This window comes from Salvelinus namaycush, chromosome 39 (genome assembly GCF_016432855.1).
Source record: "Salvelinus namaycush isolate Seneca chromosome 39, SaNama_1.0, whole genome shotgun sequence".
In the NCBI taxonomy this organism is placed as follows: Eukaryota; Metazoa; Chordata; class Actinopteri; order Salmoniformes; family Salmonidae; genus Salvelinus; species Salvelinus namaycush.
Genome location: NC_052345.1, coordinates 23,095,082 through 23,167,170, shown reverse-complemented (window position 1 = coordinate 23,167,170; position 72,089 = coordinate 23,095,082). Strand labels below are relative to the sequence as shown.

Below are 72,089 nucleotides of genomic sequence, written 5' to 3'. Positions count from 1 at the left end.
TGGCCAAAAGTGACAGGAATTCTCTCTTTCAATACGTTTTGACGGTGTGTGTCGCCTTCCATTGGCGTTGCAGCAATGCCAACGCTAACTTTTTATGTTCAGTACTGATGTAAAAAAAAAACACAGAAGTCCAATTGATGACTTAACCATTCGAAGTCTATTGTTTTAAAGGGAAAACCTGCAAGTCTGGTGGTAGTGACCCTAATTTACAGATTACAGTGGGGAATTTTTTGCAAAACAGTTGTTAACCCTTGGTGAAGCATCTTAATCAGACTAACTGGATGATGAGCCTCGGGGAGAGACTAGAGAAACAGAGGGTTAGTCCCAAATTGCACTCTATACGCTGGCCCTGGTGAAAAGTAGTACACTATTTAGGGAATAGGATTTCATTTAGGTCATAGTCAGAGAAGAAGAAGCGTGCTACATGTGCCGCCTAATCTGGCCCGGACAAAGTAATTTCACTAATTACCAAAAGCGCACTAAGCAAACACAAGGAAATAAGAACGAATTGGCTGTGTCCCGCAGATCACCCCGCGGGGGGTCCTGTCTAATTTTTAGGAGACGAGGGTATTGCCGCTGGCCCGGGCTAACACGTACAGGGCAGAGCGACCCCAATAAACACACACACACGCAACCCAGCCTTCCACACCACAATCCCCAACCAGCTTGGCGGCAGATGGTGGAGTCTAACGCAGCATGTAAACCCCCCTCCTCCTCCCCTCCCTCCCCCCTTGTCTTTTGTGCTCCTCACCGTGGCGCGCTCAGGGGTCCACCAACAACAGCCAACACCCCCTTCCCTACCCTGCCTCTATCTCTGTAGCCATTGTTGCGTGGGCTACTAAGAAGGGGTGCAGTCAGGTGTCCTAATGCGCCTGTCAAGGGGGGAATCGAGAAAGCCGTTTATATGTTCTGGGCGGTGGTGTTGTGTCACGTCCACCAGCAGCCCCCTGTTCTGTTCTTCAACCTCTCTGTCCCTGTTTCACTTTAAAGCGATAGTTCACAGAATTTACAAAATGACTTATTTGTTTCCTCACCCTGAAAGCAGTCTATAGACATGGACACAGCGCAATCACGTTGAGTTTGTTTACCTAGCGACTGTCACCAACTGCTAACTTTAGCAATTTTTTAACCAAAAAACGAATGGAAGTCAATGTACCCGATATTGGCATGTTTTACATTTCATGCCATGATCATCCCAAAATCTCTGAAAGGGATTGTGCAGCTGGAACTTTTCAGCTGCTCTGTGGTGCGCCAGAAGTAGTTGTTGTTGAGGGGCTGTGGGTTTGGGGCTGGAAAGACCTATTTAGCTGAGGTGTGTGTCCCAAAATATTGAGCCAGTTCACCTGAACATCCCCAACATAGCCTAAGTAATGATATATAGCTTGCTTTCCTAAAAGCTGCAAATCAAATGTTGGTGATTGTGCAAGAAAAACACTAGGCTTTACCAACTGAGCACAGACACTTAAAATGCCAATCCAAAATATAAGACAAGAGATACTTTTCAAATGATTTATTTTTACATTTAACCTTTATTTAAGTAGGCGAGTCAGTTAAGAACTGACTTATTTACAATGACGGCCTGCCCCAGACAACGCTGGGCCAATTGTGCACCACCCTATGGGACTCCCAATCACGGCCGGATGTGATGCAGCCTGGATTTGAACCAGCTACTGTAGTGACGACTCTATGCACTGAGATGCAGTGTCTTAGACCACTGCGCCCCTCACCTTATAGGATGAGCCGGACAATTGCAGTCATATACCACCATGTCACATCTACAATATAGACTATGGACCTTTTAAAAGGGGAACCATTATCATTGTGTTCTCACACTATAACTTTTCCTTCATCCAAAATGGCAATAATGTTTGCAGTAACTCCAAATATTGTTAGCATCATGTCCTGAAATGGCAACATGTCATCTATACTTCAGAGGCCCTATTTATAGATTCCTCCATACATCAAAATACGACACAGAGCAAACATGGTGATCAAAATAAAATGGCGGAATGCAGCATTGTTTTTTGCACTGTCACAACTGTTATGTAACAGCCAGGGGACTTGAAGGTTCCTGCGGTGATTTCCATATGACCCAGGGTGGGGTCCCTGGGGACCCCGGCACACGTGTCCTCTCAGTGGACGACCCCTGGGTCCTGGGGGCAGGGCCAAGAGCGCTGGGGGTCACCGGACAACTGGGACCCTCAGCTGGGGGAGAGGGAGTTAGGACAGGTTGAAGGGCCAAATTGTGAAGGGGTCAGTTCTCAAAGTGGATTACATTTACATCCTATTACCATGCAAGGGGACTGGTTACTTGATGCTATTGCCAGATTCGCCGGAACACACAGTGCTGTGGTCAGTGATGTACTGGTAAAAAAATAGGTGGTGCATAAACAGAGTTTGTGTGTTTACCCTCCACTACACCACTGGTGATGGTGCCAGATTTGACGAAATGGGCGCTGGAACACATTTGATAAATCACTGGGCACACCATGTAATTTCAACGTGGATAATTGTGTAATATTTGGTTGAGATATTGATCAATGAGATTACAACCTATATTCACCCACTCAAAAAGAGAGTTGCATTTACAATGTGCTATCATAATGCTTTCAACCGTTTTAAAGCATAACCAAATTCCAATGGAAAAACAATGTCTGATTTTTGGTTTTAGTTGTCCCCCAAATGTACATCACCGCACTTCCAACCATTTAAAAGCACAGCGAAGTTCAAATGGGAATGCAATGTCAGATATTTTAATAATTTATACAACAGATTAGTGTGTTATCACTGTGCTTCATCTAATAGTAGAACCAACCCACTGGACACAGATGTCAGTTCAACGTCTAGCTTTCATTAACAATTATTTGAATTTTCAACTAACGTGAATTCAACGTGAAATCAACAAAACCTGAATTTAGGTTCAAAGTTAGGTGAAAAAAAATACTAAATCCCCTTATGTTGATGATTTTTAGCAAATCTAATCAGTTTTCCACGTTGATTCAACGTCATCCCATTGATTTTTTGGGTTGAAATGCTCAGTGGGAAATTACCTCGATTGCAGTTGAGATTACCTTAAAAGTACATGGTGCAAGTGATTAATGCCGTTCGAGATTCTGTGCAGATTATTACAGCAATTGTGACGATCATCACAGACCTGCGATGACCTATGCATGCTATATTGAACATGCACACGTTATATGATTACTTAAGACATTTATAGTTAGAGTAATCTCAATGTGACCATGGATGTGTCACTCATTTTAAGGTTGAACGTTACATTAAGATAGCCTTAACTTTAGGCTATTTTGCTTTATTACAAAAGTAATATTGAATTGGGTTTGGTTGACAATTGGGTTTGGGTGACAACATTTTAAGGATATGTATCTACTGCTTGGATAGTTCCATCTGGGCCACTGGTGTCACGCCCTGACCTTAGTTATATATGTATATATGTATTTCTGTATTATTTTGGTCAGGTCAGGGTGTGACGTGGGTGGGTATGCGTGTTTTGTGTTGTCTAGGGTTTTTTGTAGATCTATGGGGGTTTTGTAAGTCTAGGTTATTGTAGGTCTATGGTGGCCTGAATTGGTTCCCAATCAGAGGCAGCTGTTTATCGTTGTCTCTGATTGAGGATCCTATTTAGGTTGCCAATTTCCATTTAGGTTTTGTGGGTTATTGTCTATGTGTAGTTGCATGTCAGCACTAGTTTTTTATAGCGGTTTGTTAGTTTGTTTAAGTGTTCTTCATTTGAATAAAAGAAGAATGTATTCCAATCCCGCTGCGCCTTGGTCTCCTCGTTACAACGAACGTGGCAACTGGCTTAATCCCATTCTTTAACTTTTTATTTTTGTTTAAATTGGAGACATGAATCCAACATATCATTTGTTAACAAGTTAATAGGCTGTTTATTGTATTGTGTTTGGTTGTCAACGTGACCAAATATCAACATTTGAAGGATGTTTTTCTTCTGCTTGGATAGTTCCATCTGTGCCACTGACTTAGTCTGACTTTAATTCCAGTTTGTTTACAAATTAATAATTGTTATGTTGGATTCACGTCTCCATCTCAACCAAAAGTCAAAGTTGAAGTTTCGATCTCAATACCAAATCATTTCTGGGTAAAAATTAGTACCTTACTGTGATGGTCAAAAATAAACAAAAATTGCTTTTAAGCAAAGAGCAATTTCTCAAACAAGAATTTAGCTATGACAGTCTGGGAGTTGTCTGATTGGGGAGGAGAAAACGGAAAACTAGCTAATATTGGCAAAGAGGTTTGGAACTCTCTTTCTTATTGGTCTATTAACTAATTTACCGCCTGGTGACATCACCAGGCAGTCCAACACTCCATCTCACCAAAACAGGCTGAAGTTTCAGACAGTCTTTCAAACAGCTCTTACACTAAAAGGGCATTATCATCATTTTCACAATTTCACAGTATTATTCCAATCTCATAGTGTGGAAATATATACAAAACACAGAACAAAATCACGGTTTTGACAGCACAGGGCCTTAAAATAAAGTTTGATGATTGATAAAGTATGGTCAAATGTCATTTGCTCTGTTAAACCTACCCTTTAGAATGACTTCAATAGCAACAGTGAATATATACAGTGGGGAGAACAAGTATTTGATACACTGCCGATTTTGCAGGTTTCCCTACTTACAAAGCATGTAGAGGTCTGTAATTTTTTATCATAGGTACACTTCAACTGTGAGAGACGGAATCTAAACCAGAAATCCAGAAAATCACATTGTATGATTTTTAAGTAATTAATTTGCCTTTTATTGCATGACATAAGTTTTTGATACATCAGAAAAGCAGAACTTAATATTTGGTACAGACACCTTTGTTTGCAATTACAGAGATCATACGTTTCCTGTAGTTCTTGACCAGGTTTGCACACACTGCAGAAGGGATTTTAGCCCACTCCTCCATACAGACCTTCTCCAGATCCTTCAGGTTTCGGGGCTGTCGCTGGGCAATACGAACTTTCAGCTCCCTCCAAAGATTTTCTATTGAGTTCAGGTCTGGAGACTGGCTAGGCCACTCCAGGACCTTGAGATGCTTCTTACGGAGCCACTCCTTAGTTGCCCTGGCTGTGTGTTTCAGGTCGTTGTCATGCTGGAAGACCCAGCCACGACCCATCTTCAATGCTCTTACTGAGGGAAGGAGGTTGTTGGCCAAGATCTCGCGATACATGGCCCCATCCATCCTCCCCTCAATACGGTGCAGTCGTCCTGTCCCCTTTTCAGAAAAGCATCCCCAAAGAATGATTTTTCCACCTCCATGCTTCACGGTTGGGATGGTGTTCTTGGGGTTGTACTCATCCTTCTTCTTCCTCCAAACACGGCGAGTGGAGTTTAGACCAAAAAGCTCTATTTTTGTCTCATCAGACCACATGACCTTCTCCCATTCCTCCTCTGGATCATCCAGATGGTTATTGGCAAACTTCAGACGGGCCTGGACATGCGCTGGCTTGAGCAGGGGGACCTTGCGTGCGCTGCAGGATTTTAATCCATGACGGCGTAGTGTGTTACTAATGGTTTTCTTTGAGACTGTGGTCCCAGCTCTCTTCAGGTCATTGACCAGGTCCTGCCGTGTAGTTCCGGGCTGATCCCTCACCTTCCTCATGATCATTGATGCCCCACGAGGTGAGATCTTGCATGGAGCCCCAGACCGAGGGTGATTGACCGTCATCTTCAACTTCTTCCATATTCTAATAATTGCGCCAACAGTTGATGCCTTCTCACCAAGCTGCTTGCCTATTGTCCTGTAGCCCGTCCCAGCCTTGTGCAGGTCTACAATTATATCCCTGATGTCCTTACACAGCTCTCTGGTCTTGGCCATTGTGGAGAGGTTGGAGTCTGTTTGATTGAGTGTGTGGACAGGTGTCTTTTATACAGGTAATGAGTTCAAACAGGTGCAGTTAATACAGGTCATGAGTGGAGAACAGGAGGGCTTCTTAAAGAAAAACTAGCAGGTCTGTGAGAGCCGGAATTCTTACTGGTTGGTAGGTGATCAAATACTTATGTCATGCAATAAAATGCAAAATAATTACTTAAAAATCATACAATGTGATTTTCTGGATTTTTGTTTTAGATTCCGTCTCTCATTTACATTTTACATTTACATTTAAGTCATTTAGCAGACGCTCTTATCCAGAGCGACTTACAAATTGGAAAGTTCATACATATTCATCCTGGTCCCCCCGTGGGGAATGAACCCACAACCCTGGCGTTGCAAGCACCATGCTCTACCAACTGGGCCACACGGGACCATCTCACAGTTGAAGTGTCCCTATGATAAAAATTACAGACCTCTACATGCTTTGTAAGTAGGTGTCACGTTCTGACCTTAGTTCTTTTGTTATTTCTTTGTTTTAGTATGGTCAGGGCGTGAGTTGGATGGGTTATCTATGTTCGTTGTTCTATGTTGGTTTTTGCGTTTGGCCTGGTATGATTCTCAATCAGAGGCAGGTGTTGTTAGTTGTCTCTGATTGAGAATCATACTTAGGTAGCCTTTTTACACCTGTGTTTCGTGGGTGTTTATTTTCTGTCTTTGTGTATTTCACCAGACAGGACTGTTTCGTTTCGTGTCATTCTCGTTTATCGTTAGTTCTGTTGTTTTGTTCGAGTATTAGTTTTCATTAAAAGGCATAATGAATACTTACCACGCTGCACCTTGGTCCTCCTCTCTTTCTCCTAACGATGATCGTTACAGTAGGAAAACCTGCAAAATCGGCAGTGTATCAAATACTTGTTCTCCCCACTGTATTTATTTTTAAGTGGAGCTCTCTCAACGAGCATATTCACAATAGCACATTGACAATAGTCAGTGACAAATATCTTCCCAGCCTCTAGTTTTGTTTTCTGCTAGTGGATATAAAGTTGAAAATCTGATATTTTAAAGGTACAAATTCTACATAGGTTTGTATATGTTGACATTTGGTTACCATGATGACATAATCCTGTGGTTGAAAATGTAACTCTCAAAACAACAGTTTACGATAATTACTTTTTCCAATCAAATGTATTTTCTACGTAGATTCCATGTCACAATATTTTGACAAATTACGTTGAAACAACGTTGATTCAATCAGTTTGTGCCCTGCGGGTGGGCCCTGTTTGAGTACGTTAAAGGGGGGCTTAACTGACCGATTTTGCCTGGGCTTTTCTGCTACTCATTATGAAAAACAAGATTTGCTTCTTGGGGGTGCGGTTTGATGTGGGTGTGTTATGTCAGTTAGGACTGATTTCTGGGAACACGTCTACAACCATTCCTTGAGGAAATCACTGGTTTTATACAATAATATGAGTGAAATATTTTTGGGGGAGACCATGTTTTTACCTATCGACTCACTTACAAGTCCGTTTCAAATGACTATATTCTGCAACAACTCCTAATATTTTTTGGTCTTCTTTGGTTAAGTTCAATTACAGTATCTCTTAGGTGTGGTGTACTCTGGTAGCTTTTATAATGATGCCAGTGGAGTTCTTAAGGTGCCTCATGGTTACAGTACTCATATACAGTACTTTGCAGAACAATTCATCTTTTCTCTCTTGCGTCCCATCAATTCTGTAATTTTGCAAACATGTTTTTTTTTCTTTTCTAGTGTCCCTCTCACACTATGGACTATTCAGGGAGAAGAGGACAGATGAAAAGAAAGGGGGGGGGGGAAATCAATACTCATCCTGCAGCATGGATCCAATAAAGCAGGAGAAAGATTAATGTAAGGATATATCAGTTCGGCCTGGGTGCAAGAAGGGAGAGAGAATGAGAGGGAGAAAAAAGAGGGAGTGGAGGGGAGACCTTGCACGAAGTGACATTTCAAATGATCAAAATGATCTCTTCCTCTTTTTCACGTACACACGTGCATGCACACACGCACGCACGCACGCACACACACACACACACACACACACACCGAAATTCATCCATACATACATAGTACTGTACTGACTAAATACACTATGTCCATTCAGAGGGTGGCGAAGGAACAGATATTAATGAGAGAGCGGCAATAATATAAAGAGGGATAGGGCAGATATTAGCAGGCTTACTGCCCAGACAGTAGTCACTAGTCACTACCTCCCAGCCCTCCTGCCATTTCACCCTCTCAGGAGTTGGAGGGAGATGGGAGGAGGAGGCTGCTCTCAGTCGCTGCTCCACTATAACACACAGACAGGCAGGGGGCTTCAGCCAATGGAGGAGATAGGTGGAGGAGGGGGGAGCTTACGGTACCGCCCACCACTCCCCAAGCTGCCAGGAGAGAAGAAGCATCAAGGACCGAGGCTGGAAGACTTCTTGTTTTCTCCTTTCTTTTCTCTGTATATCTTGTCCTCTCGCTCCCTGTCCCTATTCCCCCCCCCCTCTCTCTCTCTTTCTCGTTGTCTGAATCAGTGTTGCCATGGAGTACTGGAGCGATACACCTGTCCGGGCTGTTGCCACACCACACCACTGCGATGCATGCAAGAGGTACCCCCTTTCTTTCTCTATTTAATTTTCCCTCCTCCATCTTTCCCTCTCTCCCTCTCTATTCTCCCCACTTTCTGTCATCTATTAAATGTTTGCTAATTTAATGTGAAACTTTTCAATTATATATTGTACGAATGGTTCCAGTCATAACACAGGAGTGTATTGCCTACCCCATGCCGAAAGGTTAACTGAAGTAATTATGATTCTCTTTTTAATTGATATAGAACAATATAGTTGATCAGTGTGTCAATTTGATGTGTGTATTTTTGAGGTTTTCATGTTTTGTTCCCCCCAAATCAATATGATCAATACTAATTGCAGTTAGTTAAAATTGTAAAATGACACATATTTTAATCTTGATAATCTTACGGTCATGCCTTGATATTCATGATATTGACGGTCATGATATCACAATTATTTGATCTGTGAAGATAATTCCAGTTTTCTATGGCTGTAATATATTCTGTAATACTAGGTCAAATGAAAAGGTAGTGAATCTTACTGATGTAATGCTAACAGTAAATCAAAGTAACGAACAACTTACAAGCTTACAAAATATTAACCCGCTGATATAACATAAAGTGGTCAATCTCAAATGTGACACTGTAAAATGCTTAGGATTTTATTTGACAGCAGACTTTGTCATACAATAAATTATTTAATGATAAATGTGGTGTCTACCTCATTCCTGCTAAATTAGCACAAGTATGCCAGATGGTACTGTAGCGACCTTAGCACAACAATTTACAACATAGGCAAGATGTTCAGACTACCCCCTAAATTCGCTACTGTACTTTATTTCACATAAATCAAATGGTTGGTTTAATACGCTTTGAAATGATTGGATGATTATATGCACAATGCGTGAGAGACGTACTATGGATGTAGTCCTTCAAAAAGATGGAACAAGACAAATATTATCTTTTACAACCAGCATAAACATACAATTACCAAATTAGCATTGATGAGAAAAGTATTAATTGTGTCAGTGGGGTAAACATTCTTGGCTAAACTAGAGCTGCCACAAAAGCCTGGAGTCACACCCCATTTTAAAGCTATAGTGTTCCTATTTCGGCAATACAGAGTTTAGCACCACACAAAGGTTCAGATCGAATGGAACACTTGAAATTCTTTTCACAAACCTACCATTCCAGTTTGAATTGAGCTAAGAGAAGCAGATGCTGTTCCAGTGACAGAGTGCTAAAGGATATTGTCTGCCATTCATCAGAGTACTATCACTTATATGCAGATGCTTTTATCCAAAGCGACTTACAGTAGTGCGTGCATACACTTAAGTATGGGACGCCCTGGTGGAAATCAAACCAACAGTCCTGTTTTTGAAAGTGCCGTGCTCTACCAACTGAACCACACAGGACCACATAGTAAATGCAGTGTCTTGGGCACGAGAACCCTTGCCTGCTTGAGCAGAGCAGACAAGTTGACTATTGACTATACAAGCTCATTGAGATTGAGGGGACCAGAGCTAAACTTTCAATTCTGAATGCCAACTGAAAAAAATGTAATTGATAGTTTCAATTGAAAGTGATAGTGAATCTATTATGGTTAATGCCCGATGCCTCAAATAGTGATATAGGCAGGCCTATTTCCTTTCTAATTACCCTGACTGGCACCACAGAAGCCATTTTGAAGGAAATACAGCAACAGAATAGACCAGATTTTCAATATCTGGCCCAGGGTTTGTAGTTCGGCTGTGTTGTTTAAGGGGCCATTTGCTCCACGAGGAGCTTAAAGGAATAAGCCAAATATGGCAGCTACAGGCTGATTTACAGTGAGTTACAGTGCATTGAAGCATGCAGCAGAACAAACAGGATAGGAGGATAGGATTGCAGTCAATCTCTTGGCACACAATGTTTTATTTGAACCTGACAGAAATGCGTTGATCAGTATGACTTGAGCCTTTGATTTGTGGGAAGAGACAGTGCCTGCAATGACCTAGAGTGGACAGGCAAAACCCAGGCCCTACTCAGCGTGCAGAAGGTGATGGTAGAATTCAGTGCTTCAAGTGAAATGAAAAAGGTGCTATTACTCATTTTAGGTTCATGTTTTAGAGCAATATTCTAAAAGAAATCTTGACAGTCTCGATCTCACGTACATAAAAAAAAACACGGCACACTTCTTCGCCAACCAATTAAAGGGAGCGCAAACAGCTCGAACATCCTAATACCTGGGTGTCGTCCCCCTATTTCCAGTTCCTTGTATTGACCAGTTAATAGCATTCTGTGGAGCGTGTGTGTGTGTGTGTGTCTGTGTGTGTGTGTGTGTGTGTGTGTGTGTGTGTGTGCGTGTGGGGGGGGGGGGGGTTGTCAACAGAAGGGCACTGATACCAGGCCTGTGGTCATCTTTCAATTCTACTGCCTTTCATGCCAAAGGTCACCAGGGGTCACGGAGAGGCAGAAGCTAATTAGCAAGGTCACCCAAAATAGGATTGGAGCGGGGGTCCCTCAATCAATCATTCTATCCAGCCCTTCCTTTCTCCGTCAATCCTTATCACACACAACCCCGCGTGTGCTGCTGCCCCCGGTTCCTAATTGGTGATGAGATTGTGTTCCTGTAACGTTATGATAACATTTGTTACTCAATGAAATTGTACCCCCCGTGAAAGTGCGATGCGGTTCTCATTGTGCTTTCTGTCATATGACCACTTTTGCCATAGGATGACCTCAGGTACCTTGCATCCTTAAAAGGGAAATCAGCAGTTGCAACATCCATTTTTTTGACTTAAATTAAAGATTGATTCTTGAGGAATATAACACATAAATGCCTCATGAGCTTAGTTCAACTGTCGTAACCCATCAGGACTCAAAATATAAGCTTGATTTACTCCACTGTTTGTAAACAAAGTCAATGTAAACAAACACTATATAGCCTCAGCACGGTTAAAACTATAATTTTACATCATGGATGGTCAGTCCTTGCATCCATGGCACCGCCTATGAATTTGAGATGTTACATTTCTCCAAACCCACGCCTCAGCTTTTTGCTGGAACAGGGGCGGGAAAACGCCTTGCTATTGTTTCTACTGCTGATTGCCACTTTATTTTAAATGGTCCTGAGACTAAATGGAAGCTTTATGATACAAATATTGAACATCCGCACACTCGTTTACCTCATAACCTCATTGGTTGAAAATGGTTTGTTTCTTTATTCTGAGCATCAATAATTGGCCACGGGGGCGTAGTGTTATTCAACATAATCATGAATGTGGGGGCTTGCATTCCTTCCTGTCACGATCGTCGAAGGGAGAGAGATTGGACCAAGGCGCAGCGTGTGGAAAGTACATCTTCTTTTATTCAGAAGAGGGAAAAAACACGAAACGAACACTATACAACTAAACAAACAAAATAACAAACTGACGACCGTGAAGCTATAATAACAAAATGGTGCTGACACTGACCATTACACACTGACATAGACAATTACCCACAAAAACCTAAAGCCTATGGTTGCCTTAAATATGGCTCCCAATCAGAGACAACAATAACCAGCTGTCTCTAATTGAGACCCAATTCAGGCAACCATAGACTTTGCTAGACACCTACACTGAACACTAAACCATCTCCTCTACTAAACCCCCTAAACCATACAACACCCTAGACAATACAAAAAACACACAAACTTCCCCATGTCACACCCTGACCTAACTAAAATAATAATGAAAACCAAGATAACTAAGGCCAGGGTGTGACACTTCCTTACTGCAGTTTGCTGTAATGTGGCCTGTTTTTTTATACTAGAAAGTAAACAAGATCAGCAATAGTCAGTGGCCTCTCAGATAATACTACACACCTATAATAATGCACCCCTGGTTGTCACGATCGTCGTAAGAAGCAGACCAAAGCGCAGCGTGGTTTGAATACATTCTTCTATTTTTATTGAAGAACACTTAAACAAAAACAACAAAACGAATAAGACGAACGTGACCGCTATATAAACACTGTGCTAACATGCAACATAACATAGACAGTCACCCACAACCCACAATACAAAACAGGCTACCTAAATATGGTTCCCTATCAGAGACAACGCAAAACACCTGTCTCTGATTGAGAACCATATCAGGCCAAACACATAGAAATATACAAACCAGACATACAACATAGAATGCCCACACAGATCACACCCTGACCAACCAAAACATAAAACATACAAAGCAAACTATGGTCAGGGCGTGACACTGGTAGGTAAACTAGGTGACACATCAGATGCTGTAAGTGCAAACTTGCGTGTCCAGCACAGTTCACCAGTACCAATACAGATAGTCTTTTTCAACTTGTATCTCATACCTGGATGTACCGGTTTAGTACATCCATTCACATAAGTACCAAGCCATTGCAGGAGGGCCATGTGATAGCAATTTTCATTGGGAGATGGATATCTAAAGTTGCTCATTTTCAATGGATGATTTCAAGGCAATCACTAATGGCATTATTGCTTGACAATACTGCCCCAAAAATTGCCTCTGTACCATAGGCTTTACACATTTGGTAGATGGCGAATGGAAAGGGTTGGCGTTGTATCTCAGCAGAGTTGCGCAACGTAGGGCCTTGTGAATAATGTCAGGTGTTTGAGGAGGGGACAGAACTCAGTGTCTGATAGAGATGGGACAAACAGTTTGAGTTGAAAGGCAGAGGTATGGGAAGGTCACCGGCTGTGTGGCCACCGCCGATAAGGGTTTGCTGATCTGGGAGTCCTTACATTTGTCCTATTTCACACATGTACAAGTGTGTATTATACGCATGTGAATTAGGAATGTTTTCTTTGCATATCCTACTCCCCCCTGAGAGTGGGGTCACGACCAGGGATAAGCCATTATTGACAGTGACCCTGGAGCAATTAGGATTAAGTGCCTTGCTCAAGGGGACATCGACAGATTTTTCACCTGGTCGGCGATTCAAACCGGAAACCTTTCGGTTATTGGCCCAATGCTCTTTTAGAAAATAACCTCTAGGCTACCTGCCTAACTCAGTTATTTTGCAGGCCTACATCTTTATATGCCTTTATATGCATAACAATTGAGATAGCGGCAGGGCAGCAGGTAGCCTAGTGGTTAGAGCATAGGGGCCAGTAACCGAAATGTTGCTAGATCGAATCATGAGCTGACAAGGTAAAAATCTATCGTTCTGCTCCTGAACAAGGCAGTTAACCCACTGTTCCTAATCTGTCATTGTAAATAAGAATTTGTTCTTAACTGACTTGCCTAGTTAAATAAAGGTTAAATAATAAAAACAAATAGATAGATTTAGATCTATAAATGAGCACTGGTCTACAGGAATGAGGCAATAATGACATCCCAGTCCACCATACATGGTCTATATGAAGCGGATGGCGAAGTATATTGCTACTGCCTTACTGAGACCTTGAGGTACTGTAGACCTGGATCCAGAAATGCCTTTGCTTTCTTTGAATCAGTGGTATTGATGGTGCTTCTTAGGGCTGTGAGTTAACGACCTGGATGGGGTGATATTTCCACTCCGTCACATATACGGAAGAAAATGAGTTATTTTGATTGACAACATATCCTTACAGGGATAATGTGATAGCAACAGTGATAATGCTGTGTGTGGATCAGCCTTTTGATACTATCTTTGAAGGTTACTTTGATTGTAACAATGCAGCGCTGTAGTGCAATTCAGCCAGTTGTATGGGACAAACGATAGAACACATTTTATATATACTCTACATATATTAGTGGAATTAAAATTAGTGGAATTGGCTATTTCGGCCACACCCATTGCTGACAGATGTATAAAATCAAGCACACCGCCATGCAATCTCCATAGACAAACATTGGCAGTAGATTGGCCCGTTCTGAAGAGCTTAGTGACTTTCAACGTGGCACCGTCATAGGATGCCACCTTTCCAACAAGTCAGTTCATCAAATTTCTGCCCTGCTAGAGCTGCCCCGATCAGCTGTAAGTGCAGTTATTGTGAAGTGGAAACATCTAGGAGCAACAACAGCTCAGCCGCGAAGTAGTAGGCCACACAAGCTCACAGAACGGGACCGCCAAGTGCTGAAGCGATTCAAAATCGTCTGTCCTCGGTTGCAACACTCACTACTGAGTTCCAAACTGCCTCTGGAAGCAACATCAGCACAATAACTGTTTGTCAGGAGCTTCCGAGCAGCCAAACACAAGCCTAAGATCACCATGCGCAAATCAAAGCATCGGCTGAAGTGGTGTAAAGCTAGCTGCCATTGGACTCTGGAGCAGTTGAAACGTGTTCTCTGGAGTGATGAATCATGCTTCACCATCTGGCAGTCCGACAGAAGAATCTGGGTTTGGTGGGTGCAAGGAGAAAGCTACCTTCCCAAATGCATAGTGCCAACTGTAAAGTTTGGTGGAGGAGGAATAATGGTCTGGGGCTGTTTTTCATGGTTCGTGCTAGGCCCCTTAGTTCCAGTGAAGGTAAATCTTAACGCTACAGCATACAATGGCATTCTAGACAATTTTGTGCTTCCAACTTTCCTGTTTAAGCATGACAATGCCCCCATGCACAAAGTGAGGTCCATACAGAAATGGTTTGTTGAGATCGATGTGGAAGAACTTGACTGGCCTGCACAGAGCCTTGACCTCAATCCCATCGATCATCTTTGGGATGAATTGGAACGAAGACTGCGAGCCCGGCCTAATCGCCCAACATCAGTGCCCAACCTCACTAATACTCTTGTGGCTGAATGAAAGCAAGTCTCCGCAGCAATGTTCCAACTTCTAGTGGAAAGCCTTCCCAGAAGAGTGGAGGCTGTTATAGCAGCAAAGGGGGGACCAACTCCATATTAATGCCCATGATTTTGGAATTAGATGTTTGACGAGCAGGTATCCACATACTTTTGGTCATGTAGTATATATATTTATCTCAGTGGAGGCTCCTCTGTTTTGCAATAAAGGTCTACAGTAGCCACAACAGCACTCTGTAGGGTAGCACCATGGTGTAGTCGGAGGACAGCTAGCTTCTGTCCTCATCTGGGTATATTAACTTCATGGTTCTCACCCCCTTCCATAGATTAACACAGTAATTATGACAACTTCCGGGGGACATCCTTCAACCTATCAGAGCTCTTGCAGCATGAACTGACATGTTATCCACCCAATAATCAAAGGATCAGAGAATGTAGTACTGAGAATCTAGTACTGAAAGCATAAGCTACAGCTAGCTAGCACTGCAGTGTATCAAATGTGGTGAGTAGTTGACTCAAAGAGAGAGAAAGACAATAGTTGAACAGTTTTGAACAAATGTATTTCTTCAAAAATGGAGGCGCTAGAAATAGAGAGCGCTAATTATAGTTTGTCTATTTTTTGTTATTTTTTTTCACTTTCACTTACTTAGCTAGCAGATGCAGTTAGCTAGTTTGACCTACTCGAACACCCGGCTAAAACATAGGGATGCTATGTTAGCTAGCTGGCTATGACTATCCAACACTGGAGCTCTTCCAAGTCAAGGTAAGCTTTTGGTTTTTACAAATGTATTGCCACTGGGGCCCACCGGTGTAACTGCTAAACTGACTGTACACTGTACTGTATGATTGTAGCAGGTTTACTAACGCGTTAGTTCTATTACCTATGTTGACTATGACGTTACTTTAGCTAATATGGTGACGACGATGTAGGCTGTGTGTAGCGGTTATGATATGAAGGTTCGGCTTGGAAAGGTTTTTTCACCTGGTCACAGACAGCTGATGTGTTGTGCATTGAAGTCCATAAGTGAAGGGAAAATGTGAGAGTAGGAGAATGCGTAGATGCGAGAAGGAATACAATGACTTGTTTGAATGTTGTTGTGAAATTGAATGGTTTGCGTGTGATCAGGGGTGTATTGTTTGTCACTGTCTGTCGCCTCAAATCTTTCTCTCGGCCTGTGTGCACCTACGTTGTCAACTTTCATTCATAGGCTGGGTTGTAGCAAACTCATGATGAGTATAGGGAAAATTTGAATAAAGCTACCGATGCTACATTGAACTGGGTGAATGGAGTATGAATGACAGTCATCCAATATGCTGTAATAGATATAAGGTCATTTTCATAAAAATAAAATAAAAATTGTCCTCCCTCATCTTAATTATAGTATATAGTGCCTTCGGAAAGTTTTCAGACCTGTTGACTTTTTCCACATTTTGTTACGTTACAGCCTTATTGTTAAAGGGATTAAATAAAAATATATCCTCAGCAATCTATACACAGTACCCCATAATGACAAAGTGAAAACAGGTTTTTAGATTTTTTTCCACATTTATTAAGAAATAACAAACAGAAATACCTTATTTACATAGGTATTCAGACCCTTTGCCTATCATTCTGACTCAAAATTGAGCTCAGGTGCATCCTGTTTCCATTGAACATCCTTGAGATGTTTCTACAACTTGATTGGAGTCCACCTGCGGTACGTTCAATTGATTGGACATGATTTGGAAAGGCACACCTGTCTATATAAGGTCCCACAGTTGACAGTGCATGCCAGAGCAAAAACCAAGCCATGAGGTCGAGGGAATTGTCTGTAGAGCTCCGAGACAGGATTGTGTCGAGGCACAGATCTGGGGAAGGGTACCAAAAAAATTCTGCAACATTGAAGATCCCCAAGAACACAGTGGCCTCCATCATTCTTAAATGGAAGAAGTTTGGAACCCCTAAGACTCTTCCTCCACCAATCAGGCCTTTATAGTAGAGTGGCCAGACGGAAGCCACTCCTCAGTAAAAGGCACATGACAGCCCGCTTGGAGTTTGCCAAAAGGCACCTAAAGACTCTCAGACCATGAGAAACAAGATTCTCTGGTCTGATGAAACCAAGATTGAACTCTTTGGCCTGAACGCCAAGCGTCACATCTGGAGGAAACCTGGCACTATCCCTACAGTGAAGCATGGTGATGGCAGCATCATGCTGTGGGGATGTTTTTTTAGCGGCAGGAACTGGGAGACTAGTCAGGATCGAGGGAAATATTAACGGAGCAAAGTACAGAGACATCCTTGATGAAAACCTGCTCCAGAGCACTGAGGACCTCAGACTGGGGGCGAAGGTTCACCTTCCAACAGGACAACGACCTTAAGCACACAGCCAAGACAATGCAGAAGTGGCTTCAGGACAAGTGTCTGAATGTCCTTGAGTGGCCCAGCCAGAACCCAATCGAACATCTCTGGAGATACCTGAAAATAGCTGTGTGGCAACGCTCCCCATCTAACCTGACGGAGCTTGAGAGGATCTGCAGAGAAGAATGGGAGAAACTCCCAAATACAGGTGTGCTAAGCTTTTAGCGTCATGCCCAAGAAGACTAGATGCTGTAATTGCTGCCCAAGGTGCTTCAACAAAGTACTGAGTAAAAGGTCTGAATACCTATGTAAATGTGATATTTCATTGTTTTATTATTTTAAATTAGCACAAATTTCTAGACACAAAGTGCATGTTTTCAGTAGCCAGCATGATCGAAATATCACATCTAGAGTTTTTTCGGGGGGAAGAGTAATATATCGCAATACTGTGGCATAATAAGACTACCCTCGATGGGGGCAATTCTGACTTGAATAGTGTTATGTAGGAGATCACAGGTACCGAAGGTGCACCTATCATTCTGATCAAGCACGAATCACACATGGGCCCTTCCCAAATATGACATAAATGTTTGGTATGAGCTGTTTACACCTGAACTGGCCATAGGCCCGTTAGACTTTCCCCCCTTAGCACAAAGACACTATATTCCTCCAAACCCACTAACAGAGCAAAAAAGAAAACAGATAATTTTATCCATCTTTCTCCTCTGTAGAGCAATGCGCCTATGCCTATCAAAATGTATAAACTACTGTGAATTGCTTTGGACAAAAGAGTCTGCTAAATGGCATATAAAGATGTATCATTACATTGGTACAAGACAACCGGTGAACTTCAGTTTTTGAATAATGGAAAATGGCTTCGGATCAGGCGGTGAGTGTGGGTGTTGGATCAAGAGGAATGCTTGGCTTGACGGGAGGATTCAGCCTTGGAGTGGATGGAACAGGGAGGGAACTCGTGGGCACATGGTCTAGTAAGAGCAACGTGGGGTGAACACACTCCCAGACTGTGCATAGTGTCTGTCAGGGAGAGAGTGCCAGAGCAAGCCCGCTTCTGTGAAGGTATCACAGACCTGTGGTTCGTAGCAAGGGCTAAGGTAAGAAAGTGTATTTTCCAGCACAGATTATATTGTATTCTAATTTGAGGGCTATTGTGTATTATATTGGGTATGAATGAAGACTCGGTTGGATTTCATGATCATAGAAATGACACAAAGATTGTAAGGGGAGCAATGTGAAATTGGGTGCATATCCACAGTGTACTCTATCTACAGTATTAAGCATTATTCATTTATAACTATTTGATGCTCATACACACTCCGTCTCTGTCTTGCTCTATATGGCATTTGGTGTTTGTTCTTGCGATCCAGTATTGAAAGAAATAATGAATTGGGACTTCAAGCTGATTTATCCTTTACCCTTCTATTTTCACTATAGTCTTTCTAATTTGTGTGTATAGTGGAAAAGGCTGAAAGAAATGACATTTCTGTTCACATTCCATTTGGACAAGAGCCAATGAACTCCCCATAAAGGGCTTCACATGAATTGACAACTTCCATTTTAATATAGGGAATTAACATGGAAAACAATTGTGCAATAAGTATTTCAATGTATTTGACACATGTACGTATTTGACCCACGTCCGATGTTAACAGAAATCCAATCAAATATTAGAGTCTGTGCGGACACAAAATGACCATGAATGCAAACCGAAGACACATTTTCCCGTGCATAGTAACCTATTTGTAGCCTTAATAGTAGCCTGCTTTGTTTTAAAGTCAATTGCAGCTTTTACGTATAAGTTCACCAACTCACTGGGAAGACCATGTGTTCCTAAGAAATATGACTGATCTTGAACCGTATGTGTTCCAAATGCTCCATGAGAGGTAGTGCAACGACAGAACAGTGCACACGGTTGAACACAATAGATTAGAGAGCACCGCTTTACTCTTGGGGGACCTCACTGTCACGTCTCAGAGCCTTTAAAGTGCACGGTACCAGAATCAAATCATATTGTCTTTATTTTCAGTTCTTGTGACAAGACAATGCAGAACCATAGGGGGGCCAAGTTCGGTATCCATTGCCAATCCAGCCGGTCCAATTTAGCTTTGTGTTCCCACCGTCTTCCCTTGTTAATGGCAAGAAAGGACTCAGAACCTCAGGCCCGGAACAAATCACAAATGTCATCTCCGCTCATGCAGATTGCAATTGTTTGTGTGCAACCCGCAGCCCTGAGGTCTTGGGATCTGGCCCTGAAGAGCGTAAGGAGGGCAAGGGGTGTGCTCCAGGGGTGTGTATCCGTCCCCCTCCAACACCTCTCTGGTCCAGTTCAGTTCCTTACCCCACTGATGGCCCCAACCGAACAATACAATGGCCTCTCCAGGAGGCAAATCCATCCCAAATCTCCTCATAATTCGCATGGAAGGGGCCATTGTACAGTAGCCCTTTGAGAATGGCCACCAACCGACACAACTGATCTTTTTCTTATGGGAAAAAAAGTGCGGGTGACTGAAAAAATATATGGAAAAATACAGAGGCACTAAACAGTGCATGCGTACAGTTCTTTTTTTCTTGTAACAATTGCACTACCCCGTTCAATTATGGAAAGTGCGTAAGGTTGAGCTTCATAGTATTCATAGTCCACCGAATGCAAAAGTAATGGATAACTTGAGGTGTTTATTAATGATGACGATATTTGTTAAAGAGAAAGGCGGCAATATTCCATATTTGTTATGGAAGTTTAGTTAATTACGACAGGTTTTGGCTTGAATGCGGCTGTATGGTTTAAACACATAAAACATTTCTGACTGTCTATTTGGTGGACCCCTTTTGTTTCAGGAGCATGCGTGAGGCTCTAATTTCTACTGCCGTTATGGCGGCACTAGTGTTAAACGCACGTTAGTTTGCAATTTCGTCATGTAAAAACTGTCGCACTGGCATTTTCCAGCCCTAAAGCCAGGTTCCGCAATGTACCTCTCTTATATCAGTTCCTAGTGCTCAGATAGGCGAGGTCGAAATATTTGAGGTGTGTCCTTAAAAGCACGATCCAAAGTGCTAATTTCAGGCAGAGCTGATAGGAATATTTAACACCAACCAAAAGCTGATTTTTAGCGGTAATGCAGTTGCTTATGGCATGCATTTTGATTGCGGAAGCTCAGCCTATCCAGCCGTCCATATGTGTATGAAACAAGAGTTGCCTACTCTTCTTTTGGTGCCTGTATACGTTGTATTTAGAAACATAAAAAAGTCATGTTTTTTCCGATTTCGTTTTATTTGATTAAAAACCAAGCATAGCCTCCCGTCCTGTCAAGTATGGCTTTCCTGCCCAATGCAGTCGCGAAGTAGTCAAGACTGTCGATAAAGGGTTTGGCTCCTGAGACTGCTTGGAAATAAATCTTACTCACCAAAGCTTTAGGAGCAAAATATTGACAATCCCTTTTTTATCTTTCCATTGTAGGCAGGCCCACCTTATTTTAGGTCTACTACAACGAAGGCTGGTTCAACAGCAATGTATGTCTTTGTTTATCCCGGAGATTTTATGATATCGTTGCATTTTACATGTATTTTGTTTACTTTTATTACAACCAAACGTATTAGACTGATTCACCTTCCTGGTTTTATGGTGACAATACCGTGGCGCGCATGCAATGCGACTCCTGGAGATGTGAGAATATGATCTGATCTGTAAGATGGTTCTGATTATGTTCATGAAACACATTTGGGAGCCGTATAACGGTGAGTAGACATTCTCCCTTTCTCTTTATATCGGATCTATATTGGATCCCGCTACTGTGAAAAGTGTGGATGTGAGTAAAACCTTCATAGTCTGCGTTGTTTTAATATGATATGCACACTGCGAGAAATGATGGTGCCTGTAAGTGTGAAATAGCCTATTTAAAACGAATTGTTGTTTCGTTTTGTTCAGAATTTGATTAGAATTATTCGTTCTCTTTTGAGGCCTTATCAATCATTTATTTAATCTTGCTTATTGACAATGTGTGGCATGCCCATGCTCAGCCACAATGCAATGTACAGTAGGCCCGGCCCCTATATCAGTGTGAATGCTATTGAAGCCATGCAATTACTTAGAACAATGTGGATTGCAATTTCCAGTTAATGTACTTAGCAAAGATAGGTCTACATTTTGTTATTTTATTTCTGTAAGCCGTTTAACAAACTATAACGGACTAACACTGGAATTGGAGTTGATTCCAAGGCAATACATAAACGACAGTAAATACACAACTTGAAGCAACCACATAGTTCGCCATGGAGCGCGTTCTGATTGGCCAGTGAGGGGCCAAGCCTCGACACACCCACAACGTGTTTATTCATCAAAACCCATCCCTTTAGCAACACCAGCAAGTGCGCCGATAATTGTAATCGTGAAAATAGCACGAATATGTCTGACACACCCCTGAACGCTACCGCCTGCGCTTAGATGTACCATTGCATTAGGTTTGCTAAAAATAGTGCCCCTTAGAGTAAAATGTTCGTATATCCTCTTTGTCATAAAGTGTATTGTTATCAGTAAATGCCAACGGTAAAATTAGCCACTCCTGTATACAGTGATAACTACCACTTCTGGATAACTTCACTTTGATAAACAAAATGTTCCTCATAATAGTAACTCAACATTTGCATGTACATCAGCCTCATACCCTGCACACACCCCCCAAAAAACATGTGCCCTTCAAGTAAGGCATCTATCTCGCTTAGAAATGTTATTTTCCCCTTTTTTACAAAATGTAATATGTATGCATATTCATTCAATAAGTTTACATCTGTAGTCTCCAATGACCGAAAAACAGGGATGAACACATTTGCCATCGATTTTGAAGCCTTGTTTTGAAAAGTCAACCCTGCCCAAGCTAGGCCATTAAATAACGCATATGCTTTTTGTTGTAATGTCTACTGTTTGAACTAAAGCGTGTGCGGGGCAGGTACTTTTATGGCAAAACTCCACTGTTTTGACAGATGGTGGCGAGCGTATGAGTCCTGCTGTGCTCTGCGGGGCTTGTAGATTACGAGGCTAGGACTGTCAAAAAGATTGAGTGAATAACAATGCTCTTATTACTTGAGAAGACCCAATTCTTTGTCATCACTCCCAAAATTGCAACGAATAGCCTTGTGTTGTGTGTAAGTTATATTTCATGTTTGATTACACTTTATACAGTGTGCAGATAGCAGGATGGTGTGATTAGACAGTAATTATTCGATACACTTTTTAGACAATTTGGCCTGATTCCAATTTTTTGTCATAAAATCTGCATATACAGCTGGGAAATTGTACTCTGGTCACTTCATGGTATAAGCAAAAATCATTAGAAAGTATTTATGCCTATAGAAAGTTCAACAATGCAGTTCAACAAGTATCCTTCCCCCTTAAAACTTCCTTGAATTATGTCCTTTTACTGTAGCATTTTAGTTGTGTCTGACATCCACAAAGTTAGTGGACAAAGTGTTGAATTAAAAACGAACCAGAAATTAGAAAAGTTTCATGCTTTTGAATTGACTTAAACTGGAATCATTTGAGTTAATTTCAGTGGAGGCACATTTTAGGTTTTGGAAATGAATAAATTCAACAGTTAAAAACCAAACTGAAATATCTTCCAGTATCTCCAAACAAATGTACTGCCCTAGGTTTACATTTTGTTCTAAATTACCAAACATCTGATCCAGGACAAATAGTCAGATCTGGTTTAGGAACACTGCCGTGTGCTACTGGTCACTGTTGAATGTATTCTCTGAAAGTGTCTCTCTCTCTCCCTCTCTCTCTTCCAAACTCCTCTATTCCTCCTCTTTCCTTTGCCCTATCCCTATCAATTTGTTGCAGTGGTCCGGAGGTGTCAAAAGGCCAGGGACCGTGACTTTTAAGGTGACCCGGAGTTCTCTGACAATGAGGGACCCCCATTCGCTATGGTAACGAGTTCTGGTGGATGAACCTTCTGGATGGATTGGGGTGAGGTCTGGGGGTGAGGGCGGCTTTTTTTTTGGGGGGGGGGGGGGGGGTTAGTGGTCTCCTGGAGGGGTCTTTCTAAGGACAGGGGGCACGCGCCAGCTGCCACCGGCGGGGAGACGCCTTTTTGCACACCAGCTGGAAGCAAGATTTAACCCCCCCCAATTGACCCCTCCTTCATGGTTTGAGGGGTGAGTGGATTAGCTTCACTGCTGTTTGTTTACGGCACACTTCTATTGTTATGGCCGTTTACATATGTATATGTTTCAGGCCCGACCGAGGGACAGAGAACTGCCCATAGTAGTCCTCCTCCAACTCAGCTGCCAGCCCGTCATTGGCTTTTAAGTCCTGCTTGGCTTTTAAAGAGAGAGAGTATCACCGCTGCCAATACAATCTCCATGCTCAGTGTTACTGTGGATTGTGGTTTGGGTAACCCTATAATAAGATTCTGGGTTGTGTTCATTGGAAAACACTGTTTTAAAACGTTTCACGACGGAAAATGAAAATTACTGTTTCTTATTGGACATGTACAGATAATACCTTCATGTTTCACTCTGTTTTGGAGTGTGTTCCTACTGAACACGACCCAGGTATGAGTCATTTGACCCAGGTATGAGTCATTTGATCCGATCAGTGGCCACATCTGGGGAGATGAGGTCACAGTGGCCAGGTTTGTGTTCATTAGGCACCAAGTAGAAATAACTAAAACAGAGAGGGACTACCTGGACTAAACACATTTTGTTTCAAAATGTTTAAAACGTTTTATATTGTGTGTTCTAATGAACATGACCCATGTGTGGGCGCTTTTGGGACAGATTGGAATTCATTGGATCGAAGGGAACGATCTCCTGAGAAAGACAAGGGCATTGTAACTGAATGTGTGTGTGTGTGTCCGTGTGTGTGTGTGTGTGTGTGTGTAACATGGGGCTCCATGGATAGACTGGGTAATCTCTGCAGGCAACTGTGATGTTTTATGGTTTCTCACATTGACCTGGAGAGGTTCTGCAGTCTGTCTGCTCATACGCCCTCTCGTTCGGAGTGAAAACACAAAAGAATGCAGATCATTCTATAACATGGATCTCAATGCATCCATCTACAGTTGAAGTCGGAAGTTTACATACACCTTAGCCAAATACATTTAAACTCAGTTTTTCACAATTAATCCTCGTAAAAATTCCCTGTCTTAGGTCAGTTAGGATCACCACTTTATTTTAGGAATGTGAAATGTCAGAATAATAGCAGAGAGAATGATTTATTTCAGCTTTTATTTATTTCATCACATTCCCAGTGGGTCAGAAGTTTACATACACTCAATTTGTATTTGGTAGCTTTGCCTTTAAATTGTTTAACTTGGGTCAAACATTTTGGGTAGCCTTCCACAAGCTTCCCACAATAAGTTGGGTGAATTTTGGCCCATTCCTCCTGACAGAGCTGGTGTAACTGAGTCAGGTTTGTAGGCCTCCTTGCTCGCACACGCTTTTTCAGTTCTGTCCACACATTTTCTATATGATTGTCCGTTTGGAAGACCCATTTGCAACCAAGCTTTAACTTCCTGACTGATGTTGCTTTAATATATCCACATAACTTTCCTGCCTCATGATGCCATCTATTTTGTGAAGTGCACCAGTCTCTCCTGCAGCAAAGTACCCCCACAACATGATGCTTCCACCCCTGTGCTTCACGGTTGGGATGGTGTTCTTCGGCTTGCAAGCTTCCCCCTTTTTCCTCCAAACATGAAGATGGTCATTATGGCCAAACAGTTCTATTTTTGTTTCATCAGACCAGAGGACATTTCTCCAAAAAGTACGATCTTTGTCCCCATTTGCAGTTGCAAACCGTAGTCTGGCTTTTTCATGGCGGGTTTGGAGCAGTGGCTTCTTCCTTGCTGAGCAGCCTTTCAGGTTATGTCGATATAGGTCTCGTTTTACTGTGGATATAGATACTTTTGTACCTGTTTCTTCCAGCATCTTCACAGGGTCCTTTGCTGTTGTTCTGGGATTGATTTGCACATTTCACACCAAAGTACGTTCATCTCTAGGAGACAGAACGCATCTCCTTCCTGAGCGGTATGATGGCTGCGTGGTCCCATGGTGTTCATACTTGCATACTATTGTTTGTACAGATGAACGTGGTACCTTCAGGCATTTGGAAATTGCTCCCAAGGATGAACCAGACTTGTGGAGGTATACAATTTTTGTTCTGAGGTCGTGGCTGATTTCTTTTGATTTTCTCATGATGTCAAGCAAAGAGGCACTGAGTTTGAAGGTAGGCCTTGAAATACATCCACAGGTACACCTCCAATTGACTTAAATTATTTAAATTAGCCTAGCAGAAGCTTCTAAAGCCATGACATCATTTTCTGGAATTTTCCAAGCTGTTTAAAGGCACAGTCAATTTAGTGTATGTAAACTTCTAACCCACTGGAATTGTGATACAGTGAATTATAAGTGAAATAATCTGTCTGTAAACAATTGTTGGAAAAATGACTTGTGTCATGCACAAAGTAGATGTCCTAACCGACTTGCCAAATCTTTAGTTTGTTAACCAGAAATTTGTGGAGTCGCTGAAAAACGAGTCTTAATGACTCCAACCTAAGTGTATGTAAACTTCCGACTTCAACTGTATCTGTCTTATCCTAACTAAGATTTATGTACAGTATACCTCTGCAATAATTTTGGTGAAAAATAGACATGTCAATCATGGGATGGATGAACACCACTTACACATCATGTGTACCTCACACAAATATCATTGTAACTCGAGCCAGGCAGAAATGGCTGGTAAGTGCAACCGCTGTTTCCGTCTCAGGAGCCCATGTTGGAGCCTATGGGAGATTCTTTTTGGTTTTCTCAACTCCTCAGTCCTCTCCTCGCCTCCTTTTGAAAAAAGTTAAAAGTAACCGATGAGAGAAGGGGAGGAGAGGAAATGTGGAAACAAATGCACTTGTATGAAATGAGACCATCCTTCTTTACTTGCACGTCATCATGCAAATTATGTTTACAGGGGTGGAATCCCAAATTAAATGTGTAAAGTAGTAAAAAGACATTTAGCTAGTTGTCCTAGACATTTTATAGATAAAGGGATAAGTTGCATATCGTTTTTAAATATGTGCCTCCTTTTCTCCTCCCAAGTAAACAGCAGATTCAAAGGGGGCGTGGCAGATCCCATAACTCTTCCACGAAGCACTCAGGTAGGATACTCTTGTGGTTCGTCTGAGGGAGGAGGCTATCGAGGAGGCAAGGACACTCCTCCGTTTGCCTACTAACTAACTGATACTCTCCTCGACAACTCAACCACTTATCGGTTTCCGGCTCACGGAGGAGAGAGGACAGTCTTTTGCCCAAATGAGAATCTCCCTGTGAATATAAACAGTCAGACAAGTCTCCTACACCTCCACGGAATAGATCAAAGTCCAACTTGATCAGACGTCCGATGAGTTGCTGTGATTTGGCCTAATCTCAGCTGGCAACTGTGAGCAGTTCAGTGTTTCCTCTCACAGTGGCTACTGGGGTTCTGCTAAACGCAGCTGTTTGCCTCTCCTGCACCACTGTAAAGGTCCAGTACAGTAGGTCCCTGGCTGGAACAAGCTTTTGGAGAGGCGCCCAAGGCGTCAATAGAGATGACCTGCCGCCCCAGGGTCCTGCCTTCAAAATTGTCACTGGTGTTAGCACTTAACGTGGGAAAGTCCACTACCGATGGTTTACAGATGCTGAACAAACTATCAACAAATTGTTTAACTATCCACTAACCACATCCATAACTCAAATTTTTTGTTTATTTTTTTATTTACAGGTTTCAAATTTGCAATTGCAACATTGATACCTATATATATATTTTTACAAAGAACAGCTCAGTCCCTCGCCCCCACCTACCCAGTCCCAACCTCCCTTTCCATCCCAGGTAAATAAATAAATAAATAAATATATATATATATATATATATATATATAAAATACTATTAATATAAGGCCTCATAACTCCAATTCTATACCTAACCGTAACGCTAAATCTAACCCCAAAACTGGCAGGTCGTGGCATATCAACAAAGCTGCAGTTGATAGTTTGAGCCACTATAGAGCAACTATGGGGGCTATCCAATGAAGTGGCGTGTCTCTTTTGCTCCATAACTCGTCCATTTCCTCTCCTAATCTTGTTTTAAAACATGTACTAACTCCCTCATTTGCCCCACTTGCAGTTGGTTCTTTTTGTGCCAGAATGGAACCCCGGTTTCCATGACTGAATGCAGAGCTTCTTGATGTTGATGATACTGCATCAGGAACTGATTGGATGATGTCGATGGGCCACCAGTTCTTGATGCATTGCCTTCAGCATTGAAAGAAACACCACACAGTGTCGCTCTTTTAAACTATGATTTTCTCGTTTTTTCCATGTATGTTGCACAGTAATTATTATTTTTTAATTCAATCATTTAAAATACTGTAAGCATCACGAGCCTTTATTAAGGCTTATTCACATTTATAAATGTTTACAAATAAATGTGTAATTGTTTATAAATAGTTTATTAGTGCTTATTCGTGATAATTATTATAAAGTGTTACCAATGTTTTGTTAAGGCAAAGATTAGGACAGCAGGTACTTTGAGATATTTAAGGGATAGAATAAAGCTGTGTCGTTGTTCCTTTGGTTAGAATTTGTGTGGAAGAGAATGCTTGTTATGAATGGTTTGACATATATAAGTGATTGTATTTTTTTTATAAGTCCATCATTGATTTGGGTTAAATGTGTGGTGTGCAATGCAGAATGATGACGCTATTAAAGGATGTTTTAGAAGTGTAGTATGCTGTACCTCAAGTAAATTTCCTCATGGCTATTCAGACCACAGGAGGCTGCTGAGGGGAGGACGGCTCATAATAATGGCCGGAACAGAGCAAATGGAATGGCATCAAACACATGGAAATCGTGTGTGTGTGTAACCTTTATTTAACTAGGCAAGTCAGTTAGAAACAATTTTTTTATTTGCAAAGGCGGCCTATACCAGCCAAACCCAGACAATGCTTGACCAATTGTGCGCCACCCTATGGGACTCCCAATCACTGCTGGATGTGATACGGCTTGGATTCAAACCAGGGTGTCTGTAGTGACGCCTCTAGCATTGAGGTGCTGTGCCTTAGACCGCTGCGCCACTCAGGAACCCAAGTTGTATTTCATACCATTCCACTAATTCTGCTCCAGGCATTACCACGAGCTGTCCTCCCCAATTAAGGTGCCACCAATCTCCTGTGATTCAGATGTGTTAGTTCAGATGAGAATTGCTGCAAACATGACAATCGACTTCAAGACAGAATTGACAACTGTAATACCATAATCAATGACAAGGGCGCCACCTGCCAGTCACAATATGAAAGTATCTATATTTTCATATTATGAATTTTTTAAACAAAGACAGGAATTGACACACTCAATCAATACCATCTATGGAGTAAGTGTCTGATTTCTGTATATCGAACATTCCATGAGAGCAACTACTTTTTAAAACATTATGTGAAGCTATCCATAAATTCTTTACAATAATAGGTCCTTCATTTTGGATTATGGTGTATGTGTGTGGCATGTGCAAACATGTAGCCTAACTAAGGTAAAACAGTTGATCTCTTATAGCTACAAGGCCTCTAAGTAAAGCTCACAATGCATTGATACTTCTCTACCTCCCAGTAGACGCAGGCACCAGACAGACCCTCTCTACACAGTACCTGAAAGTGTTTGATAAGTCTGACAATGCATTGGTGCTTCTACACCTGCATTGCTTGCTGTTTGGGGTTTTAGGCTGGGTTTCTGTACAGCACTTCGAGATATTAGCTGATGTACGAAGGGCTATATAAAATAAACTTGATTGATTGATTGATTGATACCAGACACTAGCTTTATCACTGAATAGGTATTACTATCCTCACAAACGATGCTGAATCAAACCATAACCCAGGATATAGGGGCTGAGTGAATGTGGTCTGGAATTTGTGGAGGAGGGTCATTGTGTCCGAGATGCTGTAGAAGGACAGAGTTCCTGCACTGTGGCTCAGGTACACTCCTGCTCCAGAGGAGCGAGGAACATTGATATGAGTGCATTCTCTATTATTGTGGAAGAAACAAGTGTAGAGAGGAGGGGAGCCGTATATCATCCAGCACTGATCATTCATCCCAGAACAATGCTGATCACCTCCTTTCCCGATCTCTTCATTTGACACTGCTATATTAGCGGATTGCCCACTCCACTCTACCTCCCAGTAGACGCAGGCACCAGACAGTAACACAGTACCTGAAAGTGTTTGATAAGTCTGACTGGATGGTACGAATAGGAAAATTTGTGGCCACTTTTTTTGTACCCTGCAGACAGACACAAATGAATTTAGTGTATTGGGATACAATGTCAGCTGGCAAGAGTCTAAGAGGAGGAGAAATAAAGAGATTGAAAATGAATGGGGGCCTCAATTTACTCACATTCAAAAAACTCCTCTCAACAGGGGGTTTCCATCTGAACTTCAGTCACTATGGTGACAGACCGACTCATCTTATAATGTACATGGTTAAAGAATTGTCTCAAATTAAATAAACCTGGCCAGAATATGATTGCGTGTATGGTCATTTTTGCACTTTGCACAATTATTTTTGTCCTATGAAAATCCTCATTAATCTACACACAAAACCCCATAAATGACAAAGCGAAAACAGTTTTTTGTTTTTTTTATTTTGCAAAATATTTAAAACAGAAATACATATTCACTTAAGTATTCAGACCCTTTGCTATGAGACTCAAAATTGATCTCAGGTGCATCCTGTTTCCATTGATCATCATTGAGATGTTTCTACAACATGATTGGAGTCCACCTGTTGTAAATTCAGTTGATTGGACATGATTTGGAAAGGCACACCTGTTTATATAAGGTCCCACAGTTGATAGTGCATGTCAGAGCAAAAACCAAGCCATGAGGTCGAAGGAATTTGTCCGTAGAGCTCCGGGACAGGATTGTGTCGAGGCACAGATCTGGGGAAGGGTACCAAAAAATGTCAGCAGCATTGAAGATCCCCAAGAACACAGTGGCCTCCATTAATCTTAAATGGAAGAAGTTTGGAACCACCAAGACTTCCTAGAGCTGGCCGCCCGGCCAAACTGAGCATTCGGGGGAGAAGGGCCTTGGACAAGGAGGAGACCAAGAACCCGATGGTTACTCTGACAGAGTTCCAGAGTTCCTCTGTGGAGATGGGAGAACCTTCCAGAAGGACAACCATCTCTGCCGCACTCCACCAATCAGGCCTTTATGGTAGAGTGGCCAGACAGAAGCCACTCCTCAGTAAAAGGCACATGACAGCCCTCTTGGAGTTTGCCAAAAGGCACCTTAAGGACTCTCAGATTTATGCAAAACAAGATTCTTTGGTCTGATTGTCACACCCTGGCCATAGAGAGGCTTTTATTCTCTATTTTGGTTAGGTCAGGGTGTGACTAGGGTGGGCATTCTAGTTTCTTTATTTCTATGTTTTGTATTTCTATGTTTTGGCCGGGTATGGTTCTCAATCAGGGACAGCTGTCTATCGCTGTCTCTGATTGGGAATCATACTTAGGCAGCCCTTTTTCCCACCTGTGATTGTGGGTAGTTGTCTATGTGTAGTGGCCTGCTAGCACTACATAGCTTTACGTTCATTTGTTATTTCTTGTTTTGTTGGCGACATTATAAATAAACTAAAAGGTACGCTCACCACGCTACGCCTTGGTCCATACCTTTCGACGAGCGTGACACTGATGAAACCAAGATTGAACTCTTTGGCCTGAATGCCAAGCGTCACGTCTGGAGGAAACCTGGCACCATCCCTACGGTGAAGTATGATGGTGGCAGCATCATGCTGTGGGGAAGTTGTTCAGCTGTAGGGACTGGAAGACTAGTCGAGATCGAGGGGAAGATGAACGGAGCAAAGTACAGGGAGACCCTTGATGAAAACCTGCTTCAGAGCGCTCAGGACCTCAGACTGGGGCGAAGATTCACCTTCTAACAGGGCAACGCAGGAGTGTCCCAGCCAGAGCCCGGACTTGAACCAGATCGAACATCTCTGGAGAGACCTGAAAATAGCTGTGCAGTGACGCTCCCCATCCAACCTGACAGAGCTTGAGAGGATCTGCAGAGAAATATGGGAGAAACTCTTCAAATACAGGTGTGCCAAGCTTGCAGTGTCATACCCAAGAAGACTCGAGGCTGTAATCGCTGCAAAAGATGCTTCAACAAAGTACTGAGTAAAAGGTCTGAATAGTTATGTAAATGTGACATTAAATTTTTTAATTTTTAATACATTTACAAAAGATTCTAAAAACCTGTTTTTGCTTTGTCATTATGGGGTATTGTGTGTAGATTGATGAGTGGGAAAAACAATTCAATCAATTTTAGAATAAGGTTGTAAAGTAACAAAATGCGGTCTGAGGTCTTTCCTAAGCCTACTACCGAAGATAGATGAGATACGCCTGTTGGTTTGCAAATCAGAGGTGGGTGTCTTATGTTTTACTGAGACATGGTTGGATTCATCTGTTTGTGACTCAGAAATTGAGATAAGTAATTACTCTGTTGTCAGGAAGGATCGCAATCGGAACGGTGGGGGAATATGTACGTTTGTAAGATCAGACATTGCTTTTAACGTCAGATCAGATTTAAACGCTGATCTGGAGATTGTCTGGCTGGATATCTTCTACACCTGCATTGCTTGCTGTTTGGGGTTTTAGGCTGGGTTTCTGTACAGCACTTTGAGATATCAGCTGATGTACGAAGGGCTATATAAATACATTTGATTTGATTTGATATCTGCCTTGCCAAAACCAAGCCGATTTTGTTGGGGGAGTGTTATAGGCCGCCCAACCAGAATGCATTCTATGAAGGTCTTGAAATTGTGTTGTCAAACTGTAATGATTCGCTGTTGAAGGAAATCATTTTGTTAGGGGATTTCAATACTGATGTCTGCAAAAAGAATAGCCCAACCCACAATGTATTTATGCACTTTTGTAGATCACTTGCTCTGACCCAAATTATAAAAGATCCCACCAGGATATTTGAAACAGTGCAAAGTACAATTGACTTAATATTGGTGTCTGATAAATCTAGAATATCGCAGAGTGGAGTAATAGTCTATGGAATCAGTGATCATTTTATTACATTTTGCACAAGGAGGATTTTTTAAGATATATTTAAGTGTCACAAAACCGTTAGAATCAGAGGACTCAAAAAATACTGTGTAGAAAAGTTTAGGGAGGAAGTGGGTAAAATTGACTGGTCACCTGTGCTAGATAGTGTAAGGGTAGACAGTGCCTGGGAAGCCTTTAAATGTAGATTCCTTGATGTGGTGAATGTGATGGCTCCCATTAGACGGGTCAGGGTAAAGCAGAGATCTAGCCCTTGGTTTAATCATGAGATTCTAGAATCTATCCAAGCAAGGAATAAGGCTTTAACTAAATTTAAGAACTCTCAAGAGCAGCATGATTTTGTCCTATATAAACATCACAGAAATGAAGCACAGATGAAGCTAAGAGGGGTTACTTTGCTAAGAAAATAATTGAAAACAAAAATGACCCTAAAAAGCTTTGGAAATAATTTAAGGAACTAGGCTGTAGTAGTACTACCAAAAACAAACTAAACAGTATTGGACTGAACATCAAAGGGGAGATGGTATATGAAAAGGCAGAGGTTGCCAATGAATTCAAACTATTTTTTTTACTTCTGTTGCCAGCAAGCTGGTTAGCAAGCTGCCCACCAGTTCTGGTTTGTATGGAAACAACCAAGTCAAGAAGTATTATGTATAAGAAGGGAATAAAGTCTGACCCTGGGAATTATAGCCTGTATCTATCCTCTGTGTAACATCAAAGATCCTGTAGAGAATTGTACATGAGCAAATGTATGAATATGTTAACAAACAGGGTCTAATGTATGATTTTCAGTTGGGTTTTAGAAAAACATACTCCACTGATTCATGTCTTCTTTACTTGACTGACTTCATCAGGAAAGAGATTGATGAGGGAAATCTGTGTGGAATGGTACTGCTTGACCTACAAAAGGCCTTTGATACAGTTAACCACTGTCTCCTAATCTCCAAACTGGAGGCACTGGGGTTAAGCAGTATCCCTCTAGGCTGGGTAAAGTCCTATTTATCAGGAAGGGAGCAAGTAGTAGAGGTTAATGGTTCACTGTCTCAGGCAAAACCAATGAGTTGTGGCGTTCCGCAGGGGAGCGTGCTTGGGCCTCTGTTGTTTTTATTGTATATTAATGATATGAAAGATGCTTGTTCTTGCCATCTTTTTCTTTATGCGGACTCTACACTTCTGGTGTCTCACAAAAGTAAAACTATGTTGGAGAGCATACTTAGCACAGAGCTTACTAACATTAGCAAATGGCTTGGAGATAATACGTTATCTCTGCACTTAGGGAAAACTGAAGCAATTATTTTTGGATCCAGATCTAAATTGTGTAGGTTGTCTGAAATCAGAGTGGAATTAGGGGGTGAGGTTCTGACTACTAAAACCTCTGTTAGCTACTTGGGATGTATCCTTGATGGAAGCTTGGGAGGTGTGAGCATGGCCAATAAAGTGCTAGGGAAGGTTAATGCCAGGATTAAGTTTTTGGCTAGAAAGTCCACGCTGCTTGATAAGGACCATGAAAGTGCTAGCTACTGCCCTCATTCAATGCCATTTGGACTGTGTTAGTACTTCCTGGTTTGGGGGCTTATCTAAATTTATGAAGGGGAAGCTCCAGATAGCCCAGAATAAGTTGATCAGGGTAGTTTTGAAGGTGAGTCCACGTACTAACATAGGCAGGAGCTGCTTTCAGGAACTAAACTGGCTGCCTGTTGAGGCTAGGATGTCCCAGATTAGACTAGGTTTGGTTTACAGGAGTATTATGGTCCTGCGCCCAGCTATTTAAGTGATTACTTTCCTCGTGTTAGGGATGCACACAATCACAGCACCAGATCAGGTGTTGCTGATGTGTGCTTATACAGGTTCAGGAGTAATGCTGGGAAAGGTACTTTGTATACTGGAGCCTCAGAATGGAATGAGTTGCCTCTGCCTATAAAAACAATGTCCTCTCTGGACAGCTTAAAAATAAAGTAAAAATATGTTTGATGTCCTCTGTGCCCATATGAATAACCCCTATGATGTAACTGGAATGATGAGATAGATGTTCTTCTTTTATGTTTTTGTTTTATTATTTCACTGCCATACTGTGTTTGATCTTGTCTAGCCATCTTGTCTCAAGAGGACCACAATGGAAATAAGTCCCAGACTTTATTGATGCGCGCGAGCAGTATGGGTGCAATGATTGAATAACATGTATGTGTACATTTATCTTGCAATGCTCGCGCACGCGACGCGAGCAGTGTGGTCAGCATGTAAGTTGTGCAAAGTTGGTAGAATCATATTCGAAATGATTCACAGCTGTAATGGCTGCCAAAGGTGCTTCCGCCAAGTATTAACTCTGGGGTGTGAAGGCTTACAAGACATCTTAATTTATTTATTTTTTAACATTTTTAATTTAGAAATTTTCTTTCACTTTGAAAATGTGGAGTAGGTTTTTTAGATCTGTGGGGCGGAATCCAGTTTAATCCCTTTTTAAATTTTATGTTAAGGCTGCAAAATCAGAAGACTGCAAGGGATGTGTAGACTTTCACTGGGTGTATAGACCTTCACTAGGCACTGTAGGGCGACAGGTAGCCTAGTGGTTAAGAGAGTTGGGCCAGTAATTGGTTCGAATCCCCGAGCCAACTAGGTGAAAAATCTGTTGATATGCACTTGAGCAAGGCACTTAACCATAGTCGTTTTGGAAAAGAGTGTCTGCTAAATGACTAAAATGTAAAAATGTTTGTCCTGTAGCCGATCTTTCCGTTTCTTCCCAAAAAATGTAAGGAGATCTATGGATAGACAGGCCTCAGATCCAGTAGAGACACCAAGAGACTGGAAACTCTACAGAGAGGCAAATGGGTAGAATATATTGTGAAAGACAAACTTTACTTTAGATCAAGCTCATTTCACTGAGAAATAAGTCTAGTCAAAGATAGACATTATTTTTGGGGGGCACCTAATTTATGGATGTCACCTGGAGGAAATGGATTTGATCTTCTGAGTTTGAGAGCTGCTCCATGTCAGCATCTCTCCTCCTCACGTCAGCAAACTCCTGCTCCAGTTGCTCTTTCAACTCAACTCACTTCAGACCTTTCCTGGGCTCTGATCAGCTCCTTCATATCAGAGCGCCTTATCTCAATGGAGTGCATGAGCTCAGTGAAGATCCTCTCACTATCTTCCACTGCTGCAAGTGCAGAGTGCTGTAAGGACACACACACACACACACAGAGGAGGGGGTCCGTTTCAACCAGCCCATTCACTCAGCTCTTACCTGGATCCCAGACAGCTTGGAAATGTGAATATGTAAATAATTTACATAGATGACACCAACACTTAGCTTCAGTGAGTCCACAGCCTGTCTCACATCCTGCATCTCCCTCTCTCTCTCTCTCTCCTGGATTGTCTGTTGGGATTTCGGATGTTTCTCCCCCAACTCTTTGCATATAAATTAATCCTGAATGTGAAATGCCTTATATTCTAGTGTTTGTTAAGTTTGAAATATGTTATGCCCTAGGGGCCTCCCGGGTGGCGCAGTGGTCTAAGGCACTGCATCGCAGTGCTAGCTGTGTCACCAAAGATTCTGGGTTCGAGCCCAGGCTCTGTCACAGACGGCCTCGACCGGGAGGCCCATGGGGCGGTGCACAATTGGCCCAGCGTTATCCGGGTTAGGGAGGGTTTGGCCGGCAGGGATATCCTTGTCTCATCGTGCACTAGCGACTCCTGTGGCGGGCCGGGCGCAGTGCACGCTGACCAGGTCGCCAGGTGTATGGTGTTTCCTCTGACACATTGGTGCAGCTGGCTTCCGGGTTGGATGGGCATTGTGTCAAGAAGCAATGCGGCTTGGTTGGGTTGTGTTTTGGAGGACGCATGGCTCTCGACCTTCGCCTCTCCCGAGTCCGTACGGGAGTTGCAGCGATGAGACAAGACTGTAACTCCTACCAATTGGATACCACGAAATTGGGGAGAAAAAAGGGGTAAAAAAAATATATATATATATGTTATGCTCTATATGAACTCAATGTGAGGATTGGCAACAACAACTCCTCCACGCTAACTCTTAACTCAGGGGCCCCCCAGGGGTGTGTCCTCAGTCCACTGTTGTACTTCCTGTTCACCCACGACTGTGTGGTGGTGTCATGACAACCACCTCTCCTTCACTGTCAGCAAAACAAAGGAGTTGATTGTTGACTTCAGGAAGCAGAAGAGGGAACATGGCCCGGTCCACATCAATGGAACTGCAGTAGAAAGAGTCACAAGTTTCAAGTTCCTCAGCGTCCACATCCCAGAGGACTTGTCATGGACCAACAACCCCACCACTCTTGTCAAGAGGGCGCAACAGTGTATCTACTTCTTAAGGCGTCTGAAGAAATGTGGCATGCTGCCCCGGGTCTTCTCCAAATACTACCGCTGCACCATTGAGAGCATCCTGACAGGTTGCATCACGGCCTGGTATGGGAATTGCTCCTTCCACGACCGCAATGCCCCTCAGCCACGAGCTGTTCTTCCCCTTACCGTCGGGCAGACGTATCAAAGCATGAGGTCTGATACCAACAGGCTCAGAGACAGTTTCTATCTACAAGCCATCAGACTGTATCAGAGCATGAGGTCTGATACCAACAGGCTCAGAGACAGTTTCTATCTACAAGCCATCAGACTGTATCAGAGCATGAGGTCTGATACCAACAGGCTCAGAGACAGTTTCTATCTACAAGCCATCAGACTGTATCAGAGCATGAGGTCTGATACCAACAGGCTCAGAGACAGTTTCTATCTACAAGCCATCAGACTGCTGAACACTTGAACTGGACTGACCACCTGCTTCTGATTCTCCGCACCTTAGCACACATGCACTCACTCATGCACACACCCACACAGACACACACACACACACACATCACAACTGCTTCTACCAGACTCTTATTATACTGCCCCCAATACACATGTAAATATTGGACTATAAATTGTGCCTTCCTGTATTATACTTATAAATGATCAAGGTTTTTTCTATTCTACTTAGCCATTTACTTTATCTTTTATTAATTATTGTTGTGGCATTGTCGAGAAGGAACCTGCAAGTAAGCATTTCATTGGACGATGTATACCATGAGTATCCCGTACATACGGCTAATAATAAAACTTGAAACAATGAGATTAAATGTATTCCTAAAAGACAACTGAAGTTTATCCTGACAACAGTTAATGATTGATACTTTATCTATTGTACCTTGATATTTTCTGGTTGGCTGTTTTTTTTTGTTGCTCGTCCAGTTACAGTATATCACCTCAGCAAAAACACTTCCATTTAATTATGAATATACCCTATATAGTATATATCATTCTATGTTTAAATGCAAATAGGTGATATAAAACAGTGGAGTTTCCATCCTTACCTGTTTCTCAGTCCTTTCTTCTGCCGTTGAGACTGTATAATGGCCTTTATGTTCATCCATCGCACACAGCAGACAGACAGACCTACCTACGCTGCTGATCGGTATTGCAGTAAAGCTCCAGAAGTTGTTCATGATGAGAGCAGATCTTCTCCTGTAGTTGTGGAGGCTTTGACCAGCTTATGTTTCTTTAATGGTGCGACTTCATAGCGAGGCTGGGGGTGAGGTTCACAGTAAGACACCAGACAGACCTTGATTGCTTTGAGTTTTATCCCAGTGCAGAAATCACACTCCACATCTCCAGGTCCAGCCTAATAGGGAGCAGGAGGAGCAGCTTGGAGTCCTGTCTTCTTCAGTTTCTCCACCACTTAAGCAAACATGGTGCTTTTGTTTTATACAAGCGCATTTGTTTCCTCTCCTCGCCTCCGCTCCCTGATTACTTTTGACCTTTTTCAAAAAGAGGCGAGGAGAGGAAGAAGGACAGAGGAGAGGAGGCGAGCGAAACCAATTGAGATTCTCTCAAGGTTAGTTGTCCTTGTGAATGCAGAGGGAGAATGCATTTTTGTTAATGATTCTTTTAAAGGAGACCACACAAACTTTTCATTGTGTAACATGACTGCAGCAGGGCTTGGGATGGGTCATGTTGACCTATGCAAGGTAGGAAATAAAGGTCCAGTAATCTTTATTCCATTATAAAATACTGTTCTGAACCTATTCTCTGCTAATGATGACATGATGACATCAACAGTAATGCAGGTGTATGAGTGTAATGAGGTATGTGGCTGTAATGTTTAGTGTTAGTAATTTATTTATTATTCACTAATAATTTGGTTGCAAATGCAACTGGGTCCATGTAAATAATTGTTAGGCTACTCATTTTGAATACACAGGTGCCACCTTGTGTGACCACAAAAGTGCGTGCAACCGGGCACATAAATAATTTCCTTGCAAAAGTTACTATCCTGCCCTACACAATAGCACGCTACACCATAGAAACATAATTGCGATTGTAATGCATAACTGGCATGGTAATTTGGAATGTTAAGTCAATGAGCATTATGGGTAATGTAGTCATTCTATAGTTTCCATAAATACTGGGAAAATTAACAAAAATACAAAAAACAGTGGTATAAAGCAGACTGTGGAATGGTCCCAGGCAATGCACTTCTTTAGAGCCTAAAATGAAGAGAATCAGTTCAAATGGTAAGGAGCCTATCCTTCCACAAGTCTGTGGCATACAGGCGTGATCCACTATACCGTGATAATTCGTATAGCCACGCTTGCTTCGCCCTCATGTAGGTGCTACCATACTAGCAAGCAGGCTAGTTAGTGCTTGGTATCAACAGCCAATCCAGTAGGGGATGGAAGCTATAGTGAGCTTTGATTGTTGAAAGTATTTGCATAACGTTCAGCTTACCCCACCTTAGGTCCCGCCTTGTTCACGCTCCCTCGCCCATGCTCGCATCGCCCAATGGTCCTACCCTCCAATTTCACTTCCTTCCATTAAAAATGAATGGCTTCCTCACCCCTATCCTGTTCAGCGCGGATCAGTGGATCTCGACCGTCAGTCTTAGGCCTTAAGTCTGTGGTTATAGGCCTAGTGGCTATGTCTATACAGCACATACAGTAGGACAGTCATGCAAGATGTTGTTACAGTGTCTGGTACTGGGGTTGCCATGCATGCCAGTCTCTCTTGGCTAAGAATTGAGGAGAAACTGACCGCATCACTTCTTTTTAATAAGAAACAATGTTTTGAAAATCCCAAATAGTTTGCACAGTCAACTTACACACAGCTTTAACACACACACTTACACCACACGCCACCAGGGTTCTCTTCACAGTCCCCAAATCTAGAACAAATTCAAGAAAGCGTACAGTATTATATAGAGCCATTGTTGCATGGAACTCCGTTCCATTTCATATTGCTCAAATAAAGAGCAAACCTGGTTTCAAAAAACAGATAAAGCAACACCTCACGGCACAACGCCTCTCCCCTATTTGACCTAGATAGTTTGTGTGTATGTATTAATATGTAGGCTACGTGTGCCTTTAAAAATGTTTCATGTAGTTCCGTACTGGAGCTGTTCTTGTTTATTTATGTTCTATACTATGTAATGTTTCATGTTTTGTGTGGACCCCAGGAAGAGAAGCTGCTACTTTTGCAACAACTAATGGTGATCCTAATAAAATACCAAATATACCTCATGTTCTCTAATGTACAGTTGACGTTCTGATTAAAATTGTACAGTTAGCTCTGACATCTGTGGGTGCATCTATCTTTCAAACCAAACAATTGGCGACTATGGCTGTATTGTCCCCTAACACCACCCTCTCTCTTTCTCGCTCTGTCTGGTGAGTCCCCGGTTCCATGGACTCGATGGATTTAGTCTTTTGAAGCTCACACAACCGTGCTGGATGTTCGGGACACTTGGCTATGATGAAAAGTACTCAGATGCTGTAGAGCGAGCACAACTATCATATACTTGTGTAATGTATAAATATTTGTTTTTGACAGTGGTTTGTTACAAGCTTACAGGCTTTGGTTTTATCATTTATATTTCGAGGTTAGACATTAGCATGTTGGGCGCACCGTATGGTGTCACCTCGTTAGTCAGTATGTGTTACACCTTTGCTGGCTTGTCATCTCGTTAGTCAGAAGGTGTTTCACCTATGTTGGCACAGGTGATCTTTAAGAGCGGCTGGCCCAGTGCTCCAGTTAGCTTGAAAGACGTGGAGGGTCAACACCTTTAGTTGGCGCTCCTTATTTTGATTTCTAAAAAACCAATCCTTTATCTGATCTTCCCTGTTTTCATTTTGCTCCGCTTTTTGGTTTGCCTCCTGTCTTTAAGTTTGCCGTGGGTTTTATTTTGTTTGCCTCTTCTTGGGCATATTCAGTGGGCGCTCATGGTGGGTGTCTTTAAGGGCCCAGTTTTGTTGCTAGTCAACTTTCAGTGGACTCCCCTATGAGTGTCTTTCAGAACCCCTCCTAGAACTCCCACCTTTTTCGTTTTGGTCATTGTCAGTGACTGTAAAGATACTGTACCTTCATAGAAAATGACTCAAGTGAAAGTCACCCAGTAAAATACTACTTGAGTAATTTGGTTTTAAATATACTTAAGTATCAAAAGTAAATGTAATTTCTCAAATATACATAAGTATAAAAAGTATAAACCATTTACAATTCCTTATATTAAGCAAACCAGACAGCACCATTTTATTGTTCTTTTTTTGTACATTTACAGATAGCCAGGGCCACACTCCAACACTCGGAGATCATTTACAAATGAAGCACGTGTGTTTAGTGCATCTGCCAGGTCAGAGTCAGCAAGGATGGCCAGGGATGTTGTCTTGATACGTGCGTGATTTGGACCATTTTCCTGTTCTGCTAACCATTCGAAATGTAACCGGTACTTTTGGATGTCAGGGAAAATGTACGCAGTATAAAATAAAAGTTGTCAAATCTAAAAAGTAAAGTACAGATACCACAAAAAACGACTTTAGTACTTTAAAGTATTTTTACTGAAGTACTTTACAATGGTTTTTGAGACGGGGAGTCACCAAAAGCTGCAATCATTAGGTATTTTGTAGCAAATTAAAAATATATATTTTATACATAAGCTCTTTTTTTTAAACCAAAACTAACAACTGTGTTCATTTGCATGACAATTAATTGTGACCCAAAATTCCATAGTTGTCACATCTCTAGTTGGTGTCTCTGACCCTGGGGATACGTTAAGCCCCCCAACGTTCTGTATTGTTCAGTTGAAGTTATAATTAAAAGAATACAGTTTGCTATGACATCTGTGGTCATGTCTCCTTCAAACCTAACACTAGTCTTAGGCCTATAAATCAAGGGTTACTTCATTAATTTAAATCAATGTAAATCTTACAGGCAGAGGCTGTCAGAGGAAGTGTGAAAACGGAAGAATCTCAATTGTCCCCTCTGACCTTCTCCAATGGGGTTTTGAGAAGGAAATGAAGAGAGCGGACATCAGGAGTATCCAACTGAGATTTTCCCTGTGTTGTCAATGTTAGGATGAAAATTGGATGTTCATGATTGATTAGTAATGCCTGACCGGTGACTATAAAATCATGTCTGTCATCTGAACTAATTGAGATGGTAGTTGCCTGTCAAGATTAAAGTTACGATTTATAGAGCTCCTGTATGCTGCCTCTGTCTGGTCTTAGACTTCATATAGTTGACGCTACACTCTCTGAACCCTCCAAACTGGGTTTACATTAACAATTTACATTGGAACAAAAACATTCTGGCACACTGGCAGTGCCAAGTTGTCCTATTACATTTACCTGCCTCAATATTTTCACATCTCCGGTAGAGGGGGCGCAATGCTTTTTATTAGATACAGTAGAAATTACTTTACAATGTTAAAGAGACAAAAACCTTGGACGCGGATGTAACCTGTAAAGATAGCACCACCTCCCGATCCTTTTGTTACCCTGTGATACCCTTGTAATTTGTACATACGTTTACTGATTTCAGGGAGAAGTTGCTTCTTCAGATTCACCATCACTTCTGACGGGACCCTCCGGAGGAAAATAATCAATTGAATATTGATACACACCCAACTAAAAAGTAATTTCACAGGTAAATTGCAACCCTATCGAATGCAAATGAAACCGTACATTGCATAGCCTAACGTTACATTTTGCACTACTCCAAATTAGGTTGCATGCCATTATGATACTAATCTACATTTGATCTGTTGAATTGAATGCGCATTGTTCAAGCGACGTTAAATCATTTATTATAAATCCAATATATGATTTTTGTATATATTGCATCATTGTTATAATCGGAAATTGGTTTTGTTTATAATCGCTGCATCAGACATTCGTACCGTGTCGAAATTGACAGTGCTATTCTAAGCCAATTTATTTATTTGTCAGGGACAATGCACATTAACTAACATTTAATGTGCCAGATTTAGCCAGTATGGAAGTTTGCATCTGTAGTCCCTGGGCAGATAGGCTAGATACTAGATAGCCAACTGTGGTTTATCTTGTAACTCAAACGTTACTACGTGGGGCGATTAGTGTTAACATATGCTATGTTGATAACGCTAAATACGACACCAATAGGATATAATGATTTATTAAACTTTAAAGTACTTACATTATTTACAAGAGCTAAACGCGAAATGGGGATGTACTTTCAGAGAAAACATGAAACTGATAGGGTGATTCAGAAGGTAGCTGGAGGGGGATTTGAACCTTTGCCAATAAAAAAGTGAATGCTGCAACCTAGTCTCAGAGCATTTCGTATAATTCTGTACGTAAATTTGTGATACTCCATTTAGTTATCTTATGGTATGTCTTAATTTGTGGATGTCCAGGGTTAGGGGAAGGATTAGCTAACATGCCAAGTTGTTGCCAATTAGCTAAAAAAGTAGTAAGTAATTAACATAAATGCTAAAGTTGTCTTCGATGAGATTCAAACATGCAACCTTTTTGGTTGCTAGATGTTCACATTGTTATACACCCAACCAACCACCCTCCCTCCTTATGATTTTCCCTTAAGTAACCTTCTGTCTTATGTAACCATACCAAATGGAACATATCATACTAAATTGGGTGTCCAGGATTTACTTTTACTATGTTACATCTAGTCTATGAGACCAGGCTGTGCTCCCAATGGAGATGTTTGTACTTGCCTAACAATTACTCTCCTGATGTAATTATTTTTCTTAACAACATACACCAACTGATGGTGCAATAAAGACGCTTTACAATTGGTTTTCACTCTGCACGCATGCAAGCACACGCACACACACACACACACACTGGTAGCCAATTATTCTGTAGTCAAGTTCACTGTTGTAATTACGGAGGAGAATGGCAGAGTCATAGTTGTATGATTTACTAGTGTCTGCGTCCCAGCTGACCCACTATTTGGGACAACCTTAAAAGATACAGTACCTACTTTTTCAGACACTGGATACGCAATATCGATATGCCAGCATCAGCTCCTTGAGCGTTAGGCATTGTGGTAGTACTGTAAGTTTGCCACAGGTCATGTCCTGGAATTTGAACATGATTTTCCAAGCATTTACTGTTTTCAATGAAGGAACATCGTGCAAAGGGGATGTTGCTCTATCCAGCTTAGGGAAATAGTTAAATAGTAATAGAATGTGCTGAATTCTTCATTAAGGACGTTTTTTGCTATACAGGTCATAATGCCAATTTTCAAATAGTAATGCCAATTATAATGTATGCACTATATAATGTTATAATCAGCATATAATCATATCTTATATAATTTCATGATAATATAACATAAAACGGACAGAGCTATGAATTTGGTTTGTGAGAATCATGTCCATGCTGACACAGATCTCAACTTAGTGCCTTCCTCTGCACGTGTTAGAAAACTGGAGTGAGTGAGTACTGGCCATGGGAATGTCACAGGAAGGTTGTTGACTACCATGTGGGAAACATAAAGAAAACTGGACCAAATTAGATGTATTCTGCAACCATTTTGCCAATGTATACAGAAATTTTTTGGAACATTCTGAGACTCAACCTGTTCACCAGGACACTTACTTGAAAAACACATTTTCTCACTCAATCTTTTTCTCAATGTCGCAGGGACGTCACAATGCTACGGATTTACTTGTGCTTGAGTGTTGTCGTCAACATGGCCGTCTCGCAGGAGGTTGAGGAACCCATCTCATACACGGCAAGTGCCACTCTCGCAACCTCCACATGCATTCACTGCAGTGCATGCTGCAAAAAAAAATGGCACTAAAAGACGCAGCTTCTTACCGAAAAAAAACAGGCTTCTGTTCAACAGTTGTGGCAACTCTTTGGTAAATTTTCCGCAAGTTTGTGCCAAGCTCAAATTTTCAGTTTTGTGGCAAACTGGCATCAAATTTGCAGTGACTTGTGAACTTCTGGAAAACAATTCTAGAAAGCTTGTAGCGAACATCTATTGTTTCCTGCAACATATGACTATACAAATTAGTTCCGATTTTTGGTTACTTTCTGTATTAACAACATTTAATGCAGTGTTAGGGAGTAGTGAACTACATGTACACTGAACAAAAATATAAACGCAACATGTAACAATTTCAACGATTTTACTGAGCTACAGTTCATGTAAGGAAATCAGTCAGTTTAAATAAATTCATTAGGCCCTAATCTATGGATTTCACATGACTGGGACTACAGATATGATTATGTTGGTCACAGACACCTTAAAAAAAGGTAGGGGCATGGATCAGAAAACCAGTCAGTATCTGGTGTGACCACCATTTGCCTCATGCAGTGCGACACATCTCCTTAGCATAGAGTTGATCAGGATGTTGATTGTGGCCTGTTGAATGTTCTCCCAGTCCACTTCAATGGCTGTGCAAAGTTGCTGGATATTGGCGGGAACTGGAACACGCTGTCATACACATTGATCCAGAGCCACTCCGACATTGACCGTCCTAATATTAATGTATTTCTTCATCCCATTCTTTTAGTTTTAGAAGTGTGTATTGTTGTGAATTGTTAGATACTACTGCACTGTTGGAGCTAGGAACAGAAGCACAAACACCCTCAATAACATCTGCTAAATATGTGTATGTGATCAATAGATTTGATTTGATTTGAGAGCCTCCCAAACATGCTCAATGGGTGGGTGACATGTCTGGTGAGTGTGCAGGCCATGGAAGAACTGGGCCATTTTCAACTTTCAAGGATTGTGTACAGATCCTTGCAATATCATTCTGAAACATGAGGTGATGGCAGCGTAGGAATGGCACAACAATGGGCCTCAGGATCTCATCACAGTATCTCTGTGCATTCAAATTGCCATCGATAAAATGCAATTGTGTTTGTTGTCCGTAGCTTATTCCTGCCCATACCATAACCCCACTGCCACCATGGGGCATTCTGTTCACAATGTTGACATCAGCAAACCGCTCGCCCATATGACGCCATCTGCCTGGTACAGTTGATACCGGGATTCAGCCGTGAAGAGCACACTTCTCCAGCATGCCGGTGGCCATCAAAGGTGAGCATTTGCCCACTGAAGTTGGTTATGACACCGAACTGCAGTCAGGTCAAGACCCTGGTGAGGACGAGGAGCACGAAGATGAGCTTCCCTGAGACAGATTCTGACAGTTTGTGCAGAAATTCTTCTGTTGTGCAAACCGACAGTTTCATCAGCTGTCTAGGTGGCTGGTCTCAGACGATCCCGCAGGTTAAGAAGTCGAATGTGGAGGTCTTGGGCTGGTGTGGTTACACGTGGTCTGCGATTGTGATGCCGATTGGATGAACTACCAAATTCTCTAAAACGGCTTATGGTAGAGAAATTAACATAACATTTTCTGGCAATAGCTCTGGTGGACATCCCTGCAGTCAGCATGCCAATTGCATGCTCCCTCAAAACAAAATCTGTGGCATTGTGTTGTGTGGAAAAACTGCACATTTTAGTGGCCTTTTATTCTCCTCAGCACAAGGTGCACCTGTGTAATGATCATGCTTAATCAGCTTCTTGATATGCCACGCCTGTCAGGTGGATTAATTATCTTGCAAAGGAGAAATGCTCACTAACAGGGATGTAAAGAAATTTGTGAACAATTTGAGAGAAATATGTTTTTGTGCACATGGAACATTTCTGGGATCTTTTATTTCAGCTCATGAAACATGGGACCAACACTTTACATGTTACATTTATATTTTTGTTCAGCATAGTTCAACTTGTAATTTAACTACATTTTCCAGTAGCTTGGTGGTAGTTGAGATAAATTCAAATCTAGGTAGTTAATAACTTTTTGCCAGGTAGTGGTGCAGCTAACTACTGGAACTACACAATACTTTGTTTGCAAAAATGTTATAAATTATGGGTGAAGTAGGCAATCATTTATTTTATTTTTCGCCCAATTCTCACTTGAAACATAGTTTTTGTGTTTAATAGACTAAATTAAACATTATGTTAAGATATGACTCCAACGTGATCTGTTCTTGCAATTTGTAGTCTATGACATTTCAGATTTACATTATGATAATTTTTTCACAAGGTAGTATAAATAGATTAGATTAGATTACTTAGATTAGATTACTTGTTGGTTATTACTGCATTGTCGGAACTAGAAGCACAAGCATTTCGCTACACTCGCATTAACATCTGCTAACCATGTGTATGTGACAAATACAATTTGATTTGATTTGATTTGTAATGTAGTGAACTACTTTTTCAAAGTAACTTTAGGTAGCCCTTTACACTCGTACTTGTATACGGGTTGGAAATGGCATATTTGGACACTGACAAGAGTGTAAATTTGAACACAGTGGCTGTACAGTAACTTTTCAACATTACTGTACAGCCACAGATGGCGCCGATAGAGATGGCAGCTTCGCTTCTAGTCCTTAGGAAACTGTGCAGGATTTTTTTTAAATGTATTATTTCTTACATTGTTAGCCCAGAAAACCTTAAGTGTTATTACATACAACCGGGAAGAACTATTGGATATCAGAGAGACGTCAATTTACCAGCACAACCAGCACTACGATCAAGAATACAACTTTCCCAAAGGGGATCCTTTGTCTGCACCTCCCAGGGCATTTGAACTGATTCCAGAGGCCGACCCAAAACATTGCTGCCAGAGGAGAGGGCGCCGGAGCGGTCTTCTAGTGAGGCTTCGGATGCACGCACACCACCCACCGCTTCCGAGTATATTACTCGCTAATGTCCAGTCCCTAGTTAACAAAGTTGACGAAATCAGGGCAAGAGTTGCTTTCCAAAGAAATATCCGGGATTGTAACATACTCTGTTTTACGGAAACATGGCTAGCTGGGAACATGCCGTCGCAGTCCATACAGCCAACGGGATTTTCAGTGCATCACGCTGACAGGAATAAACATCTCTCTGGTAAAAAGAAGGGCGGGGGTGTATGTTTCATGATTAACAACTTATGGTGTAATTGTAACAACATACAGGAACTCAAGTCCTTTTATTCACTTGACCTAGAATTCCTCACAATCAAATGCCGACCGTATTATCTCCCAAGAGAACTCTCCTCGGTTATCCGTCACAGCCGTGTACATCCCCCCGCAAGCGGATACCAAGAAGGCCATCAAGTTCACTGGACTTTATGCAAACTGGAAACCATATATCCTGAGGCTGCATTTATTGTAGCTGTGGATTTTAACAAAGCTAATTTGAGAAAAAGGCTACCTAAATTCTATCAGCATATCGATTGCTGTACACTAGTGAGTAACACGCTCGAATATTGCTATTCTAACTTCTGCGATGCATAGAAGGCCCTCCCCCGCCCTCTTTTTGGCAAATCTGACCATGACTCCATCTTGTTGCTCCCCTCCTATAGGCAGAAACTAAAACAGGACGTGCCCGTGCTTAGGTCTATCCGACCCTGGTCTGCCCAATCGGATTCCAAGCTTCAAGATGCTTTGATCACGTGCTTTGATCACGTGGACTGGGATATGTTCCCGGTAGCCTCAGATAATAACATTGACGTATATGCTGACTCTGTGAGCGAGTTTATAAGGAAGTGTATAGGAGATGTTGTACCCACTGTGTCTATTAAAACCTTCCCTAACCAGAAACTGTGAATTGATGGCAGCATTCGCGCAAAATTGAGAGCACGTACCACCGCATTTAATCATGGCAAGGCGACTGGAAATATGGCCGAATAGTTATTCCCTCCATAAGGCAATCAAACAAGCAAACTGTCAATATAGAGACAAAGTGGAGTCGCAATTCTGGGACAGAGAGATAGAAGCTGTTTTTCAATCTCAAGGCCATTAGATTGTTAAACAGCCACCACTAGCACAGATGCCACTTTAAGAATGTTTACATATCTCGCATTGCTCATCTCATATGTATATAATGTATACTGTATTCTTCACTATCTATTCTTGACTATTTATTGAATCTTCCCGCTCTGTCACTGTTCATCCATATATTTTGTACTTATATATTCTTATCCCATTCCTTTACTAGATTGTGTTATTAGGTTTTGTTGTGGAAGTTGTTAGATATTAGGGTTGTTGTGGAATTGCTAGATATTACCTGTTAGATACTGCTGTACTGTTGGATTTAGAAGCATAAGCATTTCACTTCACTCGCAACAACATCTGCTAACCATGTGTGTAACGTCCTGACCAGAGTTCTTATGTGTTTTGCTTGTTTAGTGTTGGTCAGGACGTGAGCTGGGTGGGAATTATGTTGTGTGTCTAGTTCGTCTGTTTCTATGTTCAGCCTGATATGGTTCTCAATCAGAGACAGCTGTCAATCGTTGTCCCTGATTGAGAATCATATATAGGTGGCTTGTTTTGTGTTGGGGATTGTGGGTGGTTGTTTCCTGTCTCTGTGTTTGTGTTTTGCACCAGCTAGGACTGTGACGGTATGTTCTTTTGTTATTTTGTATAGTGTTTTTGTTTTGTCCATTAAATTCATTATGTCAAATTACCACGCTGCACATTGGTCCTCTGATCCTTCTCGCCTCTCCTCGTCTGAGGAGGAGGACGAAGTAGACTGCCGTTACAATGTGTACGTGAACAATAAAATTTGATTTGAATATGCTATACATGACGTCAGATCTCAGGGTCTCCACTTCACAGCTCTGTATGGGTTTTGACTAACAGCCATTCCGAACTTGAGCACCACGCGACAGTGATGCGTGGGCTGACTCATAACCCGCAGTCAGGTTTAGGGTCATGCAATATTGTCTGGATGAGGGGGCAGGTTGAATAAAGAGAAAACAATAGCCTACTGTAGCCTACTGGATGGAATAAATTAAATCTGACTGTAGGTCTATAACCTTAATATAATTTTTTTCCAGTAAAATGATACACCAACTGTAGGCAAAATTTTGACTCAGGAACCGGAGTGGAGAAATATTCTTTATTTCTTTCAGCATCTTGAGAGAATGTGAATGCGCAGTTAGATTCAGGCTGTATCACAACCAGCCGTGATTGGGAGTTCCATAGGGCAGCTAACAATTGGCCCAGTGTCATCCGGGTTTGGCCGGTGTAGGCCGCCATTGTAAATAAGAATTTGTTCTTAACTGACTTGCCTAGTTAAATTAAGGTAAGGGGCCTCCCGAGTGGCACAGTGGTCTAAGGCTGTGCCACTAGAGATTCTGGGTTCAAGTCCAGCCGGCTGCGACCGGGAGGCCAATGGGGCGGCGCACCATTGGCCCAGTGTCGTCCGAGTTAGGGGAGGGTTTGGCCGGCAGGGATATCCTTGTCTCATCGCGCACTAGCGACTCCTGTGGCGGGCCGGGCGCAGTGCACGCTGACCAGGTCGCCAGGTGTACGGTGTTTCCTCCGACACATTGGTGCGGCTTGATTCCGGGTTGGATGGGCATTGTGTCAAGAAGCAGTGCAGCTTGGTTGGGTTGTGTTTTGGAGGACGCATGGCTCTCGACCTTCGCCTCTCCTGAGTCCGTACGGGTGTTGCAGCGATGAGACAAGACTGTAACTACTACCAATTGGATACCACAAAATTTGGGACAAAAATGCGGTGTTAATACAAAAAATAAAAAATAAATAAAATAGAGGTAAAATTGAAATGTAAAAATAATTGAAAAAAAGATACTGTCTGTAGAGGTGCTATCTTTATCAGCATCATTAAAGCTAGTATTTCAACCACATAAAATATGCATCCAAGCCGAACTGAAGTCTTATCAGAAATATGTTGGGTCGTTTTCACAGCTTTCTATTTCCTTTCCTTGCAACCGGTCAAACTGATGACATTTGGACATTTTACACAGAAAATATTTTACATTTTATTTGGGGGGGTTATTGCATTTTCTCACCGGTCCCTTAACGTGTTTGCTCCATTAAAGAAGCATAGAGGACAGAGAACTTAACCAATGTCAACTAGATTGAAGCATTCATTCTATAGATTTAGGACATTCTTCTGGCGAGCAAGGGTTTATTCAGTCACATAATGACAGAAGAGAAGCTGTATGTATCTATAGATAAGTTGACTAACAAATAGCCTACGAAAATGTTGGAAATTATAAGCAGAAACATATCTTAATCATGCAAAAAAAAGCATGCACCTCCTGTCAAAAAAATCTTTCTACCGTCTCTGGCTGTAGCCTACAGCAAAAACATTTCTATATTACGGGTTAGGGTCGGTTGCGGGATTTTCACTTTATCACTTATAGTCGGGCGGTTGCGGATGGGTTATTGGTAATTGCGAGCGTGTGTGGGTGAACGAACAGCTGACCTGCTCACCCCCACCACGCGCGACAAGATGTTCCCAAACTTGGTCCTCGGGACTCCAAGGGGTGCACGTTTTGTTTTTTGCCCTAGCACTACACAGCCGAGTCAAATAATGATCTAATGAACAAGCTTTGATCATTTAAATCTGCTGTGCAAAAGCCAAAACGTGCACCGGGGACCGAGTTTGGGAAATGCTGTTCAAGGGCATGGGATGGCAGATGTGGGTGTAAGCATCTGCCTCTGATACCCGAAGGTTGCAAGTTCAAATCCAATGATAGAAAGTTGGTTTTGAGATTTTTGTTTTAAGCCTAACCCAAACTTGACTTTTTTCCTTAAACATTCAGAGTTAATGCCTAACCTTAACATCCTAATGTGACGTTTGCAACAACTTCGAAATTTGACATTTGAACAACATGGATTCTCATATATAGTTAAGTAAACTCATTTTGTTAAAGGTAGTTTAACTTCTTCCAGTGTGAAGTAATTGGTAGCTTGGAAAACTATATTTTCAGAGTAGCTTCCTCAACACTGATTAAATGTCTTATCTACATAAACCAAATCACAAGCAAATTCATTTAAACATACTTAATATACTAAACTACATATATTAAATGTCTTAATAACAGATCAAAAATAAATCCAATACAACTTGAAATGATTATCAGCATGCTAATGTAACAGTTTAACTTTACGGCGTCCCCTCGCCCCGACTCGGGCACGAACCAGGGACCCTCTGCACACATCAACAGCGGTCGCCCACGAAGCATCGTTACCCATCGCTCCACAAAGGCCGCAGCCCTTGCAGAGCAAGGGGAACCACTACTTCAATGTCTCAAAGCGAGTGACGTCACCAATTGAAACGCTATTAGCGCGCACCACCGCTAACTAACTAGCCATTTTACATCGGTTACATTCACCCCCCTTTCGACCTCCTCCTTTTCCGCAGCAACCAGTGATCCGGGTCAACAGCATCAATGTAACAGTATAACTTTAGACCGTCCCCTCGACACGGGCGCGAACCAGGAAACCTCTGCACACATCAACAACAGTGACCCACGAAGCGTCGTTACCCATCGCTCCACAAAGGCCGCAGCCCTTGCAGAGCAAGGGGAACCACTACTTCAATGTCTCAAAGTGAGTGACGTCACCGATTGAAACGCTATTAGCGCGCACCACTGCTAACTAACTAGCCATTTTACATCGGTTACACTAAGGAAAAAAAGAGCAAAGACTGAATATTTCCCACATGAGAGAAATGTGAACACTATGGGGATTTTAACCTTAGGATGTTTAACTACCAAATGTTCATGAGCTAAGTGATAACTGATAAGAAATTAGCTTTCAACCACTGGAAGTTAAAAGAAACAAAATGGATTTTTTTAAATATATATTTTTTAATCTAACCTAGTTCAGAACTATTACCTTTGACTGAACTTTGTTCTTCGTACAATGCTTAATGACTGCATGCACTGACACAATCAGAAAACACAAAACATTAAGATACTGAAAACAATTACTGAGTTCAGCTGTTACAAAGTTGCCTTGATGTTGCTATGCTATATATTTTCAACAAGAAAACAATGACCACTACCTTGTGTAAATGCTATACAAACAAACATAAATTTGCTAGCATAAACTGGGACTCAGGACTATTAAATCTAAATCTACCTTGTGTAAATGCTATACAAACAAACAAATTTGCTAGCATAAACTGGGACTCAGGACTATTAAATCTAAATCTACCTTGTGTAAATGCTATACAAACAAACATAAATTTGCTAGCATAAACTGGGACTCAGGACTATTAAATCTAAATCTACCTTGTGTAAATGCTATACAAACAAACATAAATTTGCTAGAATAAACTGGGACTCAGGACTATTAAATCTAAATGTGTGGCCAACTGTTCCTAGAGAGCCACAGTATATGAGATATTTCTCCAGCCAAGCGGCAACACAATTGATTCAAACTAATCAATCTGTGTTTCTCCTTGGCAACTGTTTGCTTCTAGAAAGAGAAGGAATGACACATGATGAAGATGAGCTAGCGGTTTAAAGAGCAAATGTTTGCAAAGATGAAATGTATAGCAGGCTACATTTATGAGAATACTACATGTATGTATTTGCTTACCTTATCAAGCTTGAAGATTACATTACACTCATTTATCACAAAAAAGTGTTATGAGTGAATGCACCACATGTAATTATGTGCGCTGAGAGTCGGGAAGCAAGTTCAGGGACTGAGTAATTTAATCAATAAACAAAACACAAAACAAGAAACATGAACAACGCACAGACATGATAACAGACACAATGACGCCTGGGGAAGGATCCAAAGGGAGTGACATATATAGGCCAGGTAATCAAGGAGGTGATGGAGTCCAGGTGAGTGTCATAATGAGCGTAAAAATGGTGACAGGTGTGCGCCATAATGAGCAGCCTGGTAACCTAGAGGCCGGAGAGGGAGCACATGTGACAGTACTCCCCAACGCACGGCTCAAGCCGCAGGACGCCGAACAAGATGATGATCACGGGGATCAGGAGCAAACCGGTCACCACTGCTAAGGCGCTGGAACCTGTCGATCCAGCTGAGGCGCAGGAGCATGGCAACCTAGAGGCCCGGAGAGAGAGCATACATGACAGTACTCCCTCCCCGGCACGTTCAACTCCAGCCGCAGGACGCCAACTACAGGGATGATCCCGGGGATTAGGAGCGGACCGGTCGCCTCCACTGAGGCGCAGAAACCTGACGAACCGGCGGAGGCGGGAGAGCCTGATGAGCCGGCTGAGACCTCCCCGGTTGCCTCGGTCGAGGCACGGGAGCCCGTCGATCCCGCCGAGGCAGGGGAAGCCGTCGATCCCGCCGAGGCAGGGGAAGCCGTCGATCCCGCCGAGGCAGGGGAAACCGTCGAACCCGCCGAGGCATGGGAATCTGACAAACCGGCTGAGGCCTCCCAGGTAGCTCCGGTTCTGATACCCGGACCCGACATCACCTCCCCAAAAAATTTGCAATCCCTGATGCTTCCCTTTGGTGAGGCGTCATTCTGTACGCTGAGAGTCGGGAAGCAAGTTCAGGGAGTGAGTGATTTAATCAATAAACGAACCATAATACAAAACACGAACAACGCACAGTCATGAAACAGAAACAATGACACCTGGGGAAGGAATCAAAGGGAGTGACATATATAGGGCAGGTAATCAAGGAGGTGATAGAGTCCAGGTGAGTGTCATAATCCACGTAACGATGGGTGACAGGTGTGCGCCATAACGAGCAGCCTGGTGACCTAGAGGCAGGACAGGGAGCACATGTGACACCACAAACATATTTCCAGGGTGTTGATGCATCCTCTTCCCAATGTAGCCTCTTCTGACACGACGGGTAGGGGAAGGGGATCCATCTGCAAAAGTTCAGTTTTGCTCTTATCAAGTCAGCTCATATTGAGCTGGTCATATGAGCTGGTCAAGTCAGCTCATATTGCTTGTTGTTACTTTAACTTAGCTGTTGTGCTAGCTAACATGGTACTGAACAGTGACGCTAGCTGGCTAGCATATTGACAGTTGTTATTACAAGACAGCAAGTCTTTACCTAAAAATGTGTTTAGGCAAATCATTAGTTAGCTAGCTAGCTGCCACATTAATTGTGCAAAAATATGATAGCTATCTAGCTAAGCGCTAGCCACTAGCTGAGGTCTAGCCAGTCAGTGGCACTGACAGTTTGCAACAACATGTGTTTCAGTCTATCCCATAAAACTGCTAAACAGGCATCAATTAGCTAACATGATTTAATTAAGTTTATTAGGATGTTTAATTGATAAGTTAGACACTCACTGTACAACTTCGGTAGGTAGATCACTTGGTTTGCATTTCCAATAGATTTGTCTTCTCCCACTGACTGGTCATCAATGCTTACTGGTCTTGGAACTACTTTTGGTTTGACACTAGTGCCACTAATAAATATTGTTGCCACAAGTTTGCCACAGATTAAAATAGAATCTTGAGAGAATTGTTTGTCAGGAAAACTGGCGAACTGTTTGCCACTAGTGGCAATAAATATTATTGTTGCCTAAGGTTTGCTGCAGATTCACCACTAGTGGCCAACATTTGCAAAATGTTGGCGCACAATATTTAGTTTGCAGCAAATTAGCCACAAACTTATTTTTGTAAGGGGCAGCACAAGCAAGAGCCAATACTGAAGGACGATATACGCTTTTCAAAGTGGGATTTCATTCAAGTCAAGGATGGGGTCAATTATATTTTTTAGTTCAGGAAATGAAAATCGTCATTGTAAACAAATGGACAATTTGCATTTCATGAAGTAAAATGTTAATTCACTTCCTGGATTGAAATGTGAGTTGACCCCAACCCTGACTCATGTACCAAGTGAACGTTAATGAAAATTAACAGAGGGCTTGGAATGGACACTGATGGGGTGGGATAGCATTGGCATGTCTCCAGTGGAGGATGTCTCCTTCTCAACAAATGACTGTAGTTGAAGTTGTTGTTGTTGGAGCTGATGAAATATGGAGGTAATAACATGAGTCTGGACTCATGGAGACTGGAGACGACACATGCCTGTGCACACACAGTGGCAAGTCCCATGACTCAGACGAGAGCCAGCGAGGAGAGCAGACATTCCTCCCTGGATGGCGACAGACTAAACACATTGTTTTTGGGTGAATTAGGGAGACACAGGTGTTCTTCAGGCTGACTCCTTGATTGCTGTCTGTCTGATTTCCTCATATATAGGCTCAAAGTGGCATAACAAAGGAGCATAAGACTACATCTTTAATGAGATGTAGACTGTAAAGCTTCAGAGATATGTGATCCGTATTTTGTAGATCAATTAATCAATCAATCCCTCAATCAATCAACAAACCAATCAATTGAGTACCAGATACTTATCCTCCCTTATTTTCTATTCACAGTGCACAGATGGCTATACATTTGACATGGAACGACAAGAATGCAAAGGTAAGAGGTGCTTATCAACACTTTGTGAAATGTCCTTGTACGTTTCTGACTTAATGAATAGATTGATTAGTAGATTAATTGAATAGTACTATAGAAGAGAAACGATCAGTTCTAGCAGACACCGATACAGTATGTGTATACCAAGCATTTTGATGGTGGAGGTGGTGGTTTTCCTGGTATACTCATGCTGACTTGGTGGTGTTACACTCCGACCAGACCTGTGTTCAAATACTATTTGTTTTTTTCCAACCTGGAGTGACAGGTGGGTGGGATTTGCACTTTTGGGGCTATTCCACTAGTTTCATTGTGCCAGGCAAGCTCAATCAAGCGCAGCTTAAGTAGTTGAAAGAAAACAAACCGTGGCTTACTATATGAACCCAGGTCTGTCTCTGAATGCGGTCCTCCCTTTTTCAGACATCAACGAGTGTACCACGGTGCCCGACGCCTGCAAGGGCGGCATGAGGTGCATCAACCATTTCGGAGGCTACTTCTGCCTGCCCCAGAATGCCCAGATCATCGTCAGTAATGGTGACGACGAGCCCACCGTGGCCCCTCTGGTGGAGGAACAGCGTCCTCTGGCACCCGCCCCTGCTCTACCTGTCCGACGGGTCATCCAGAGCTCCTTCCAAAGCCAGGGCACCATGCAGTGTGCCGCGGGGTTCGTGTTGGACGAGCTCAACTACTGCCGTGGTAAGAGTAAGCCCACGCAACTTAACTGGGGCGTGTTTATTAGGATTAGGGCACGCTATAGTAAAACACAAATACCCTGATTCGTTATGGAAGTGTCCAGCATCATTTTAATCCTACATAGAAAGATTCCATCACTCCCTGACTAATGTAAGTTGAAGTATATAGAAATGGATCTGCCAAACAGTTTTTGACCAGAGGTTGATTCTTATAAGCGGACTGTAGTGCAGTGCAGTTATACAAACTCAGTACTCAGGCTACAGTACTCAGCATTGCAGGGGCCCCAGTTTGAATGAGCAATCCCAGCAGGCAGATTTCCCTCTGGAGTACTACCGATGCTAGTTTATGAACAGATATTGATGTAAAAGACAGCCATCACAGATTGTCATTCAGTCAATTCAGGATTCATTCCAATTGGAATTCATTCAAATTGATTGCAGTCCCTTTTCAAGTTCAGAGCAATTTGTATGAAAACAGTTCTAGTGAAATTCCTTACTGGCACCGAAGATCGTACACTACATGTAGTCCTATTTTGTTACGCCAATAACACAGTATATGAACAGTTTATGTGCCATCTGCAGGTTATGAAGATGCATTGTATTTGATCTGTAAAGTGGGGAACCACTTAACTTCCATTTACCCCTTTGCTCTCTTTGTTTGGATGATGGATTTGCAGCCGTCATTAAAGAATGTCCTCATTTGTCTCTGTGTGTGTGTGCATGCGTGTGTATGTGTGTGTGTGTGTACATGCGTGTGGGTGCGTCCTCCAATCTCCTGTTGGCAAACGGTGCAAGATTTTAGTCAAGTTGCAACATGCCAAATCCTGGCAGTAGAGGGAAACAATTGCTGTTACATAAACCATTGAATCAACATGGGGCGACAGCCAAGCCGAGCTCAGGGAAGGAAGGAGATGGTCCGCCAACAACACATTCCTGAAACATATTTTTTTCTCATTTAATCATATTGTTTCTTTCATCAGAGGGACTGTCCTTAAGTTGAAGTGATTCACAAACTAAAGGCAGACAGATTAGTGGTATTATGATATGTACTGTACAGTATTACACAGTGTCAGATACAAAATCGAAATGATGCACCATCTCCCCAAGAAAATGGCTTTAGTAATTTGCATTGATACTTTTCCAGTTTGTCATCGCAGTCGAAACATACACTGTTACCATGGAAGGTTATTGCAGTGTCTTGTTCTTAAAGCTGGTAAACATTTGCCACATGCTGCCTGCGAGTCTGGTAACAAATGCTAATAAGATCGTGGCACTTGACCATTAATAAAAGTTCACAGGGCGGGATTTAACTCCAGCCTTAATTCTTCAATGTTTACAGATCTGGAAAGGTTTGAGCAGTGTAGTGATATAGCTTCATCGTAATGCTTCCACCTTCCAGATAGGCAAACATTGAAGGGTTAGGGCCAAGAGGAAGGGATAGTGAGGGAATTAGGATTAGAGGCCGTGCTATTATTATGTTGCACTGCTGAACAAAGCAGGGCTGTGTGCATTCGGACATACAGTAGCAAAAACGTTTTGCAATAGAAAACGAAAACAAGTATTTCTTATTGGATAAGTTCAGATAGTACCTCTCCATTTCACTCTGTTTCCGAAAGTTTTTTTCCCACTACGTGCCTACTGAACACAGCCTAGGGATTCCTTTTCCAGGAAATGTGGGCGTAAATAAACACTTCTGAATTGATCTCAGCATATGATCTGTGGAGACAAACCTATAGTGAGTCACCTAAAAATGAGTGCCTGCTTCCAGTAAGATTTCTTTAGGTAACAATATCCCTAACTCAATTGTGACAATGTTAGATGCAAGTTTATTTTTGACAAGTTAGCTCGTCTTCGTCTTCATTTTCGTCCTGCACAGCTCAAACGCCTGGAGAGGTCTGTGCCCCATTTGTGTTAGAAGTGGACTAGGTAAACCCTTAGGAACTGTAATCACTGATTTGTAACTGAAAATATCGTGCGAAGGCAAGGTTTCCACCCTATTGCTTTCACCAATCCAACCTGGTCAGATTAGTGATTTGTAATTTCTCCCCAAGGAAGGACATATTTCTAAAGTATTGGAACAGAGCCAGAGTATTCTACTGTTCAATCAATACATTGACTGTAAGGTTCAATAGCAACTCGTTACTGAAGCACCACAAAGAGGAGACAACCAGCAGACACTGACTAGAGCCATCGCACATCTCATCCACCTCAGACATGGACAGATAGGTCCACCAAAACAGTGGTCACAACATCACTGCATGTGCTTACTTATGGGCTTTAGTCTTTAGCATTTCATTTGGTCTGCGGCATATTCTTTCAGAAGCTTAGTTCCCTTGTTTACTCTCTTTCGTAAATTCAACGGAGGAGCTGTTGCCCTTCTCAAAACCAGTAGTTTCTCATCCTGGATGTTTACATATTTGAAGGGGGGGGGGGGATTCCCTCTGTAGTCCCCGTGCGATGAAACATTTTGAACCTGACACCTTGACGGAATGAGAATATATAGGGGTGCTTGGCACAGCATTCTTGCAAAGACACAGGGATCTTTGTAAACCTGGCTTTTTGTAGGAAATGTTCTGGGGGCGGGTGGGGGACAATATGTGCATGCACTCTGTAGTGCGGTTGTATTTCAACGTTGTAGTCTTATCAAATTCTGGCAAGAAGTACTATATTTTAAGGTGTCATGTTCTTTGCACTCGTATTTCTGTCACAGTGTGTTAATTACACTATTATGCTACCTAAAACTCAAGTTTGATTTTCAGGATTGGTTCACCTTTGTCAGCATGTCAACTTGTCACTGGTCTTAATTTCTAGGAAAAAAAGGTTGTAGGGTGACAGTATCGTCACTTTTTCCCCTCATACATGCTGAGTGGAGGCCAGCTTTGCTCATTAGGGCTATTCACCTCCCAATCCCACCAGCCAAAAGCAGGGTCAGCCGGGCTTTGTTAACTTGAAGTGTGTGTGTGTGTGTGTGTGTGTGTGTGTGTGTGTGTGTGTGTGTGTGTGTGTGTGTGTGTGTGTGTGTGTGTGTGTGTGTGTGTGTGTGTGTGTGTGTGTGTGTGTGTGTGTGTGTGTGTGTGTGTGTAGTTGAAAGGGGAACTTGTTTCCACAGACTTCCAGCCTCCAGGATGACATAATTCTCACATTGTGTCCATCACTGTCGTCACAAAATTAGTTACATCAGCAGGGTAAGAGTAGCCTGGTCTCAGATCTGTTTGTGCTGTCAATGACCATAGTATTTGGCAATAAATACAGCACAAACATATCTGGAAGCAGGCTAGGGTATGAGGGGATCGGTGCGTTGAGACTGAGCTTTCTGAACAGACTTGGTGTTCTCTCCCACACGTCTAACACCTCCAACTATTTATAAAGCCCTTTTTACATCAGCCGATGTCACAAAGTGCTGTACAGAAACCCAGCCTAAAACAGCAATCAATGCAGATGTAGAAGCACGGTGGCTACATACGGAGCAGGTGTTGACGTAGCGGACGATGTCGTTCGCCAATGTGTGCCACCAGTACTTAGTGGAGATGGATTGAATGGTGCGGGTGATACCGGGGTTTCCAGCGGCAAGGGATGTGTACGCCCAGGTCAACATCCGATCCCTTACCTCTTTGGGAATGCAGGTGCGGGTTCCCTCTCCAGAGCCTGGCGGATGTCCACGTCTACATCCCAAAGCACGGGGACAACGATTCGAGAGGGCGGAATGATATGTGCACTCAGGACAGGAACATCTCCCGAATCGTGGAGACGGGACAGGGCATCGGCTTTGATGTTTTTTGAACCTGAGCGGTATGACAGGGTGAAGTTGAATCTAGTGAAGGAAAGGGTCCACCTTACTTGGTGCGGGTTCAGCTGCCTCGCTGTCCATATGTACTACCCGGACGTGGGCGGTGTGATCTTCCAAGTTGGCCGAGTAGATCAGGATGTCGTCAATATACACGACCACCTGACGCCCAAGCATGTCCCAGGACACCTTGTTCACGAATGCCTGGAACACAGACGGAACATTGGCTAATCCATAAAGCATCACCAAGTACTCATAGTGCCCAGACATTGTGCTGAAAACCATTTTCCATTCATCCCCCTCCCGGATGTGGATCAGATTGTAGGCACGCCGCAGGTCCAGATTAGTAAAAAACAGGGCCCCGTGGAGCTGTTTGATGGCAGCCGGCACCAACAGGAGAGGGTAGCGGTACTTGGTGGTGATGGAATTGAGACCTCTGTAGTCAATGCATGGACGTAGACCTCCCTCCTTTCTTGGCCACGAAGAAGAAGCCTGCCGACGCAGGGGAAGTGGATGGGTGGATGAAACCCTGTAGAGAGCCTCCTGGATGTACTCCTCCATAGCCTTGGTTTCAACCACCGACAGTGGGTAGACAGTGTGCAGAGTCTGCTAGCAGGTCAATGGCACAGTCCCAGGGACTACAAATAGGGAGAGAGGTAGCACAGGTCTCAGATGTTCAGAAGAGGATGTTGGATGGTTACCTCCGGGATGGTTACCTCCAACATACCTCCGGGATGTTGGCCTGGAGGGCAACCACAGGACTCTCAACCGACGTGGAATCACAGGGTAAGGGAAAGCAGGTCTTCCAACATCTGGGTGCCCAGGCGTTGATCTCCATCCTTTGTGTACTGGTGTACTTTGTGTACTGACTTTGTGTACTGGTGCCTCGATGATGAGGAAGGGAAGGATTTCTTGGTGCAGGGGTCCCACGGTGGTGGTGAGTGGTGCTGTGATGTGATGTGTCTGATTGTCCCAGTTCCCAGTGGTTGACTATGCAGTGCTTGAATCGGAAAAGGAGAGGAGAGGTGATGTTCAGGGAGGAGGCGAGGGCCTTGTCAAATCAAATCAAATGTTATTTGTCACATACACATGGTTAGCAGATGTTAATGCGAGTGTAGCGAAATGCTTGTGCTTCTAGTTCCGACCATACAGTAATATTTAACGAGTAATCTAACCTAACAATTTCACAACAACTACCTTATACACACAAGTGTAAAGGAATGAATAAGAATATGTACATAAAAATATATGAATGAGTGGTGGCCGAACAGCATAGGCAAGATGCAGTAGATGGTATAGAGTACAGTATATACATATGAGATGAGTAATGTAGGGTATGTAAACATTATATAAAGTGGCATTGTTTAAAGTGGCTAGTGATACATTTATTACATACATTTTTCCATTATTAAAGTGGCTAGAGTTGAGTCAGTATGTTGGCAGCAGCCACTCAATGTTAGTGATGGCTGTTTAACAGTCTGATGGCCTTGAGATAGAAGCTGTTTTTCAGTCTCTCGGTCCCCGCTTTGATGCACCTGTACTGACCTCGCCTTCTGGATGATAGCGGGGTGAACAGGCAGTGGCTCGGGTGGTTGTTGTCCTTGATGATCTTTTTGGCCTTCCTGTGACATCGGGTGGTGTAGGTGTCCTGAAGGGCAGGTAGTTTGACCCCGGTGATGCGTCGTGCAGACCTCACTACCCTCTGGAGAGCCTTACGGTTATGGACAGAGTAGTTGCCGTACCAGGCGGTGATACAGCCCGACAGGATGCTCTCGATTGTGCATCTGTAAAAGTTTGTGAGTGTTTTTGGTGACAAGCCGAATTTCTTCAGCCTCCTGAGGTTGAAGAGGCGCTGCTGCGCTTTCTTCACCCCGCTGTCTGTGTGGGTGGACCATTTCAGTTTGTCCGTGATGTGTATGCAGAGGAACTTAAAACTTTCCACTCTCTCCACTACTGTCCCGTCGATGTGGATAGGGGGCTGCTCCCTCTGCTGTTTCCTGAAGTCCACGATCAGCTCCTTTGTTTTGTTGACATTGAGTGTGAGGTTATTTTCCTGACACCACACTCTGAGGGCCCTCACCTCCTCCCTGTAGGCCGTCTCGTCGTTGTTGGATATCAAGCATACCACTGTAGTGTCGTCTGCAATGAAATTCCCCATGGCACCGGAGTCCACTAGCGCTGTAAAGACAACATGAGGGACAGCCAGCCAGTGAAATTGAAATTTGGTGGAAAGTGATGACGATGGAATACTCACGCCTACCCCAGGAGACGGATGATCACGGGACTGTCCCTCTGCCCTCGTGGACCCCTGGTTGGGATCCACCGAAGCTGGTACCCCTCCTGACCACAATAGGGACAGAGCCCAAACTCTGCGTGGAGGTGTGTGGACCCTACATCCATGGGTTCAGGCTCTGTCTCAGGATGGCCAAATAAGGAAGGTGAGAGGCGATGGGGGTTTTGACGCTCCCGAAGAAGGTTATCCAGACGGATGGCCATCAGGATGACTGTATCCAAGGAGAGGTTGTCGTCTCGACACGTCAGCTCCTTCTGGAACTCTTCGCGCAGTCCTCTTCTGAATAAGGTGCAGAGCACTGGCTCATTCCATCCGCTGGAGGCTGCCACAGTCCGGAAGGTGAGGGCGTACTCCGCAGCGGTCTGGGCACCCTGCCGGAGTTGGAGTAGGCACTCACCTCCCTCTTTGCCCTCCGTTGGATGATCGAAGACCGCCCTGAACAGAGCCATGAACCTTTCATAGGAACCCAGCTCCTCCTTTCCTCTCTCCCAGACGGCCGTAGCCCACTCCAACGCCCGTCCAGTCAGCAGGGAAATGACTGTGGCAACATTGGACCTCTCAGTGGTAGGGGCTCCTGTCTGATGGGCGAAATAAAGGAGCACTGGAGTAGGAAGCCACGGCATTTAGACGAAGTTCCGTCATATTTATACAGGCGGGACAATCGGGCATCGCTGACCTGGGTGGACTGCTGGATGGGCTGGGGACTGGCTCGCTGGGACGGCTCGTGGTAGAGGGTCCTTCACTAGTTGGAGGTGATGCCCCTCGGATGATGTTGAGGCGTGGAGAATGCGGAGGACCTCATCCATAGCCGTACCCAATTGCGCCAGTTGGTCATGGGGTTGGTGGATGTCTGGATTTCCTGCTGTTTCCATTTGTTGAGGCACTATTCTGTAACATTTAATAAATAACGGACATAGAACGAGACAGGAACAGCGTCAGCATACAGAAAACAAAGACAAAAACAATCAATGCAGCCGCGGAGAACAGAGCTGGGGAACTGACAAATATAGGGGAGGAAATAAACAGGTGATAAATGAGTCCAGGTGAGTCCAATAACGCTGATGCGCGTGACGAGGGAAGGCAGGTGTGCGTGATGGATGGCAGGAGTGCGTGATGCAGGGCAATCTGGAGCCCTCAAGCGCCAGGGGGAGGGAAGAGCGGGAGCAGACGTGACAAAACCAATACAGCCTGAAGACTGAGGTTTCTGAGGGATAAATAAAGGGGAAGTAATCAAGGTACTGATGAAGTCCAGGTGTGCATAACGATCGGGAGCAGGTGTGCATAATGATGGTTGCCAGGTGTGCGTAATGTGGGTTGCCAGGACCAGTGGTTAGTAGACCGGCGACATCGAGCGCCGATGCGGGAGTAGGCGTGACAACTTTCCTGAGCATGTCTGTGTCAACCAAGGAAAATAAATCCATAGTGCCTTTGCATGGTAGGCACATATCATCAAACTTCTCATCGGGTCTTGCTTGACGGATACCAAGCCTAATGTTTTTTATCTTATCTCTCATCACATTTAGATGTGGAGGAAAGTTCAAATAAGTTTGCGGGGGTAGGATTTATCAGGCCGTCAATGGTCGAGAAGAGCAACCTGAAATTATTCTGATTATTAGCGATCAAGTTAGAAAAATTAGCTCGTCTAGCATTTCTAATTGCCTTGTTATACAGTATGTGCCAAGTTGTTCTCTCCGAATATCATAATGGACCTGAAATTTGGACTTTTTCCACTTCCGCTCTGCCTTTCTGCAATTTTTATTTTTATTTATTAGTCCCTCCTTGTCTTGCAGATGTGAACGAGTGTGAGGGGAGCAACCCCTGTCAGCACCAGTGCTACAACATCATGGGCTCCTTCATCTGCCAGTGTGAGCAGGGTTATGATCTAGGCTCTAACCAAGCCTCCTGCCAAGGTATTGCAAGTCAATATTAGGAAGGTGTTCTTAATCTTTGGTATTCTCAGTGTATATTTATCAGTACCTTAATGTATACTGATACAATTTCACAATCTCCCCCCACTCACACCTAATATTTTCTTTCCTGAGAAGTTTCTGTCAGCCTCCTCCCCTTTAAGGGTTGACTTCGTAATATTTATCTATTCGTAGATATCGACGAATGCGCCTTCTCGAGTTACATGTGCCAGTGGCAGTGCGTGAATCAGCCCGGAGGATATGTCTGTGCCTGTCCCGAGGGATACCAGCTCCAAGGCAACCGAATGTGCCAAGGTAAATGGGCCTGTTTCAACGAGTATAATATCTAGCCCTCTCTTACACCACAGCAGCAAGTCGTACGTCATAATAATGAATCTCAATACCTGTTTACCTGAATCCCCAATGATAACTCATTGGCTTTAGGCCTAGAGTTTTACTTGTATCTTGGTATAAAGTCAGTATTGACACTTGATTAACAAACAGTACATGAGATAGACATGATCGTTTCACATTTAGTTTTAAGCTACGCATTGCTTGTTTACAAAGACTACAAGACAGTTGCACTAAGCTCATAATCTATTTTAAGTTATTTTCTTATTGAAATTACCATTGACTACATTTTCTCTCAGTAGCTACATTTTCTCTCCATTAACAGACATAGATGAGTGTGAAACAGGAAACAACTGCCGCGAGGACGAGATGTGTTGGAACTACTTTGGCGGTTTCCGCTGCTACCCCAGGAACCCTTGCCATGAGCCCTATGTGAAGACAGGAGAGGGGTGAGTATGGTCCGGTGAAATGCATGATGATAATCACATGATGAGTAACCTTGACTGGGACCTGAAGTCTTTGCGGTCTAACACAGTATTGTGGGGTGCAGGAGACCCAGATTCAAATCCAGTTGGTTACATAGTATACATAGTATGGACCCTTAAATGACCACATAGAGTGGCTGCATGACCTTTATTTGCTGACGGGATGATGTTTGGGCTGGTGATGCTGTCAACGGAGGGGGGTATTTTTCTACGCTCATACAGGAGAAATAAAGGCCTAGTGCACTAATTTGGTTATTATTATTATTCAGTTTTTATTAGTATTTATTTTTTAAATTGTGATTTATCAGGGGGTGCTGCAGCACCCTCAGCACCCCTACTTCCCGCGGCTATGGGTAGGCCTGATCACCGACGATGAGACAGCCTATAGGGAAGAGGTCAGAGACCTGGCAGTGCGGTGTCAGGACAACAACCTCTCCCTCAACGTCTGCAAGACAAAGGAACTGATCGTGGACTACAGGAAACGAAGGGCTGAGCATGCCTCCATTCACATTGATGGGGTGTTGTGGAGCGTGTCAAGAGCTTCAAGTTCCTCGGTGTCCACATCACTAAGGATCGCCACACACCAACACAGTCTTGAAGAGGGCACGTCAATGCCTCTTCTTCCTCAGGAGGCTGAAAAGATTTTGGCATAGGCCCTCAGATCCTCAAAATGTCCTACAGCTGCACCATTGAGAGCATCTTGACTGGCTGCATCACTGCTTGGTATAGCAACTTCTTGGCATCCGACCGCATGGCGCTACAGAGGGTAATGCGTACGGCTCAGTACATCACTGGGGCCAAGCTCCATGCCATCCAGCACCTCTATACCAGGCGGTGTCAAAGGAAGGCCCTAAAAATTGGACTATCTGCATTGACCCTTTTTGCACTAACTTTTTTGACTCATCACATACAGAAAAGTATTCTCACCCCTTGACTTTTTCCACATTTTGTTGTGTTAGAACCTGAATATAAAATTGATTTAAATTGAGACTTTTGGATCAATGGCTTACACACAATACCCCATAATGTCAAGGTGGAATTATGTTTTTCCAGATTTATGCAAATAATTACAAATAAAACTATTCAATGCCTTGACTCGGGGGTGTGAATACTTGTGTAAATGAGATATTTCTGTATTTCATTTTCAATAAATTTGCAAACATTTCTAAAAACATGTTTTCACTTTGTCATTATGGGGTATTGGGTGTAGATGGGTGAGAGAAAAAAAGATTGAATCAATTTTGAATTCAGGCTGTAGAAGAACAAACTGTGGGTATGAATACTTTCTGAAGGCACTGTACACTGCTGCTGATGGTGATTATTTATCCTGTTGCCTTGTCACATTATTCCTAGTTATATGTACATATCTACCTCAGTTACCTCGTACCCCAGCACATTGACTCGGTACTGGTACCTGTGTATATAGCCACGTTATCCTTAGTCATTGTGTGTTTATTATTACTTTTATTATTACGTGTTTTGACTTGTCTATTATTTCTCTATTTCCTTTCTCTCTGCATTGTTGGGAAGTAATCAATTCACTGTTACTCTACACCTGTTGTTTATGAAGCATGTGACAAATAACATTTGATTTGACGTTGAGGATTCCCCGTGCACTAACCAACCTTACGTGTTAGTTTACGCAAAGAAATTACTTTACGCACTTGCTGCTCCTCCCCGGCTCCCTCACTCAGCCTTTTGTTCTCACTTGGCCTATGCCTCCGAGGGATCAAACCGTTCTCAAAAATTAGGAGGACATGATCGACATGAGGTATAAATTCATTTAGGTTAAGGTTAAGATTACATCATTGCAAATATAAGCAGGAGGCAGCCAGGCAGTGTAAGAAGTGTTATTTTTTCCCCCGCTTTTAGTCAGTATCTAGGCTACAACATAAGTTACACACATTGGTGGGGAGTTACAGACAGCGTGGACCACATGGATAAAGGTGTCAGCTAAAATGACCTCATAGCTAAAACCACATGTATTAAAGTGCTAAAATGACCATTTACACAAAACTACATCAATAAAAGAGCTAGCTAAAACACATACTGTAGACAAAGCCACAAGGATCAGATTGATAAAGTGTCTGCTAAAATGACCACATAGCTAAAACCACATATATGCCACATGTATAAAAGTGGTTCTCTCTGTCTCTGCATGTCTGTAGGCGTTGCAGCTGCCAGTCGCCCACAATGTGCAGAGGCCTGCCGCCGTCCATCGTCTACAAGTACATGAGCATCTCGTCGGAGCGCTCCGTCCCAGCCGACATCTTCCAGATACAGGCCACGAGCGTCTACCCTAACATGCACAACACCTTCAGGATCAAGTCTGGCAACGAGGGAGGGGAGTTCTTCCTCAGGGTGAGCCCGGAGATGTTTCAGTCACTCACCAGGCGTTAACATTACCATCATGTCAGATGGTGTCAGCATGTGTCACTTGCTTTTCGACCTAAAGTGGTAGCGTAATTGAATGATCGCTCATCTACTGTGTTATTTAAACTCTTATTTGAGGTAGGGGGTGGTTTCAGATGTTTTGGTTGCCCTTTGCTATTTAGGGAATATCGTGCGAGACAGTCCCTTTTAATTAAATCATCTTTTGACTTCCCCTCATTGCGATCCCTTACCCTTAAATGGATAGCTCACACATATTTCCCACTTACATAATTTATTATTGGATATCTAAAAAGTAGTTTATAGGTAGGTTTGAAGCAAATATTCTAATATTTGCACCAAAAATTATACACATTTTACCGGCAGTGGTGCGTTTCCATCAAACGGACTTCTTGCGGCTAAAAAGCTGTGTGTAATGACGTAGTGCACATAAAAAGGTACTTAATGTACAGAATAAAAAACTGTTCAATATGTTTCCATCCCACTTTTAACGTTGTCGATAGTTTTGGCACAAAAAGTCTGCGATAAACAGCAAATATGCTTTTCTTGTTCCAGCCAACAGCTCGTAGATACTGTACATAGTGCAGAGGATACATGATGAGATTATGGATAAGCGCAAGATCATTTTTATTTGTCAATTGGCAGCCAAGCACCGATAATCATGTCACCAGCATACAAATTAAGACCCTCAATATTTATTGGAAAGGAGCATCAAGCTCATCACTGTGAACTTTCACCACTCTGTCAAATGTATCATTACTTATTTAATCTGTAGCCTAATAAACTGTATTTTTCCCCAAGTTGTAGTAGAAGGACCATACAACATAGCATCGTGTGACTGCAAGTTTACTGTGACAAATGCGCAAAAAAGTGTTTTCACTGCCATTTGCTGCATTATCTATTTCACAGACCAAAAAATGATCCACTCCAGTCTAGCGTATTTTGTTCTATCAACATTTTAGGAATGTTTATTGACAATTGCTTGTTTTTATCCAAAAAGTGTAAAATAATGGTAGTGATAGGACCCCTGTTAGCATCCTCAGAACATGCTAACCTAAATAATCCCTCTAACCTACCAGCGCTCCAGTAACGTCAGCGCCATGCTGGTGATGACCAAGCCGCTGACCGGACCGCGGGAGCACGTGGTCGACCTGGAGATGGTCACCCACAACAATGCCCTCAACTACCGCTCCAGCTCTCTGCTCCGGCTCACCATCATCGTGGGACCCCATGCCTTCTAAATTCCAGTTCTAAATTGCTCTCAGGCACTGATCTTAGATCAGTTTACCTGTCCCCATATCTCATATTATCCATTAGTGGATCAAATGCAAAACTACTCAGCCCTCTTACTCCCTGCCAGAGCCTCACAAGGCCTAACACTCTCTGTACTGCTTGGATCTAATAGAGATATCCACATACTCTCTGCAAGGGTTTCCCATTCCTGGTCCTTGTCCTGTGTTGGCTAGTTTTCATTCAAATTGATGGCTGTATAAATTGGGATTGAATGTATATTGTCTAATCTGCTGGTTGAGCACTGGACTGGGTGAAATTGTTTTGTTTTAGCTCAAAGTGTGTATTCCTTTCTTAGAGAAGGAACCATTGGGTAATTGCAGTGAAAACCAACACACACACAGAGTACATACTGTAGGAGCAGGAGGGTGAAATAGCCAGGCCACAAAATAGTCACTTTATGCATCACTGGCTAATGATAACATTGTAAGAACATAACGTGACTTAAATTGAACACAACTCCTTCTTATTCATCCCTTGCTAAATGTACGTATTGCACTGTAGTGGGAGAATGAGTTCTCGTCACATTGAAATCTCAACCTTAGGCTAGTCAAGATGTGTTTTCCTGCAGAGAAATGACCAGTGTTTGAAATCACACTTGCTCTTTAAAAAAAATATTTTACCATAGTTGCCAAGTGAGGTTCACAATCACATCGTATCCCCCTTTAAGATCACTGATTTTGTTTGTTTGGAGAGCTTTTCACTTGTGTAGTTGAAAAGAAATGTACAGTAATGCAATGTGATGTCACTATAAATAACAATTGTCTTTGAAAAGAGACATATCTGTTTCAGTTTTCTTGAAGAGAGATAATCTCTTGGACGGACTTTGAGTTTCTGACCAAATTACGTGAGATTTTAGTTCTGGGTTAACCGAGATTCGAAGAGAGACAAAGGTACCTAAAACAGTCGAGCTTATTGGTGAAGTGTGATTTATTGGGTTACAAGTGTAGTGCGAGGACAGTGATGGAACAGTTTGCAATGTGTTGTAATCTAATGGCATCCTTAACGAATGGAAATGTATGATCACGTCAACCCCCATCGGAGAGTTGCTCGGCAACCTCTGTCCATTGGGAATAAAGCAATAACGCTTTTGGACGCAAAAATGATACTTTCAGGAAATCATTGGCAGTGTTGTTTGGTCATATAGGCAGGGGAATTGTTGCTTAACATGTCTGTATGTGTGCCAGAGTGCCTTTTGATCCTGCACAGCATTTCCAGTCAACGATCTGCAACAAACAGTTAGGTCATTTCGACACAGAGTGCCTTTCATAAGGGGAAAAAGTATCACAATTTGAGATATCTCGGGTCTTTAAGTAGAGGATTTGACTCGATGAGACTTTTGGAAATAATTGTCATGCTTGACAATCAACAGGGAGGCTCAATTGAATCAAAAGTTTCCCACTTCCAATAACATGCCATTTCAACTGTGTATGTACTATATATAGGTAGTACATATATATGTAATTACAGTATTGCATATCTCTATGGTTTTAACAGTCAATTTGAGCAAATGTCTGTTTGTAAAAAGTGTTAAGGAGGTAACAGTTGTAGACATACCATGAATAAAAATGTGTACCTACACAGTGGTTGCAATGTACCTGCCTATATAATATATCTATATAACTACCATGTAGATACATAGTTCTGGCAACAATATTATGTGGAACCAAATGTGGCTACATTCCAATATGAAAATTATTTCTTGGGGTGATAATAAAATGTAATTAAAGACTGAAAATTGCCCATACAAATGTCTTATTTTATAGGCAGGAAGTCAATTTGTAGCTCTAATATATAAAACATTCTTGCGACTTAACATTTTTAAATATACACTACCGTTCAAAAGTTTGGGGTCACTTAGAAATGTCTTTGTTTTTGACAGAATGTCCATTAAAATAACATAACATTGATCAGAAATACAGTGTAGACATTGTTAATGTTGTAAATGACTATTGGAGCTGGAAACGGCTGATTTTTAATGGAATATCTACATAGGTGTACAGAGGCCCATTTATCAGCAACCATCACTCCTGTGTTCCAATGGCACATTGTGTTAGCTAATCCTATCAGGTTTCAAGGTAAGATCCAGATGCAGACGGTGTCGAAGTAACAATGTTTATTACAGCAACAGGGGCAAAGGTACAGGATGGCAGGCAGGCTCATGGTCAGGTCAGGCAGAGGTCGGTAATCCAGAGGTGGGGCAAAGGTACAGGATGGCAGGCAGGGTCAGGGGCAGGCAGAGTGGTCAGGCGGGTGGGTACAGGGTCAGAACAGACAAGGGTCAAAAACCAGGAGGACGAGAAAAGAGAGACTGGAAAAAATTAGATTGGCTTGACAAACAAGACGAACTGGCAACAGACAAACAGAACACAGGTATAAATACACAGGGGATAATGGGGAAGATGGGCGACACCTGGAAGGGGGTGGAGACGATCACAAAGACAGGTGAAACAGATCAGGGTGTGACAGTACGCCCCCCCCCCCCCCCCCTCTAGGGGCGCCACCTGGCGTCCTACCTGGGCGCATACCTGGTTGACCGGCGGTGGAAGTTGGCGATGAGGGCTAGGTCCCACATCCCTCTAGCGGGGACCCAGCACCTCTTCCCCAGGCCGTAACCCTCCCAGTCAACCAGGTACTGGAAACCCCTGCCCCGTGGTCAAACCCTCAGGAGGCGTCTCACCGTGTACGCCGGATGGCCATCGACGACACGGGGAGGAGGGGTGGGCCTGGAAATAGAAGACAAAGGGCTGTGAGACACGGGC

General features: G+C 42.6%; 1 protein-coding gene across 1 annotated transcript; it reads left to right on the top strand.

Annotated features, from left to right (window-relative positions):
* Positions 1-53,863: 53,863 nt before the first annotated feature.
* On the top strand, positions 53,864-71,070 carry LOC120032767 (EGF-containing fibulin-like extracellular matrix protein 1). Its single transcript, XM_038978949.1, has 8 exons — positions 53,864-54,127; positions 56,095-56,140; positions 56,555-56,830; positions 64,694-64,813; positions 65,006-65,125; positions 65,487-65,610; positions 67,815-68,007; positions 69,117-71,070. Exons 1-8 carry the CDS (start codon positions 53,864-53,866, stop codon positions 69,276-69,278), a joined length of 1,305 nt encoding a protein of 434 aa, XP_038834877.1. The 3' UTR covers positions 69,279-71,070.
* Positions 71,071-72,089: the final 1,019 nt, after the last annotated feature.

Excerpts from the sequence above, each read along its gene's own strand:
- LOC120032767 (XM_038978949.1), top strand. The coding sequence starts at position 53,864 with ATGATCCCGGGGATTAGGAGCGGACCGGTCGCCTCCACTGAGGCGCAG. Across the intron at positions 54,128-56,094 it reads AACCGGCTGAGGCCTCCCAG|TGCACAGATGGCTATACATT; the intron begins GTAGCTCCGGTT and ends TTCTATTCACAG. Across the intron at positions 56,831-64,693 it reads CGAGCTCAACTACTGCCGTG|ATGTGAACGAGTGTGAGGGG; the intron begins GTAAGAGTAAGC and ends CTTGTCTTGCAG.